Genomic DNA, 72,089 nt, shown 5'->3' on the forward strand with positions numbered 1-72,089 from the left:
TGACAAAATTTGTGCATGTTGAGCTATTTAGGGATGACCTAAGGCATTGTATGGAACACATCAAAGCCAGAAATCCAACATATTAAGGTTAACCTTTAGTAACGATTTTTGAGCCTATTGACACTTCTTAATGAACGTCAATACAAACCTCAAGCCTAAAAATGTTAATTTGTATTTTCCATTTTTCTTTTGTCTTGCACTGCATGATTATAAACGTATAATCATATGTATTGGGGGTTACGTAGATACATTATAGCAAAGTTTGTAAAAACAGAGTGAAATAGGAAGGATTAGTGTGAGGACTATAGGTTCGCCTGAAAAGTGCAAAAGAAAAGAAAAATGAAAAAAAAAAGAGAGCAAAAGTAACACGAGTAGAAAAAGTTCTCAAAAAAAATGAAAAGCATTCTTGAGTGAGATGAGCTGAAAAAGGAAGTGACAAAATCACATAATAAAGAGAAACTTATTCATTAGTGCACAGAAACTCGTAGGCTAGTTGTAGTTATTATGTCATACTATGATTTCCTATACATGGAGAGACAAGAAAGGTGAGAGAAGGAGAAATAAGGCAGTGAACAGGTAAGGGTCACTAACGGGGGAAGAATAGGGAATAATACGATGTGCCAAACTATTTTCGTGTTTGTAACCCTTTTGATGCTTATTATTTTTGAATTCCATACATGTCCTAAGCCTCGGAACTTTACAAGCCAAAAAGTCCTAAGTGACCTAAATAACCTTATAAATGAATGGACATCATACTAAACATACGCATAAACGACTATTTGTATTCTACTCGGATAATCAAAGTACTTGTACGATTTTTTGATGGACCATTATAAGTAAGACCCCTAATGCTTGTATATTTTGTAACATACTAAACTTGGATGTTTTTGATAAAAAGTGGTAAGTCAATTATTCATCATATTAAAGTTGTTAGTAAGCATAAAATACCTGAGTCATATGCTCCTAAGTCAATACATGTATCATATTTGCTCAAGGGTCGTCATTTTTGTTTATGTTGCTTAAGAACAAGTAATCACTTAAGTGTGAGGGAGTTCAATTTGGCATAATTTGGTGTAGCAGATTAAACTAGTTTTCACATTTAAGGAGCTTGAATACAAGCATTTTTGTGATGTTTTAGTTAAGTTTTTTTATATTCAATAAAATGTGCAAATTGAGTCTTTTATTGACCTCAGGGGTCGAATGAGGCCTAAGGGGAACTAACTCACTTCGTGAGTGTGCAGGAAACCATTAAAAGGTCTACTAAACATATACTGGTCACTATGTTACAACACGGATGACTCAATGTCACCATATAGGGAGCAAAATGGAGAAAGCTCAAGATCGCCTTCGATGTCATGACACAGACTGAGGGTGTCGTGTCATACCCCTGAGGATAACTTAAGAGGAGTATACTGATTGCTATGTAGCGACACCCTCAGTCAGTGTCGCAACATTGACTCTATAATGGAAATTAAACATGAAACAGGGGTGTTTTGGTCTGCACAATCAAACTTAAAGCTTAGGAACGTCAGCTAACCTAGGGTTAAGGACGACGGGCACCTAAAGGCTATATAGGCTCATTTGTCACTTGTTATGGACACGATTCGTTTAGCCTAGATTCTTTGTGTAAAATTTAGTTTAGTATTTTCTTTCATTCTTAGGTTTTAAATTTATTCCAATTGTTCTTGTTGATTTTAAGATATCTAAATTGTGGAAGCATTCAAACTTTGTGGATTAGCGATTAGTCTCAATACAATCAGGCTCTATCATTTACTCTATCTTGTCGATTTAATTAGCATTCTTTCTCTTTACATCGATTCTATACTGTCTATGAAAGCCTTGAGGAACTAGTCCCTCTGTGGGGGATAGTGAGTGGAGGTATGATCTATTAACTATTTTGTAGGATTACTTAACGGATCAGTTGTTAGGGAAAGGAAGAACATGAAACAAACCCTAGGCCTATCAAGCCCTGGAAGTCATCAAGGTGGGAATTAACCCAAAATTGGTATGGCCCAATCGTGAACACCTTCACCCCAAGCCAGTCAGGATTGAGAGGTCGGAATATAAGTAGTTCTTGCTGACTCATTATGTTAATGGAAAATTAGAAGATCCTGCTAGGGTAGCGACTCGTTGATTGATGAGGAACCCAAAATGATAGTTGATGAAGATTACTGAAGCGAGCTAATCACCCATAATCAGTATTTGATTTATTCTCCCTTTCTCTCTCTTGAAGCCTATTTCTTTTATGTTATTTTGTCTTTATTATTATAAAAACCCTAAAAATCCTTTATTTTATATTTTTTTTCTATAACTAATTTAAAAGTACAAATTAGATCTTTTAGTGTTTAGGTTAAAATTGATCTAGCACTTACCTCCCTTGGGTACGATCCTTCGAGTACTCTCCTACTTCGTTGGAAAAATATATTACAACTCGACCCATATAGTTGTGGAAATCGTCTTGTCTTTCTATATTTTATCGAAGTATTCACGTTTTGGACGTTAGTACATCTAGAGGAAGTTAAAGATGAAACCTACAGAACTGTTACTGAGACAAGAACAATAGGGAAGTTTAAAATCATAGGCAAAGTTTGGGTTTTGGAGACCCTGGGCTCCTAAGTAGTGTTTCATCTCAGTCTACATGTGTAGTAGAGTTTCTCGAGCAATGGTTCAGATAGCTTGGTCACGACCCCTCCCTCTGATAGAAATTCTTCTCATGTTGGGAGTAAAATTTAAAATGAAGAAAGAAGAAAAGAATTAAATTTGAGAAAAATAAAAAACTGAAGATGAAGGATGTAGACTGGTTTAGTAGAGGAAGATTAGGGTTTTGATCGATTTTGAAAAGGTAACCAATGAAGTAATTGGGTGCTTGTTTTACAAAAACAAACTTGCATAAGAAAGAGCAAACTTGCATAAGGTTCAAATTTTCGCTGAAGCTATTGAAATGTGAAAGCATTCAAATAATTGAATGTTAATATCTCTTATTCTCTATTTTTCTTAAGTTTTTAAATAAGTCATACACTCACTTATTTTTTTATTTATTTTGATTTTGATTAGCAACTGCTCCTCCATCGAACCAAAACTTCTGGTGAATCGTTAATCCCCTCAATCCAATCGATTTAGCGTAAGTAACGATTAGTAACTCTAATCTCAATCCCTTCTTTTCTTATGGGAGTCGAATATATGGTCTAATAATTGTGTAACACGTTCTTCAAGGATTTAATCTGGATCTGTAACACCTCAAATTCGTCCTAGACGCTATGGTTGAATTCGGAAAGGTACATTGGCCGCCGAAATGGCCGAGAAAATCTTTCATAGTTTTCAAACATACTTTTATAAACCATTTGCGTAAATCATTTCAAACTAGTGAAATCAAGAAATTTTAGAAATCGATGACTTTAGTATTTTATTTATAAAAGTCTAATTGTTGTTCAAAACTTTCGTAATCTCAATCATATTTCAAAATCATTTATTCAAAACTAAAGAACTTAACTATTCGTCACTATTTAAAAAACATATTAAATTCATAAAATTAAATGTCTTTAGAAATTTCATTTGTAAACATTATAAATTTTGAAATTAAGTCTAATTTTATTATGGACATATTTATCGAAAAATCGCAACGAACCATTTTGCTAAAACCATATTTTGCTAAAACTCAATATTTCATATTAATTCGATAAAACATCAATAGGCAATTTAAAACCTCAAAAAAACTAAGTCATATATTTGTCTAAAACTCGTTTTCATTGTCGTAGCGAAAAAGAATGATTTTGTGAAGTTTTAAGAAAAACCAAGTTTCATGCATAATATTAATCAAATACTAATTAATGCAGTTTTTTAAAACTTAATGTCATGCAAGCAATTCATGGAAATCAGAATGAAAAATCTCAAAGTCTCATGCCACAACCCATAATAAAACTTATTATAAACCCATAATATCAAAATATTAAAATAAAATTTAATTACTTTAATTTAAAAATAATTCTGAGAAACTCCTCCAAATTTTGTCATCGGATCCTAACCTCGGGGTTATTTGTAAAATAAAAAACAACTAAAGGGGGTGAACTATAAAGCTTAGTGTGAGTCTTATAACAAGTTAAAAAACAATAAGTTAAATAACAAGAAGCACATACATAACGTACAACATTGTTAGTATTATGCATACGATTATGGTAGTGCAATTTTTGGAAAACAATTATGCAAAATTTTATAAAACACCCTACCCATCACGGCTACACTCCAAAAAGAGTTCCCATAACTCATCCATCCGAACACTTCAATATGTGGATGAAGCCACCAATATTTGTAGACAAGTTCACAAAAATATTATTAATAACATTCAATATGTGAATGAAGCCACCAATTCTTCCTCCTTACAATATCCCACCCCATGCATGTGATATGGCCACAATGAGCATATATATATTTTTCATTTCAAAATATCATTTATCACTTTGGGCATGTTGAAACATGCAAATCGAATCATATAATATCATGTAAGGCATGTTTAACATGCATTTCACGTATTGTTTCAAGATATCGAGATATCACCATTTATTTTCATTTAAAATCAATTATGCCATAATATCACATAAGATGAGAATGAGAATAATATACTTTTCAAACAGTGAAAATCATAACCACACAACATACTTTTCATAAAATTAGTTGGTTCGAAATCACTTACTTGTATAATATTTTGTTTAGGTGCTATTAATGTTATATATATAACTTGTATTGGTTTAGACACACCTGAATTCGTATGACCATCAGAATAACAATTTCAATTCCCAACTCTAAGAGAGGAACTCAAGGGTTGAATCCCTAGTAAAACATTAATACCATGTCAGTATATTGATATTTTTAATAATATTTTTTAATAAATGATTAAGTTGAATCACTTACTTAATGGTCCAAATGAAAAATACATCTAAAGGATGGAGTATGGATCCGGGGTTTCAAATAAACACTTCTTGCACGAACAATAAATACCCTTGTTAGAATCTTTCATAAAAAAGAATAAAGAAAAAAATAATCTAATCGAAGGATTTACCAATACTTATGTAATCTCGAGGGTAAAGAGACTCAATGATCATTACAGTGATTCGATTAAAGAGGAGGATTCTCAACTAACAAATAAAAGAAAATAACAAAAATGATAGATTAGAAAAGATTAACAATAAAACCTTTCAATAAAATCGATATATGAAGTTGAATAATAAAAATGTTTATTATGAAAGATAGGAGGAGAAAAGAAGAAAACGGTAAAAAATGGTGGTGGTCGATGGCGGCAGCATGATAGCAGTGCGATGATGATGGTGACGGTAGAGGTTCGACGGTAAAGATGTGGTGGTAAGGTGCTATGGGATTGGTTAGGATTGGAGGAGATGTGGAAGAATTAAGGAAAAAAGCTTTATTGAGGAGGTGAAATGGAAGAAAAATGAAGAGGAAATAGAAGAGAAAGGAGGAGAAAAGAAGATAAATGAGGAGCAAAAGAATGGTGGAAAAAATAGAGAGGAAGGAAAAAAATTGAATATCAAAAGGTGTGATTCACCTTGTCTAGGTTCAATGTATGTCACACAAGGTAAGGATGAAGAAAATATGCATATTAAAGGGACAAAAGAGCAAAAAAGAGATCATGTGAGTAAAAAAAGGAGGTTTAAAAGGGACAGATGACTAGTGAAAAGAGGAAGGAATCTTCCTTTGCATGGTAACGAGGAGAGGACGGTTATGGAAGCTTTGTCCCATGCAAAAGTTGCCAAAAAAATTAAACAAAATATGGAAAGTGTGGAGACTTGAACCTAAGACCCTTAGGAAATTATTCAAGCTACTAACCACTGAGCCAAATTACTTCCTTGTTTATAAACTACAACATTTATTTTAAAAACATTGTGTAACATTTGCTAAGGTTTGAAGAAAAATTGCACCATATAGAAAACAATGTGAGGGAAATGATTCAAACATGGGTCTTTAGGGACAGCTCTACCACTACTCAATCATTATATTTGATACTTGTTTATTATCAAATGAGCAAAAGATCATCTAAAAAAATTTAGGCGTGACCACTTTCGGTTCATTAACCCAATTTCTACTAAATCGATTTTTGGGATGTGACGAGATCATTCGGATTTAGTCTTACATAAGAAAATGTTTGGATATCCTTTCAAAAAAGATATTGGGCTAAGTTTCTTATCTTACTTCATAATAGCCGTATATTTTGGTTTATAGCTGAAACTAACGAATGTCGTATTGGTATCATACCGTTATCATTTGATTAGATCAAGTGAGATCTATCTTGATTCGTGAACGTTGGAGTGTGGGGTGTATATAGTGACAAGGCTTATTTCCAGGTTTGGGTTTAATCAAATAAAAATATATATGATTAATTATTTAGCGTTATTTGATAATGATTAATAATTATTATCTGTTCTGAAACGTGGTTATTTGAATAAGTTAAATATTCATGGTGAATAATAAATCCTTCAATTGGACTATTTCTAAGTAAGTGACTCTTATATGTTAAATTTGTGATGCCATAAATATGTATGTGTGTTGTATTATGGTTTGGTGATATTCTTCTAATATGCGGTATTGCAGCATGTTGCAAATTTGTTATTAAGATTGATGTCATGATAAACCATGCACACTAAAACTAAAATTTGTCACATATTAAAAATGTGAATTCTAATACTAATAATTTTAAAAGTGTCATTAAATGCGCTTAATATATTGTTTTACTGATTGTATGGAATTTATGCCACTATTCTAAGTCTAATCGCATGTTTAAATCATGCCAACTGTTTCTGCCACTATTGCATGCTCTGATCATGCTTATTGTTTCTTCTCTGTTTTTAATTGTAACTTATCATTTTTCATGAGGTTGGGATGAATATGGAAGGAGGAAGAGCTAATAGTTTATCAGAAAATTTGGTGTTTTAACCACATAATTATGTCACTTTAACTGTAATTCTAATGGCATAACGACATTTCTAGTAACTTGACTACAAATCTAGCAGTTTATTTGCAATTTTGGTGGCTTGTCATGAAATTGGTGTGTTATTGATTGGATGAATTCTAGGGAACTCTTATATTGATGTATAGCGGAGTTGGGTAGGAATAATCTAAATATTATACAATGACGTGATCACGCATGGCATAAATTTTGAACTTTGCACTATTTATAGTACTCTGTATATTTTTCTAGCTTGACTTTTATATTTATGTTATTTCTGTATATTTTAAATAAGTCTCACACTGAGCATATTGCCCATTCCTTAGTTTCTAATATGATTTCAAATAATCCCCTAGGTTAGGACTTAGACGCGGCTGTCGGAGGAGTTTTCAGATGGTTTTTATTTTAAATACTTTAAACTTTATTATATGGTTATTTTGGGACTGTAATAATTTTCTTATGGATTGTAGCATGAGACTTTATATTTCAAGATTTTTATTTCATTATCATTTGATTTGAAGTTTTAAACTATCCACTAATGTTTTATCAAATATGCATGAAAAACTGATTTTCAACAAAATATGATTTTAATATAATTTTCCACTACAATACTTAACGTTTGTTTTTAACAAAATATAATATATTTTTTCCAAGATAATTAATCTTTACAAATGAAACTCTAAAGATGATGATTTTGAAATTAATATGGTCTTTTTTTGAAACAAAGCAAATAAATCGAGATCACTAGTCTTAAAACAACAGAAAAAAGCAAATAGTTTTAAATAGTAGGAAAGTTTTCCATTCCATTCCAATGGTCAATGTAATCTTTAGGATTTGGCCATAACGTCTAGGCTGAGTTTGAGATGTTACAAGTATAAATGTGACATTTCTCGCCATAAAGATAATACTGCTAGATTTTTAGACCAAACACAATAGTCGCCAACACAGGATCATGTGTTGGATAATTCTTCTTGTGTAGTTTAAACTGTTAGGAGTCATAGGCTATTACTTTACTTTACTGCATTAGGGCACAACTTAAACCACTGAGCGAAGCATCACTATACACAAGGAATTCCATTCTAGACTTTGGCTATGCCAACACAAGGGCTTCTATTAGAATCAATTTTAGTCAATCAAAACTCTATTGGCACTTTTTTGACCATTCGAAAGTAACACTTTTCTGACGATTCAAAAGGAAGGCTAAAACACCCTTAACCCAACCCAATTAACCGGTTCCAGATCTTGGGCATTACCTCACATATCACTTCAACTTTTTTTAAAATAGTTTACGAAATTCTATTTCTCTAATTATTTTATATAAAATTTCACTGAAAAATTTAACATATGAAAACAAAGGAGGTATTATACAATAACTTGTTACATTATATTTGATATAGATCTTTACAAGATAGAAGTTCATTTAAAATTAGACTTAAAAGGTGTATTCCTAAACTACGCTGCAGTTCCACTGTATGCATAATATCCCGCTTCACCGAAACTTGGGCGCACACCTAGCATCGTCCCTCTACCGTAAAATCTTCCCACATACCTGAGACACAACAACAAACCTTGTAAGCACAAGAGTACTAAGTGAGTTTTACTGCAAAAATACCTTGATGAAAACTTTGTGTTCTGGTATAAGACACTATACGTAACGATTCTTCTAAACCATTTATTACAGTGAATACCACTACAATTTTGTCCACACATGTACGCCAGATATCATACTCTTCAAAATACCAATTCTAACTTATCTAGCTACTGAAGATTCTTTAACACATTACTTGATTTTCCTTGTTCCTTAAGTACTACTCTATAGAATATACCTTCAAAATCCATTTCATATGTACTAGATTTTAATATTTACGCTCTACTACAATCAATTGTTCCTAGACATGGTTCACAAGCGATTACAACACATTCGCTATTACTCACCCCGAATTGATTACCACAAACTCTTATTCAAATCATTACGTAGTTCACTATCACACAAATCCATGCTGATGATATACTATATATATCAATCAAAAGTATTCTGCATCAATTTCATTCAAAACCACAGATATTAAGAATACTCGTATTCTAGCTTTCATAGGATTTCAGGAAAAGCCCTTCAATCCTAGACATAACCTCCTAGACATAACCTTGATATGATAGATCCTTAAATCTCGCATAGATACAATTATATATATACCCAACCTTTTCAGGTCATCATGGCAGATACCTTTATCATCATGCAAAAAAACAGTTCTTTTGAATAACTTATTCTATTAATTCACAGATCTTACTCAATATTTAACCTTGAGCATAACAGTACTTTATCTCAGTCTTACTTATTTCAAAACAAATAGATTTCTGCATAACTCACCATGAAAACAGAGAGACACATCTTGAAGACATAAGGAACAGACCATGCCATAAAGATGTCATACAAAGTCTCGTGTTTACTATTTCGGCGGACAGCATATATGGTGCCATGGTTTCTTCTTCATAGACTTATACAAAGGCTCATGTATCATGATTTTCCATTTTGATTTACATATTATCAAAGGCTACACCATGAACATACATATAGACATATTATATCATGCCATTGGTCTTAACCACATAGTCTTTTTCACGTTCACTTATCGTGTTCTACCTTTCTAGTCTCATCTTACTAAGCCTACACCATAAATGGTTTTAGATTATAATAAGCTACCACAGGTCTCTACCTAATGGTCTTACACTTGTTTTCGATTCGTGATATGCAAATATGGTTAGTATTGTAACTGCTCTACCAGAGGCTACAGAATGGGACATTTCTCATTATTTACTTACCCAGATATGATTGTATTCCTAACTGACATTTTAATCGTATCACAACTATACCTACATTCTTACCAATCAGTATTCTTCTCAACAGAACTTTTCACATATCATCATAACTCTCACTTTATCTTTACTATGATCATACATTTACTGACTATTATAGATATCATCATCCTTTATATATATACTTTTACCTGAAAATTTTACGCAAGAGAGTTAGAGTAGAGATTTACCTAAATTGTATTTTGAAACTCTATATTTGGACATCTAACACGATCCCACAACAAAAAATGCTTACAAAACATAGAAACACCATTAAAACTTATTTGTTTACTTTCTATCATCATGTCAAACTTTGACAACCCCCATGCAAAGCCTTTTTCTTACATCTTACTGTTTGTACACTCTCTATAGACTTGCACTTTCAAAACTTAACATGAAGAACTGTAATACTTACCCAGAGATGGAATAATCATTGATTAGATTTAGATCCTTAGTTTTCAGTTTTTAGAAGAAGAAATACCATTGAATCATAGTAGAAGAACTAGGGAATAACATAACTGAGGATATTAATAACAAATACCATCTCAATCAATCCTGTTGGTTCCTAACCAGATTTCCTAACGACTTAACTAGAATAGTACTTCAGAGTAACTGGGTGTAATATACCTTTGGCGATAGCTCATATCATAGATACTTTTAAATAAAATACTCCTCTTCATATAGCAAAAGTTTTGAAATAAAGTCCTTACAATCTTGACAATTACTATATGCCCATTCTACTTCCCAAAAGAGACATTTAGGCCGACAACACTTCGCCAATAGGTTACTTCATACCTACAAGCCAACATAGACTCACCAGGTCTAGATGTTACAACTTTCCTCCCCTTAATAAAATTTCGTCCTCGAAACTAGTTGTTCGTGCCAACAAAGTGTCAACAATTAGGCGAACTTTATTATTTACTCATCAAAATTTTTCCTTCCATTGACACACTTCTTTGAAAATCTTAATAAGATATTGCCATCGATTTGCTTATTTGGACAAAATCAGAATTTTGGCAGTTAATCACTTAAATTCGAATGTTACACTCTTACCTTTTTGACAACTGTCAAATATTTATTAGAGAACCTGAACAGTTTTCGCAGAATAAACTTCTTGCACACATTTGCTTCTATAAAATAGAGACTCAAACATTTCTTCAGCACTTTTGCTAAATCATTTGAAAACCCTAACCTCTTTTCTGCTCAATCCTTTTGCCTTTATCGTCTTCAATTGCATATTTCTTAAAGGTAATATTTTCTTGTATTCACTTATTTTCTTCTTCCCCATTTACATTAGTGATTTCTAAATCAAATACTCAAGGAAGAGGCCGAAGCCAAAGTAATCAAAAAATCACTCCTAGAGATCTCTTCTCTTTTGGTTTATAAGGTCTCGATGATAGTCCCCCATATGTATCAACTCCCTCATATGAATGTAGTACTACCCAATAAGAAACTCATAAGTATCTAAGGCCTCGAGGCATCAGACACCTAAAATTTGCTTATGATTTCAGACAACTACCAAGGTGTCGTCTGATTGATAATACCCAAGGTTTTTATCCTCCCACTATTTTTACTAAAGGCTGACTTCCACTTACCACTACACCCATTCTTTTGCTCAGTATTAATTGAGTATGGCATCACAACCGAACAACTATTAGCCTTGCAACAATCCGTTTTTAGAGAAATTAGAATAGTGGTTTTGGGACCACAAATCTGAAGTGAAAATATTTATTTTATTATTATTTTAATTTTTACGGTATGTTAGTAATGTCGTACAAAAATTTCATTAAGAAATTTTATCATTTGCATGCTTAATTTAGTGAAAAGGACTAAATCGTAAAAGGTGCAAAAGTAGAGTTCTAGTAGCTAAAGGTATCAAATAGCTATGAGACTTTACAGTTAAAAGACTTAAATAGTAATTATACCATTCATATAGTTAGCGGACATTCATGGATTGGTTTTATTGAAATTGTTAAAGTTTTTAAAAGTTATTTTGGTAATTAGGTAATTAAGGTTAAAATTAATAAAACAAAATCTATTTTGTTTCATTCATTTTCTTCCCTGCCGATTTTAAAGGCTAAGAACACCATTTTAGGGTTCAAAATATTCAGCCAACTCCTTAGCTTGCATACCAAGATAGACTTCGTACGAATTTAGATCGGGGTAAAGCTAAAGCTTCGAATTAGTTGACTCTATTTCTATGCCTTAACCATTGAGGTAAGTTTGTATGATTAAATACAGCTTTAATGTTATTATAAATTATATGTTAATATGTTAAATGCTATGTAAACTGAATGGTGAAAATCCAACGATGCCATGATGTCTTTCGAGCCTCATTTGAACCTTAGGAATTTGTAGGATACAAATGACATGTCATTAGGTTCCCATGTTTCGGGTGTTGGTCTTGAATGTCCTACCGATGGTTGAGGTCCTGCGTTTGTTGTGGATACTCCATAGCTTGTGTAGGCAACATAGTGTAGTTTACATTCTGACCCACAGCTTGTGTGAGTAGGCTCATTTCATAGCTTGTGTGAGTAAGGATGTAAAGGAAAGTAAAGGTTATGGTTATATGTTTAGCACAGTTCATGTGAGCTATCGCATGTATCCAATGATATTCTAAACGCTTCAACAGGCATGAAAAAGAAAGAAATGGTAAGTGTTCAAAATAAACCATGACATGTATGAAAAGTAAAGTAATGTTAAGTTTCATTGGAAGTATACTATTTTAATAAAATTGATGATTTCAAATGAATTATGTTCACGTATAAAGGCTTATCTATGTTAAGTTCATGTGATTCATGTTGAATATGCTAACATGTGTTGTTGTTGGTGCTTAGGCTGTGCCAAGCTTGTGGTTGGATTTTATAATGCTTATTCTTAATGTTTATTAATGAAATGTTAAGTTATGTTTTATGTTTTACGAACTTACTAAGCATTATGTGCTTACGTGGTTTTCTTTCCTATGATTTATAGATAATTGGAAGCTCGTTCGGTTGGGAAGCTTGTCGGAGACCTATCACACTATCCCACGATTATATAGGTAGATGTTTTGGTCTAGGTTATAATGGCATGTATAGGTGAACTTTTGTTTAATGTCTAGTTGATGTTGTGGCATGTAAATGTTGCTTTGAACTTGTGGTACTTATGGTACTTTAAAGCCTTGATGGTTGGTGTTGATGTGGCTAAGTTGATGTATGTTTTGAATAATCAATTTGGCATGTGATGATGAAGTTTGATGTGTGTAAATTGTGGTAGGTTTTGGTACGAAAATAGGTTAGTTATGAATGGTTAAGTATGAACATGTTTAGATATGTTTGATGTTTGATGATTGATGTTCCTTATTGGTATATTGGTTAGATGTATTTTTGATCTTTGAATGGGTCTTTTATGCAGGTTTCGAGAATGTTTAAAGCCTTGATCATGTGTGCAAAATGAGATGGGTGAATGAAATGGCTTGATTTTGGCCTATTTCTTGTCCACACGGCCTAAGACACGGGCGTGTGTCCCAGCTGTGTGTCCCCTATAGGTTTTTAGGGTTGCATTTTGAAAGTTACACGGCCTAACACACGACCTGGCATACAGGCGTATGAGGCAATTTCAAAGGTTACACGGCCTGGCACAGGGGCATGTGGCTTGGCTTTGTTATAACACCTCTAACCCATATCCGTCGCTAGAATAAGGTTACGAAGTATTATCGTAAAACTATAACATAAAAACATATCATGAATCATATCATATTCCATTCAAACACATGCATATTGTCCCTTATGCAAGCCCTCGAGGCCTTATAAAAATTTAGAAACAATTCGAGACTGAATCAAAAATACTTAAAACTTCAAGGAAAAAGATAGAAAAATTCACACTGTAAGGGCCACACGGCCGTGTGAATCACATGGTTGAAACACAAGCCTGTGTCTTAGGCTGTGTGGGTATTTGAAGTAGGGACACACGGTTGTGTCCCAGCCCGTGTCCATGTCCATGTAACTCTCCGACTTGGGTCACACGGTCAAGCCACACATCCGTGTGCCAGGCCGTGTAACTTTTGAAATGCAACCATTAAAACCTACAGGGGACACACGACCGTGTGTCACACACAGCTAAGACACACACCCGTGTCTTAGGCCGTGTGGACAAGAAATAGGCCAAATACAAGCCATTTCTTTTACCCAATTCAAGCATACCTATACAAGCCATTCACACATATGACAAAGGTATTAAACATGTTCAATCATTAAAACCTACAGGGGACACACGACCGTGTGTCACACACAGCTAAGACACACACCCGTGTCTTAGGCCGTGTGGACAAGAAATAGGCCAAATACAAGCCATTTCTTTTACCCAATTCAAGCATACCTATACAAGCCATTCACAGATATGACAAAGGTATTAAACATGTTCAATCATGCATAAAACAACCAATTTCAAATGACCAAATTCCATTCAACCAATATGCCATAAAGGCACTTCAAACACATACATTAAAATACCTAAACATACTATAATTAACACATACCTACCTTAACATATTAGATTCATGCGATAGCAAAATAACTTTACAATTTGAACAACTTCTCTCATGTATCAAAACCATATAAATGACACAAAACTAGCCATTACCAAATGGTTCCAACATCCAATATATATACATACCAAATTTAGATCCAAATTGTCATATTTCAACCAAACATACTTGATTAAAATTTCATATCAAAACATGCCCTAAATTGTCACTTTGCAAACATGCCAACACATACCACCTTGGCCATAAAACCATGCATTAATATCATTATCTAAACATTAGACATAGTCCACCTGTACATGCTATTATAACCACGATCAAAGCCTCAAAATATACCGATAAAATTGTTGGATAGTGTGATGGATCTTCGACTAGCTTCTAACCTGATCGAGCTTCCGATAATCTGTAAAGTAGAGGAAAATAACTACGTAAGCAATGTATGCTTAGTAAGTTCGTATAAACTTTAAGCATAATAGTCCATTTCAATCATAAACTTTATAGAATAAACATAAATCTATGTCAATGCCATAAGATTCATAAATCGATATGATCAACAACTCACAAATGAGTAAGTTCACTAATGTCGCATATATTTATCATTCATAACGTGATAGGATTTTATGGGACTTAATAGATAATCAACAACCTTTCTATAAGATTATACACTTTTCAAATTTAGCCTCTTTTCATTCTATTCCCAATGCTTATTATAAGCCTAAACCACATCAACAATTTCCGGCTTAGTGTATTTATCCATGATAAAGGTATATTTATCCATAGCATATGTAAATTTCTCACATATAACACATCATTCAACTCATTACTCCCTTTTCTTCAAATTTCATTTCAACTATGAATTTACCATTTCATTACCTTTCCTCAATCGTTTCATATGCATAACATTCAAGTTATAAGCATAACATCAACCATGACTACAAGTTAGTGCATTTAAACATAGCTCTTTTGGAATAAGCTACATAATCAACCATTGCATAAGAAATTACATACTTTGATTTATTCCACCTTTTTATGGACATAAGCACGTTAACAATTGAACACTTATCCTTTCAATGTATTTCATTAAGATTAAACATGATATAATTCAATCATAAACTTGGCACAAGCCTAAGCACCAACAACAACACATGTTAGCATAATTGAATATAATTCATGTGAACTTAACATAGATAACCATTATACTTGAGCATGATCCAATTGAATTTATCATCCTTCATAACATGTCATGTTTTCCATGTACCACCATTTCAATAAGTTTCATACACACATGTCTTGGTTCATATTGAACACTTACCATTTCATTTGTATAACACAAAAGACATGAACATAACATTTACCATAGCCACAAGCTAGTGATTAAACACATAACTTAGCAATATCATCACATGGTAAGATATGGTACGTAAACATAGCATTACTTAAATTATACCTTTCATCATCATGAATATTCATACTTTGATCATTGGTACATCATACCTTTCCATATTTGTCGTACTGAAGTCAATCGAAACCCTTATCGGAGATCATGCAAGTGTGCTAAATGATGGTCGAAACCATCCCTTTTCTTTAATTGATGGTCGAAACCATCTCTTTTCTTTAACCGATGGTCGAAATCATCCATTTTCATATTCGATGTTCAAAGCCATCCCTTTTCATATTCGATGGTCATCACCATCCCTTTTCATATTCGATGGTCGTCACCTTCCCTTTTCATAGTCGATAGTCGAAACCATCCCTTTTCATATTTGATGGTCAAAACAATCCCTTTTGTTTAATCGATGGGCATTGATACTTTGTTGGATTTTTTTTTCGAGACATGATATGATAATATAACATGATAGCATTTAAAACAACAATTTAAAATGCTATTTAACATACGAACTTACTGGCTAAATTGTAGAAATGACAAAGTACAGAGGCATTTTGGTAATTTTTCTTTCTCCTTGACTTTCCACTCGATCTTGATCTAAATTAATAACTCTATTCAATCTATTAATTTAGATAGTAAAACAATGTGTTTTATGCAATTTAGTCATTTTTGACATTTTTACAAAATTGCGCCTAAAATTTCCCTTTTATTGAATTTATTCCCTAAGCTTAAAGCATGTAAATTAACCATTTTTTTATTGAAATTTTACACTAGCCGAATATTCATAGCCTCCATTTCAGCCCATTTTTGCAACAATTTCAAATCAAATCCCTATACCTTTATTATCTTAGCAATGTAGTCCCTAATCGATAAATTCATAAACAAATAACTTAACAAAATACTTTTCAATAACAACTAATATTTCAAATTCATTATTTAACATTAAAAATTACTAGATTCATCAATGAAAACATTCAAAATCTTTAACAGTTTCAAAATCGAAGGTACGGACTGGTTGGACCTAGTTGCAACGATATCAAAAATATAAAAATTATTAGAAACAGGGCTAAAACAGACTTACATGCATCAAATGAAACATGGCCGAAGCATGAAGCTTCCATGGAGTTTTTCTTCTTTCTCATTTCGCTGAAGAAGACATGAAAATGATGATATTAACTTTTATTTTTTATTTAATTTAATTTAATTATAAAATTACTATTTTGTCCATTTAATAATTATCCAATTTTCATGCATTTAGTTGCCCAAAACCGTCCACTAAATTGTTAAATGGTCTAATTACCATTTAAGTCCCTTTTCCTTTATTCAATAAACCATTTAATCACTTAAATCAAATAATGATCAAATTTTACATATTTTACGATTTAGTCCTTAATTAATTAACTATCAAAACGTTTAAATATTTCAACGAAACTTTAATACCACCTTAGTGACACTCCATAAATATTTATAAAAATATTTACGACTCGGTTTATAGAAACGAGGTCCCGATCCTCATTTTCTAAAACCATTTGGCCTTAGGGTCCTATCACTTGAACTTAATAAATCGCTTAAATAACATAAATTATCAAATCAAAAACCTTTTTAAAATCACATTTGACTCGTAAATATTATATAATAATATTTACGAACTTACTCGTCAGATTTGGTGGCCCCGAAACCACTATTTTTGAGACTATTGAAAAACGGGTTGTTATACGTGTGACCCAAGTCAGTGAGTTACACGGGTTGGGACATGGCCATGTGCCCCTATTTCGATTGTTACACAGCCTGAGACATGGGTGTGTGTCTCAACCGTGTGACCCCTGTAGTATGAAATTTTCTATCTTTTTCCTTAATGTTTCAAATGTTTCCGTTTTAGTCCTGAATCGTTTCTAAAGTGTTTCTAAGCCCTCGATGGCTCAAATAAGGGAAAATATGCTTTTGTTTGAATGAATTGTGCTATGATTTATGAAATTTTTGGAAATGAATGTATTTAAGTTATGCTTTCATGATAATGCTCCGTAACCTTATTTCAGCGACAGATACGGGTTAGGGCTGTTACAAGCCTTGTCTTAGTGGTCTCTGGTAGCCTATTTTATTAATTGTTTCATGCGTAATGAACCATCACTCTTGGGAGTTTTTTAGAAATTTTATCAATTAAAAGTCATAAGACAAAGAGCTGGTGCTGGAAATAATCATTTCAGTGTATGCCAAGGTTGTGAACCAATTATTCAAAATAGTATCTCAAACCTGTACTCTAGGAAGGACAAGTTCATAAGATTATCTCCAAACTTGAAAGTTTTTTTGGTTTTCCCACACGTTGGTCTCTCCTTCGAGAATCCATTTGTGCCCACTATCAACCTATTGATGCTAAAGTTTCTAAGAAACAATTTTAATGTCTGGTGAGGGGGCATACCTTTGAATTAGTGGAGTTAGTTACAGTTAGGAATGTTTTCCCATACTATTTGTTAAATCAAAGCCGAAATAGTCGTTGAGACACTAAACCCATCAATTGGTTAGATAACTATAATATGCCTTCAACTTCAAAGTTTTGGCCATTTAATGGCACCAGTAATCTAGCACAAGTTTTGACCGGGAGTGCAGGTGAACCTCCTTTTTATTTCTATGAAGTCTGTGGGATTTGTTCTCACAATTGGATTATCACTCATGGTATTCCTCATTTTTCTTCTTCTTCATACGGGGCTAATACTTATATTGATAACCAAGCATCCAATATGGACATCAATACTCTTTTAAATGAAGCTCGCAAAAAAGAGAGAACCACCTCTGCCCCTTCGAAGAAACCAATAATAAAGAAATATCAGAAGAGACCTAGAGTGAGTGAGGGCACTTAAGAATTTGATGAGAGTGAACATCCACAAATCATGTTGCACAAACTTATAATGGGACTCCCAACTCCAAGAATTTCTTCTCCTACAATCCCAAAACTTCTTACAGTTCCCATGCAGTCCACCTAACACATAGACTCCCCAATTCAAAATGTTTATTGCAACAACTCATTTTCAAGTGTGTCGAAAATAGTGGTTTCAGATTCACAATTTCGATGTGTCAGTCGATAAATATTAATTATTTAATATTTAAGAAGTCATTAGTGTCATATTAAATTTTGGTAAAATTTTTTAATATTTAGGTAGTTAATTAATTAAAAAGGACTAAATTGTGAAAGTTGAAAAAGTTAGTTCTACTAGATAATTATGTTAAATAGTTATTGAAATGTGAGTGGACGGACTTGTTTGGTAAATAAACCATATAAGATATTATGGACAAATATGGACTAAATTCGGTTAGTTGTTAAGTTAATATTGAAAGGGTAAATTAGTAAATTAAAAACTAAAATAACATAAACTAAAAAAAAACAAAAATCTATCATCATCTTCAAGTTTTCACCGAAATTAAAGAAAGAAAACACCATTTTTTTAAGAAAAATTTTCGGCCAGGCTAAGTGTTATGCATATCAAGAACAAGTAGATAACGGAGGAAAATGGAAAGTTGCTAAGTAGTCCCTAAACTTTCACTGTCTCTGCAGTTTACCTCTGGTAAGTTTGTATGGTTTAGTTTCGTATTAAATTAAATGTTATAGTAACTATGAATTGAGTTGTTGAATATTTTGACATAATTGAATTGAAATAAGTTTATGTGAGTCGAGAAAATAATTAACTTGAACACTTTTATTCGATATCATTTTGAGTTGATGAACATAGGATAGGATACAATTGGAATGCCAATAAGGTTTTAATGTGCGCGATACGGGTTTGATTTTGCTGAGATAATTATTATTGATTTGTTACTATTCACTGAATATATCGAAGTCTAACATTTGTTGTAGACTATCGAGTTTTATTTATAGTGATTCTGGTGTGTTACTAGGGGCAGATGTAAAGTCTTCGGGCATGACACTTGATGCCCAGGTGTGTTTTTGAGGGATGTTAGCCTACGGGCTAGGCACCTGGTGCCGAGGTGTGTTCTCGATCGGTTAAACTCACTCGAGCGTTCTGGTGTGTTCTGGATGGTTAACCACGTATCCGAATCCGTTATATCATTCATCGGGCAAATTTTAAATGGTTATATGATTTCCTGATAAATTAACTGGACTTGACATTAAAAGATCTAGTATTATTAAATAGATTACTCATTAAGTTTATTGATATAAGGCTCACATGTTGAATGGTTGTGATTGACATTATCATAGTTTATAAAGTGTTAATGTGTGAATTATATATATTTCTATGATAAGTTTATCGTTTTAACCGTTGAACTTACGAAGCTCTAGTAAAGCTTACTTGTGTTATTTCTTCTGTTTCTTTGTAGATTATGTGTTATGGAAATCGGGCGATCGGATCAACTCGAAGAATCACACTATCCAGATATCTTTTAGTACTTTCTAGATGTTTACTTTTAAGTTATATGGTATGTAATAGGTTTTTTTGTATAAGTTTTGATACTTACTTCATATGCTATATTTTAGCTTAGTGTAAAGTTGTTTTAGTTTGCTTGTATATGTGCTTGTGTCTTTGGTATAAATAGTTACTTGTGAACTTGATTTTGGCTATTTGGCAGAAGTCTCAAGGAAGTATTTGAAATATGGAATATTGGTTGTGAATGGTTTGAATGGTAATGGTAGATTAGGCATGAGATATTATAAGTATTTGGAAACTTGAAAGTAAACTAGTTAGGTATGAAATGTGATTTTGTTTTGGCAATTGAATTGTGGTGTCAAGGAGGGCACATTGGTTAGGCATTTAGGTTGAGTTATTTGGTATATTTTAAGTTGGTTTGAGTTTGTTTTAAAGGTTGGTAATTAGGTGAATTTGGCATGAAATGAACTCTTAAACATGAAATTTTACCGTTTTGAACATAGGTGTCGATATTTTGACATTTGGTATTGATACTTGACCATATGAATAGTTTTAAAACAAAAACAATGCCAAAATAGTATCGATTTTTATTTGAGTATCAATACTTTTTCATAAAATATTAATACTATAAAATAATTATCGATACCCTTATTTTGCAAAGAAAACAAAATTGAATTTTGGTATTAATTTTGAGAAAGGTATCGATTAGTATCAATACCAACTATGAATTTTCATTATTAACTTTAAAACTTTAAAATTTTGTAAATCTATCCTATTATATGCCTAGATTTTACAATTAGGTACTTAGAGAGATTAAATGTTTAATATGTTTGATTATATAGGATCTAAGTTATAAATAATTGAGTTTTCCTTTAGTAAAGTAGTTATCGATTGTTGAATTTTTTTCGTAGCATATTTTTACTCAGGTCTGGCGACTGGGCCGGGTAAGGGGTGTTACACTGATCCTCCATAGGCTAAGGTCCCAATAGAAACATTACCATTAGATCAGTCTGTGCTTCCCACAAGCTCTCAACCACAATAAACCCCTTCTGCAAAATGAATGAATTCTTTCCATGGCATGACTTATATACATCAGGGCTATCCTCTATTTCTTTGAGTTCAATTTTCCAAAGTCAGTACGGTATGATACCTCCTCAATTAGAAAAGTCCCTCCAATCTTACCTTTTATCTAATTCGAACTCGTTTCATCTATCATTGATGGCCAAGTCTGGACAAGCTCTATCTGTAGAGTACAGTCTATGGAGTGGAATCCTCTAAAAAATCAATAATTACCATAAAACCAAGGTTACAAACTTAGAGGAGACAATTAAAACTAAAATTCAAATGATAGATGAGCTACGCTACAATGACCAGGTTCATAGGAGCAATCTTGATCAACTCGATTCTTGCATTATGGCCTGGAAAGTTAAATGTTAAGACACAGAGACCCAGTGCATTCAATTAGAAAGAAAGGTTGAATCACTAGAGGAGAGCGGATCCTCTCTAAAAGAGCAACTCAAATCTCAAGAGCTACATCATAAGGCTGAATTGGATAATCTTTCGTCAATCTAGTAAGGAAGCCTTTAGGAAATAACAAGAAGATGATATCTAATATGGTTCTCCATATTAGGTAGTTGCAGGCCCGAAGAATCTAAATCGAGTAGACTTTAATTTTATTAAGTACATCTCTATTGATTCCTTAAGCTTCAATGTTTACAATCCCGAAGGAAAGGATTCGGAGGAATTTCAAACAAAATGGAAGCTAACTGTTGGTTTTGTTGCCCCCAATACGCCTAAAGGAGGTGAGGAAAAAGACTTATTTGATTTAGAGAAGGTTCCCAAGAACTTAGAACAAACAAAGGAGGCTCCTACTAAACCCATTGATCATAAGGCTGAGGAAGGGAATTAAAAATTTTACTTTTATTATGTCTTTTACTATCTTTTGTTTTCACAATGTACTTCTTTCCAATTTCCATTAATGAATCAATCTTTTGTTTCCTCTACTATCTTTCTTATTAACATTTACTCATTAACATAAAAAACATTTTCCGCATAAAAAAGAGATTCACATACCTGAGAAACTTTGCCAGATTTTGTTTATTATGCATGCATGACTTCTTTGCACAACAACTATCCGAGAACCAACTAAATCGGGCTCTGATTTGAACTTGTAACGCCCTTAACCTGGCCTGATTAGTCGAGTCTCGGGTGTTACCTCACATATCACTTGACCTTTTTTTAAATAGTTTACAAAATTATATTTCTCTAATTATTTTATATAAAAATTTCACAGAAAATTTTAACATATGAAAACAAAGAAAGTATTATACAGTAACTTGTTACATTAAATTTGATATAGATCTTTACAAGATAAAAGTTTGTTTAAAATCAAACTCGAAAGGCGCATTCCTAGACTACGCCATAATTCCACTGTATGCATAATAGTCCACTTTGCTGAAACTTAGGTACACTCTTGGCAACGTCCCTTTGGTGTACACTCTTCCCAAATACCTGAGACACAACAACAAACTTTGTAAGGACCAGAGTACTAAGTGGGCTTTACTACAAAAATACCTCTATGAATACTTTGCATTCTTGTATGAGCTATTACCCCCAACCATTCTCCCAAACCATTTACTATGGCAGATACCACTATAGTTTTGTCCACACATGTACTCCAGATATCATACTCTTCAAAATACCAATTCTAACTTATTTGGCTACTGAAGATTCTTTAACACATTACTTGATTTTCCTTGTTGCTTAAGTTCTAATCTAAACAATATACCTTTAAAATTTGTTCCATCTATACTAGATTTTAATATTTACGCTATACTCTAATCAGTTGTTCCTAAACATACTTCATAGGCAATTATAGCACATTTGACGATTACTCACCCAAAACTGACTACCACAAACTCTTATCCAAATCATTCCTTAGTTCACTATTACACAAATCCACGCTTATGATATACTACAAATATCAATCGAAAGAATTCCACATCAATTTCATTCAAAATCGTAGATATTCATAATACCCATATTCTAGCTTTCATAGGATTTCAAGAAAAGTCCTTAAATCTAGACAAAACCTCGATATGGCAGATTCCAAGAACTTTGATTCAATCATTTCTTAACCCAAATGAACTCATAAAGACAAATCCTTAAATCTCGCATAGATACAACTACATATATACCCAACCTTTTTAGATCATCACGGTATATACCTTTATCATCATGTAAAAACACAGTTCTTTTTAATAACTTATTCCATTAATTCACAGATCTTACTCAACCTTTAACCGTGAGCATAACAGTACTTTATCTCAATCATACTCACCATAGAAACAGAGAGACACATCTTGTTGATATACATAACAGATCATGCCACAAGGGCCAAATAGAACACACCATAAAGGCATCACGTGGATTACGCCATAGAGTCATCATAGAAAGTCTCGTTTTTACTATTTCGACGAACTTCACATATGGTGCCATGGTTTATTCTTCATGGACTTATACAGAGGTTCATGAATCATGATCTGCCATTTCGACTTGCATATTATTCGATGCTACACCATGAACAAACATACAAACATATTATATTTTGCAATAGGTCTTAACCAAATGGCCTTTCTCACATTCATGTATCGTGTTCTCCTTTTCTAGTCTCATCTTACTAGAGGCTACACCATAAATGGTTCTAGATTATACTAAACTGCCACGGGTCTCTACCTCATGGTGTTACACTCGTTCTTAATTTGTGATATGTCAATCTGGTTAGCATTGTAACTGCCTTACTAGAGGCTACACAATGAGACATTTCTCATTATTTACTTACCCAAATGTGATCGTATTCCTAACTGACATTCATCTAGCATCACAACTATACCTGAATTCTTACCAATTAGTATTCTTCTTAACAAAGCTTTTCACATATCATCATAACTCTCACTTCATCTTTACTATGGTCATACATTTACCAACTATTATAGATATCATCATCCTTTATTCATATACTTCTACCTGAAAAGTTTACACAAGAGAGTCAGAGTAGAGACTCACCTAAACTGTATTTCGAGGATCCATACTTGGACATCTAACATGATCCCACAGCAACAATTACTTACAGAACATAGAAACACCATTAAAACTTATTCGTATGCTTTCTACCATCATCTCAAACACTGACAACCCCCATACAAATCCTTTTCCTTACATCTTACTATTCATACACTCTTTACAAACTTACTCTTTCCGAACTTAACATGCAGAATCATAATACTTACCTAGAGATGGAATAATCACTGATTAGATTCATATCTTTAGTTTTAATTTTTTAGAGGAAGAAATACTATTGAATCACAATAGAGGAACTAGTAAATAACATAATCAGGAAAAAGAACCTCCCTCTGAAACTCTTATTCTTACATATATATATACAACTTTAACTCACTTACAGAGATTTAACAAGTGTCATTTGAATTCAGAGTTTTTCCTTCTTAATGATCTACAATTTCTGAAGAGAACATAAATGAAGGTCTTAATAATAAATATCATATTAATCTATCTTGGTGGTTCCTAACCAGGTTTCATTATGAATTAACTAGTAGAGTACTTCAGACTAACTAGGCGTACTATACCTTTGGCGATAGCTCATATTATAGATACTCTGAAATAAAATCCTCCTCTTCAGATAGCCAAATTTCTAAAATAGGCTCCTTACCTAGAATCTTGATGATTATTATACGCCCATTCTATTCGCCAAAAGAGACATTTCGGCAGACAACATTTCGCCAATAGGTTACTTCATACCTACACACTAACTTAGACCCTCTAGATCTAGATATTACAATGGTAAACAAGTAATAAAGTAGTAAGAGTATCATCTTGACAGGGAATATATATATATGAAAATATTGTGAAATTATAAACTAAAAAGATGGTGATAAGAAAATAAATAAGTGTGAAGTGGGAATTAACTAATTAACTAAAAACAAATGCAAATGTAAAATGGAGCTACAGTTCAAAAGGTTTAATAACGATGACATGAATGAGCTATAATAATTACACTCCTCAACTTAATTAATTCACAACAATGTTTAATAAATGTCCTGGGAAAATCCATGGCAACTCAATTGTTTATTAACTTTGAATCTTTAGTCATAAGCTTCTGTCGAAGTCCTATGTTTATCTATTAGTCAACATGCATATGTTTAAGTCATATTTAACTAAAGATTATATTATAAAGTACCATTCCTTATAAATTATGTGAAGTAATAGTGATATGTCTATACTGAAACACTTAAATCACATTAACTCTAAAGTTATGCAATGTAATAAATACCTTTTGATATTATTACTAATTTGACCTAATTCATCATTAAAAGATCAAACATACACCATTCAAATACCGTGTCCAATAATTACCATCTGGTTCTGATTAAATAACTAGTTCAGATGTAGTCAAACATTTCCTATGCATGAGCAACATGTTAATGATTTTATTTGGATGAATAATCAATTGAGGCACAGAACATTAAACACATGTTATGAACATAAATCAAGATGCAATCATTCTAGCATAAACAAAGCTAAGTCATCATTATTAAATAAAAATCAATAGAATAAATTGCAATCATGTTTTTCAACTTAAAATAAAAATAAATATTAAAGGAAAGAAAAAACTCAAGTAGAATCATTTATTTTGATGCAAATTTATTCCTCAAGTGGACGGCCTTGATAGCTTTAACACTCTAGAATTGCTCACTCAACTTTCTCTTAGATGTAGTGAAATGTGAAAATGAGAAAATGAGAGAATTGAGATGCTTCGATGAATGTTAGTTGATCGAGTGATGCCCCAATGATTATGAAAGGCTCCCTATTGTGCCTTTTTAGGTTCATAAGTAACTCTACTTCCTGGATTTCAATTAAAACTTGAAACATTAACTTCTCTGGTTCAAATCGGGGCTTTGGAATGAATTCCTTCTTATTAGTTTCCAACAAAGTCAAATTTGTATCCTCATCATTGTTACTTGACGAGTCAGATGCTAAGATACGCTTCAATGGATCGTCTGCTAATGTAAGACCCTAATTTGTAGGGATAAGCGACTCAATCTCAGATGTTAAAGAATGTTCCTCACCTACATTAGGATACTTCATAGATTGAATACATTAAAGGTTACCTGATCGTCTTATACTCGTATAGTAAGTTCCCCTTTCTGGACATCTATCAATGTTCTACCATTTGCCGAAAATGGCCTTCCCAGAATGGTAGGGACATTTTTGTCTTCTTCAAAATCCAAAATAAGAAAGCCAGTGAAAAAAATAAATTTTTCAACACGTACCAAAACATCTTCAATCTTTCCCTCCATATGTGCTATCGATCGGTCTACCAGTTGAAGTGTAACAGTTGTTAGTCTAACCTTTCCAATACCCAATTACTTAAATATAGACATGGGCATCAAGTTTATACTTGCTCCCAGATCGCATAAAGCCAATCCTCAATATGAGTTTCCAATGTAACAAGGTATGGTAAAACTCCCCCGAGTCCTTTATTTTAAGTGGTAAATTGTCTTGTTAAAATATGTTGCATTCTTTTGTCAAGGCAACTGTTTCAAATTCCCCCAACCTCATTTTCTTAGAGAGGATATCTTTTATGAATTTGGCATAGTTCGATATTTTCTCCAGAACTTCCACAAGATGGAGGTTGATATGTAATTATTTGAGCACATCTAAGAATTTCTTAAATTGTGCCTCTTGTTGTTTCTTCTGGAATGTCTATGGATAAGGAGGTGGTGGAGTTTTAACCTTAACAGGATAATATTTTTGTGGTATAGATGTATCTATTTTGTTGTGGGCATTGAACTTTCAGGACTATTCTGTTGTGCTTATGCTTCGGTAAAGGTCACATGAGCAGGCTTCTGCATTGTGGGAATTTCAACATCTGGTTGACTTTCCTCCCAATTTTTCATTACAACAGGCTCATCTTCAACTTCAACAACCCTGGGTTCCAACACCTTTCCACTCCTTAATGTGATAACTTTACACGGTTCTTTGCCTATATTCCTCGAATTTACAGTGTCGCTTCACAAAGCACATTGGGTTCTACTTTTGAGCTCGTTGCTTAGCTATCCCATGTGGTTCTCCAAATTCTTTAGTGTCATTGCTTGGATTTGAATTAGGGCATCACTCTTTTCCATATATTCCTTCAACAAATTTTCAAGGCTATTTGAAGGTTCAGTAGGTGGAGGGTTCTAAACTTGCTGAGGAAACCCTTGTGGCTGGTTTGGTCAAGATTGCTTATAGGAGTTTCTAAGACCGACCTCTTGACTGCTCCATAAGAAATTTGGATGACTTCGCCATGAAGGATTGTATTAATTTGATTTCTTTCCTGACCCACCTCTATTCTAATTTTGGTTACCTATGTAGTAAATGGATTTTGGGTTTGATGGGCAATTTTCAAACATGTGACCATCTCCACAATAAACACAGGAAATATGTTCAAACTAGCTTAGCTACTGACCTGACATGTTAGCATTAAAACCATTAGCAGTAAAGTTCTTAAGCATTGAAGTCATAGACGATACCTAGGCTGCTAAATATGTAAGTGCATCAACTTCATGAACTTCGATTACTCTTCTTCCTATGGCTACTTGACTAGTCATCCACTGATAATTGTTGATAGAAATTATTTAAAGGATCTCATAAGCTTCGTTGTATGATTTCGAAAGAATAACTCCATTGGCTGAAGCATCTACCACCAGTCTTGTATGTGCATTGAGACCATTGTGAAAAGCCTCCAACTGAATATAGTGAGGAATGTCATGATGAAGACATTTTTGGAACAACTTCTTGAATTGCCCCCATGCATCATAGAGAGATTCTTTCTTGAGTTGCTGAAACGTTACGATTTCATTTTTGAGCTTGACATTTTTACTCGGTGAAAAATACTTTATCAAGAATCAATCATCCAATTGTTGCCATGTTGATACTGAATAAGGTGGTAAGAATTCAACCATGCTCACCCTTTATCTCTCAATGAGTATGGGAATAATTTCAATCTCAAAGCGTCTTCAATCACTCCTGCTAACTTGAATAACTCGCTTACTTCTATGAATAAGTGGAGGTCCAAATGTGGATCTTTAGTAGGCATTCCACTACATTGGCCCATCGTTTGCTAATTTTAGAACATAACCAACTTTAATTCAAATTGAGAAGCCTTAATTTTGGGCGTTACAATCTCGAATTGAGTTCATTGAATAAAGGCACAACATATTATCGGATGGGACAATCTCTGTCATCAGTAATAAAGACCAGATTATGAGTGTTGTAAAAACCTCATTGGTTTTGATTTTGTCATAGAGGATCCATTATCACCTGAAAATAGTAAAAATTACTAAAAATAAAAATGAAATAAATTTAAAGAAAATTGAAAATTTTCAATTTCACAAATAATTACTAAAACATAGTCCCTAGCAACGACGCCAAAAACTTGTCGCGAAATTATTCGAATGATGTGCAAGTGTACACAATCGCCAATAAGTAATAAACTAATGAGTAAGAGTATCGTCTCACAGGGACTATATATGAAAATATTTTTAAATTCTAAACAAACAAGATGGTGATGAGAAAATAAATAAGTGTAAAGTGGGAATTAACTAATTAAGTAAAAAGATGCAAATGTAAAATGAAGCAGCAATTCACAAGGTTTAATAACGATGAAATTAATAAGCTAGAATAATTACACTCCTCAACTTAATTAATTCACAATAATGTTTAATAAATGTCCGGAAAATCCATGGCAACTCAATTGTTTATTAACTTAGTATCTTTAGTCATAAGTTTCGTTGAAGTCCTATGTTTATCCATTAGTCAACATGCATATGTTTAAGTCATATTTAACTAAAGATTATATTATAAAATACCATTCATTATAAATTATGTGAAGTAACAAGTGATATGTCTATACTGAAACACTTTAATCACATTAACTCTAAAGTTATACAAGGTAATAAATACATTTCGATATTAATACTAATTTGACCTAATTCATCATTAAAAGATCAAACACACACCATTCAAATACGTGTCCAAGAATTACCATTTGATTCGATTAAATAACTAGTTCGGATGTACTCAAACATTTACTATGCATGAGCAACATGTTAATGATTTTATTTGGATAATAATCAATTGAGGCACAAAACATTAAAAACATGTTATGAACAAAATAAATCAAGAATGTGCAATCATTCTAGCATAATCAAAGCTAAGTCATCATTATTATATCAAAAGCAATAGAATAAATTGCAATCATGTTTTTCAACTTAGAACAAAAATAAATACTAAAGGAAAAAAACTCCAAGTAGAATCTGGTGGACGGCGTTGATAGTTTTAACACTATAGAATTGCTTATTCAACTTTCTCTCAAATGTAGAGAGAATACAAAAATGAAAAATGAGAGAAGTGGGATGCTTCAATAATGCTGGATGATCAATGATGCCCTAGTGATGATGAAAGCCTACCTATTTATTCTAGAGAGGATCCAATGTTCCTAGCTACCTTTATCCTAAAATCCCTTGATTTTTTCTCTAAAGGTGGCTGGCCCTGAATTAAGGAAGGTGGGTGGACGATCACGCTATTTTTGGAAGGATGTTGCTTGATTTTGTCCTTGGTAGTAACCGAATCAATAGATTTAATATGGAAATGAATGATGATATAAATGAATAGTATGATTTGAAATGGAAGTATATGCATGATTAATGTTTGAATGTTAACATGATAAGTTATTTAGATTGGTGATTGTGACATTATATGGATTGACACATATAAAATTAATTAGTTCATATGATATTTTCAATAAATTTGAAATGGTTAAAACTTAGCATGCACTGATTGTATATATATTGTGCTTCATTTCGTTTATATAACTTGAATCGTGAAAATGCCACTGAGCTTTATCATTCGATGTATGGTTGTTATTTCCATGCGCAAGTTCTAGTAGATCCCGAAGTCTCGAGACGTGATTCAGCATCCAATCAACAGTCTTCGACTCACCAATGTTTGTATAGTCCCTTTTCATTTGATATATGGCATGTACCTAGGTTTTGAGTCGGTTTTGTATAATATGTGATCATGTTGATATTTCAGTTAGTAATGGTTGATTAGATGTGGCTAAATGGCATTGTATGTGTTGTAATTTGAGACTGTTGAAATTGCAATGAACTTGATAAGCAAATGTGATATTAGGTTGGATGTAATGAATTGGTACTAAATGGTTAATGCAGAAACAAGTTTAATGCCGCAACTTGAATCTACAAAGAGCAACATCGCAACCTCAAACTTCCAAAGTCACAACGACACTCATATTTTGATAAGATCACAACGTGATATCCATGGTGTCGCGATGTCAGCCCGATAGTTTGAAAATTTTACAATCTGGTCCTTTTTCGACCTCGAGTTACCTAAAGAGCTTTCAGAAGCTCGTATAAGGCTTGTAAATGACTGCATAACATGTATTAATGATGTTTTGAACTTAGTAATATGTATTAATTGTTATACTAAATTGTAATTCAATCGTAATTGCTCCAGCATCAAATGTGACATCCCATAGCTCGAACTCAACGATCAGGTCAGGTATAGGGTGTTACAAGCCTTGTTTTCCAATAAGAATAATTACCATTTTCTAGCATAAAGGGATGAGTAGTCGAAGATCCTTCCATTACTAGCAACCAACAACTCCAAGAATCACCACTAATTATTTTATGTTCGTAACTTTGATACTAATTGTTGGAACCTACAGTTGTTAATTTCTTAGAAACAATCATTTGAATGGATATGTCTAATTGTAGTGGCCACTTGAATTGCCACTATGATGAATAAGTAAACAAAGAACACAAAGGTTTGTTTACCCAGTTCGATTTCTCTACATCTACAGAGCCTAGCCTAATGAGTAATTCCACTATCTTTAGTCCACAATAAAACAAGTGAATCATGCCCTATCACTCTCCAAGTATAGGGACCTTACTTTTGTACCTAAAAACTTGAACACTTACTTCTAAATTCTCTCTTGAGAATTTAGGTTGTAAACTCAATCTGCTTACACTTCAAATGCACTCACAAAAGAATATCCTCGATGAATAATAAAATGTTCTCTATGCTCTCATACAAAAACCTATACAAGTCTTTTAATATATAGAAGGTTTCGAGACTTACTAGCATACTAAAGATCAATTACAATCCAACCCATTAATAATAACAACTACAAAATAACCAAAAGCAATATATTAATAAATTCCAATATAAAGCAAACATATAGAGATTCATTCTTCAAAGAAGTCTTCAATGCAATCTTGATTGATTCTCCACAATCCAATGGGTGTAATTGATTGATCCAGTTTAATTCAATCTTCAATGATAGTTATTCCAAATATATTGGTTTTCAAATTTCGGATTCCATACATCAAGAATATCTGCACAATTCAAAACCCAAAGTTTTTATTTTAATAAATTGCCAACTCCAACTATTGCAAGTTGTTACACTATCATAAGGTTGATGGAAGCAACCACTTCCAAGTGGCACTTAGCAGGCCGCTTCAAAAACTTTCCTCAACATCTTCACCTCCAAAATTCAACATTTTTCTAGGCTATCCGAACCTACCATTAAGTCATTACTTTTATAAATAACTAGTTTTTGATATCACGTGCGTTGCACATGATTTTACACTTTTATTTTTTAACTCATTAGATAATATATATTTTTTCAATTTCAAAAAATATATTTATACTAATTAAATGCTAATTAATTTAATTTATAAAGTCTAATTAATTTTTAAAAATAATTGATAGAATAGAATAGTATTTTAAAATTAACAAAAATAAAAAAATAAGAATGTTAGTGAAATATTAAGTGATTAGCTAAAATAAATAAAACATAAAATTAATTTGTAAAATCAAGATAGATAAAAAATTTAAATAAAATAATTAATTGCCTATCATTTTATTTAAAAAATTTTAAAAAGTTGATATGGTATTCCAACCACACCAATCTAAGAAAAGCACAAAAAAAAAACTAACTAACTAATGTATTCTCTAATACATGTAATTATTAGTTGATAGGTATAATATTTCAAAACACAAAACACTGTGGTAAAAAAAACATTAACAACCCTACGAGTATAATAAAATTAAATAATAGTAAAATTATCATTATCACATAAAAATAACTAAATATCTTGGTGATGGAAACAAAATCTCTAAAATAAGAGGTTTTTTTATTTACAATTTTTAGATGTTACTGAAAATGTTTAGTTAATACATTTATTTATAGTGTTAGATCTTAATTTTAATTAATATATACTTGTAAAACTAATTAAGAGAGATATGTGTGACTTAATATGAATTTAAACTCTAACTAAGTGATAATAATTTTAAAAATAAATATAATAATTTTATATCTTATATCTTATATCTTATACTAATATTTTATTATCAATAAGAAACATAAAATCCATGGATTAGTTTTATATTCAAGATTGACAATAGAAGTATTATTAATTAAATCATAATAGATAATTTTATTTTATATTTTATTTATTGGTTTTATAGATTTAGAAAAAACATAAAAACATATCTAACACAAAATATTAATTTTTAATGAAGCAATTTTTTTAATTTTAATTTTTAAATTAAATTGAATCAAGTGATTTGTCGAGGCAAAGTTTTTATTGAATTAAATGGAATAGATAGTATCTATCAATAAAAATTTAATTTAATTATAAAATTAAATATAATATATATTTATTTTTCTTTTAGGTTTTGACATATAAACTAACAAAGCAACAAATAAATTCATACAATATATATACTATCAAAATATAAAAATATTAATGTTTCATATGTTTTTTAACATTGGCAAAAAAGAAAATTTTATAAATTTTACAATGTTAATCTAAGCATTATCACATTTAAAATAAAATAAAATTTTAGATAAAATTATATTTATTAATATATTATCACATTAATTAATTGTTAATTAATATTACTTTTGTTATTATCATATAATAATTATTAATATACTAATAAATTATTTTTAGTATCAATTTAGTAATATAATGAAAAATTAATATTATTCTTATTTAGTTCAAAATTTCACCAAACTCAATCATTTATATATAATAATAACAATAAAACTTCAAACCATAATTTAAATAGCAGTAGCAAAAAGACTTTTAATATATTTGTGTGACTTAAAATCCTAAATGCACTGCCAACAATTGTTAGGTGTGGGAAATTGCATTGCACTTCGAAGGAGAGAACCTAAGTAAAAGTTTAGATATGATATTGTTGACAGGGACAACCTAATCCTGGATATAGATTATAAAACAAATATGGAGGATACAAAAAATCCATAACACACCAAATTTTGTGAAAAAGTTTTTTGCAAGAATTTCTCCCCATATTAAAAAATTTTGAGCTGACAAACTAAAGAAACAAGTGTTATAGCTCTACGTTGATAGTTCAAAATCTAGTATTTGAGTCCTAGTGTTAACATCTCTGTCTCTAAATTGTAATGTATGCTTTGATTGTACCAAAAAAAATCGAGAGTTCAAATTTTTAACTTCCATTTTATAGGTACCAAACAATTCATGTATTCAAGAAGTTTTTAAAAACATGAAATTTTCTCCGATCAATACTCAACACATAGCTGCTACATCATTAACATATCGTTTCACTTTCTAATATATTAAAGACACAAGAATCCCTACTTATAACTAAAAGCTATGTGATACTGAAAATGACATGGCAAGTACAATGTACTCATTTTGCATGCGCTTCCCTCATCCTCCTCAACTACTACATGTAATGTACTCAAGAAAGGTCACTTTATAATTTTTTCTTCAATTGGAAGGCAATTGTCAAGTCTTCAACCTACCCAAATGATCTCATTTAGTCAACTTTTTTGACCAAAAAGCTTGACTCCACATCAAACGGAGATCTCGCCACGTCAATTACTTTGACCATATAAGTTTGCCTACTTGGAACACCTCTCCTGAAGACTACACCTCGCCTTGCATGGACATTGACATCTATCTCAGGTATGTTTAGCGCATGTACTTTACCTGATCAAATCAAAGCCTACTTAGCAAACTTACACTTAGTGGGACAATTGATCTCAAAGGACTCACTTTGTATACCCATACCCGATCTTGTCGTCGAACCCGAGCTATGGAATGTCACATTACCCACCTAAATGGCTCTTCATTAACTCCCAACCTAGCCTCCAACACACTAGCAGTTTATAACATAAAATGTGCTTAAGTTATTATTGTGCAGCAAAATGTGTCTGAGTACTTACAACAAAACTCTATTAAACCAGCTCGCACACAAATAAGGGTTCGCATACTTAATAAGTTAAGGGTTCACACACATATATATATGCAAGTAAAATATGCACTGATTTAAGACAACCCAAACTCACAAACTCACTTCGCAGGCTTTAGGGTATGCAGCGGCAAAAACGTGCGAACCTACTTTACTATAATTAACTTAACAACTGTTTCCTGGAGGCATATAGGTATATAGAGAAAGGAACTAATAGCATGTGAACTTTAAGTTTTTGCAACACAATGCACTTCGCGAGCACAACATTTTATCTATCTAACATAGGGGTTTGTACCCCTGCATAGTTCGCACATTCAAAGTCTTCTAAGGGATAAGTTATTTTATCAGGGTAGGTCTCGCGAGCTACCTCTATGAACTAAGGTTATGCGAACTTGGTTCGCAATGTTTCTGTAACTCAAAAATATTATGGATTCGCAGATAGCATTTTGCCAATCGCTGGGGTTTGCACTTTAGCAAAGTTCAACCCCTGTCACTTCAAAGCAACCCTGGCAAACTCTATAAGTTTGTCAGTTTTAAATCATTCGCACTATTGCCTTTGGCATACTCAAGGTTTAGAAATAATTTCATAGTTGTGAACTTATCAATTAAGAAAACATCAAACAAACTTGGATCAAAATCTTATACTTTAAATACAGAGGTGTTTATAAATTAATATTGGTTCGCAAATAAAAAAAAAAGACAGCCATTAGGAAACATGAAGAAAATAACTAAGTCCTAAAACAAGCAGCGAAGTCATTAGAAAGATATCTCTAAGCCCAAACAGAAACCCACATTGCATTTAATCCAAGGTATGCTTGTTCTACCTTTCCAGAGTTTTTGCTTCTTGGATCACTTGCCTTGCCGCGGCTCACCTTGCAATCTAGCTATTTGAAATGTTTAGGAGGGAGTGTGTGAGTTCTTGCAAACTTATTGAATATACATGAAAGAATAACCAAAAAGCACATGTAAAACATACGTTAAATAGGAACTTTGGCAAATCACTGAGTTGCGAAATGGGTCCACCATACTTACGAACCTAGTTCGCCAAAACTTACTGTCAGATAGCATCAAATTGTAAAACATTTTATTTCAGAAAACATAATTTCATACATATGATCTTTACTTTTGGATAAGTGGATCTCTTTATAATGCCTCAAAATGACTCACAGAGTCTTAACATATCCTATAAGTGCAGCATAAAGCTCGACACTCTCCAACGCACCAATATTTCTCATTAAATAAAGCTAAGCTCAACATTCCCTTATCTCTCTAACCTGTCTCAGGTCCTCAATGCCCAAAACATAAAACATATGAGTGAGTACTCATAATCCTATGGCATACCATTAAATCCAACAATTACAGAAAAGTATAGTGTCAAAACACATACTTAAAAATATAGAGCTCGTAATTCATGGGGAGCTCACAAAGCTTATAGCGCTCGCCATATAGAGCTCGAGTATCACTATTCATGAAAACACACAGTTAAAACACAATCATAAAAATAGAGTTTTTAAAGAAACATTACTCTCAGAACTTAGGTTAAGACCCTAAGCTCTTGTTTAACATTGTGGTTTGCACATACAAGTGGCAATCCCTAAACACTCACCAATTTGCTGAAAACTTAGGCAAGCTTCGCTTTTTCCTTGTCTTTGCTTGTCAACGGTTCTTGATTTCTAAGAGCTAATTCTTGGTTTCTTAGAACTCGATAACAAAATAATCGATGATGAATTTGAGAGAATTTAGAATATGAACTTTCCAATGGAAAGGGGCTTAATTTATAGGCACTTAGTGTTTTAGTGTTCCTAAGATACTCTAGTTGTAGTAGAAGTAGGAAATAGTTACGTGCATGAATGATGTGGTAGCATATGTTGACTTCCTAACTCAGGTATAACTACTCTTTTCACACGTGGCCAAAATTGGCGACTCCAGATCACCAACCTACTAGCGAACTCCTGTTTGCCAACCTATTGGTGGACTCCCATTCGCCAAACCTACTGGCAAACCCCAGTTCGTCAATCACACTAGCGATCTCAGCTTGCTAGGCCTAAACCAATATGTTCGATTCACCAGGCCCACTGGCTACCATTGCTCGCCAAATCTTCTGGCTGATACATGTTCGCCAATTCCTTTGGCGAACCCCTCTTCGCCAGACCTACTGATGAATACCTGCTCAACTGACTCTTTGGCGAACTCCTACTCGCCAGACTCCAAACTCCTAAGCCCTATCTTAAGATGTTACACACTTGAAGTACCTATATACATACACCTTCGATCAACGTAAAGAGGTATTTAAACACACTCTACCTATTGCCACTCTTCTAAAAGATTTTCTTTGCCTTTTTTTTTCCTTTAATAGATATGCCTCTCAATATACTCAAATTCTCACTAACCACCCAAACCACCTTCGTGCATCAATATATGTAATAATTTTACTGACAAATTTTATTGATCTCCATTTATCTCTTCAAAAATTTTAATGGATGGATATTTGATATTGTTTGATCTAAATCCTTTCTTCACCCTATTTTTACTTTCATTCCATAAAAAATGAATCACTACTCTAAGGCCAAGGTTCCCTTTGATTAAAAGACTGTTGGTGTTAAGCTTCATCAATATCGTAATATCCGGTTTAACACGAATGCAAAATTAGTTACAATAAGTATTTTTAACCGAGCAACGATTTAGGAAAGAAATAAAGAGGGATCCACATACAATTTAAGGAAAGCCACCTTCCTTGTAATCACCCCCCACCCTAAACAATAGTCAACTGTTCCTTAATCTAAAAAATTAAGCATTTTTCTAAGCTACCAAAACGTACCATCAACTCTTCCCTTTAACAATCCATTGATAGATATTAATAATGAAAAAACATGTTAAGGTTAAAACCTTTTATAATAGTTGATGTCAACTTTCACCGTGATCGAAATGTGAATGGTTCGAGAGTTTATAACAATTAGCTCGCAATCACAAGTCACTTGTATATAAATTTAATTTGCAACATGAGAATTAGAGCTTTCTTATATATGAAATTCGTTGACTCAAAACTGTTTAAGAAATATCATTTAATTATAATTATCCGAAGATTGAAAATAAAAAAAAAATTATGCACTGTAATAAACTAGAATAACATCTATTACATTGCAAACACATTAAAATAAACCATAATCTTAGATTTAAAATCCTACAGAATTCAAACTAAATTATGGCTTGAATCGTGAGATCAATCAGTGGATTTTATGAATTAATGTTTGTATAATGTTGTATTTCATTATTAACTTGAAATAATGAACTTGACTGAAAGTCTTTTTGTAAGATTACCTTTTACAATTTCAGATTACTTTTATTACAACAAAGGGTATTTCTGAAAACCAAAACCTTCTTTTAAACGAAGTTTCCAACTAATGCTACAATCTGTAAAGCATTGAAACTAGAGATTAAAAATAGCAAGCCTAAAACATATAATATAAAATAATTCGCAACTAGCTAGAAAGACCATTTAATCAAACCCTTTGCAAAACTACGTAAACTTGATGAATTAGATGAACTATTACTATTGCAAGAAGTGTTGGACACCAGTGACGATGATGATGAGCACGACCTGGAGTGATCAGACGAGGATGTCGAATAGGCATTAACATCCGAAAGCTCAACACTCTCTGGGGTATGATTGGCCTTACCATCGGCCTCGGCTACATTATTACCACTATGAAATCGTCCTCGACGGCTTTTGGCGTTACCCTTACCCATCTTCTTGCCCTGACGATGGTTCTTCCGAGGTTTATTCCAAAAGCATGAGGTCATTGTCGTATGGGTGAAAGCAAAGCTTGGGATCATCAAGTTTTGGCTCTCCACCGCCGGGGATGGCTTGATCAACGGTACAACATTATCAGTTTGAGGATGTTTAGGAGTTCCAGGCTTCATTTCCCAATCAAAAGGAACCGACACAACGTTTTCATTGTCCAACATTCCCGTGGATTGCCCCTTCAATGGCTTCCTTGAAAGAAGTTTTTTCCAGAACGTTTCGTCAACCGGAAACAATGGATTTGGTTTTTCTTCAACTATGCTATTTTCACGCTCCATTATTTCCTGCTTTTGCTTTTTCCCTAACGTGTGAAAGGATCCAGTTAACAATTTATAGGGATTAAATGATATAATTGGAAAGTCGTCAATTAAGTCATAACATTTGATTTTGGTGATGAGAAATTGAGAATTTCATTCCCGAAAAATCTTTTCAAATCTGTGATTGACCTAAAGATAATCTCTGACTGATAATTAATTTCCTAATATAGAAATAAAAGTTAATTTTTGTTTTTTTCCCCTCAAAACCATTTAGAAGTAATGTGGGTTTGTTGTTCATTAAAATACAATAATAGTTTGATAATATAAGATAAATAGGTATAAATGAAGAATTTAGTCCTTAAAGTTTACATTTTTATTAATTTGATTTTTTAGTTAAAATTGACTCTCAACCTTTTAAAAGAGTCAAATTTGTATAAATCTTTCAAAAGAGTCGAAATATTGTTTTGGTAACAAAATTCTAACCAAAACGTTAATTCTTCAACGTAGCAACCCTCATGGCAATCCACATGTATTTTGTGCTAATTTTTTTATTTATATATATTGAATTTTGAGTTTTGAATATTTTTATAACTTTTAAATTATTTTTGACGTAAAATATAAGACAAATAGTGTTATGTCAAGATAAAGTATAAGTGGACTGCCAGACAAGTTTTCATGCCAATATTGTTTAAAATTTATGTTTTAGTCAACATCTCCATTAAAAATTATTTGACTTTTTTGAAAAGTTAATGGTCAAATTTAACTTAAAAATAATAATGGCCAAATTGAAAATGACGTAAACATTGATTGCTAAATTTATCATTATCCCTAATAAATACTAGTTTTAAACTTGTGCAAGGCATGAGAACAAGTTATATATATAAAGATGTTTTAAATTAATATAAGTATTAAACTTTATATAAACATTTATATAATACAAATACAAATTGAAATTTTTTTACAAATGAACACTTTAATGTAATTATATTTTATTTTCTTAATATATTACTTACCTAAAATACAAAATTCATAGAAACTTTTGCTTTTAAGCAAAATTTTCAAAATATTTTATAACTTTTAGTGTAAAATGAATAATAAATGATGGAATGAATATAGTGTTTTAAATAACTTTTAAAACTATAATATAAAGCATAATACAAAAAGTTTATGTGTGGAATGATGCATGGAATAAAATACCAATATTATAAATATTTTGGAATGAAAGTTTTGGCATTTTACATTTTAAGTACAAATGCAATAAAATTAAATAGATATTTTATATTAATTTCTAAAAATTTCATATTTAAAATATATTTTATATAAATACAATTAACTATGTTATTCCAATTCATTTATTTTAGTGTGTAAACTTTTCTCTCCCATTGTTTACCTTTAAAACTAATATAATTATTTAGTTTTACCAAAAAAACCTAAATAATTAGGACATAAGTTTGTATATAATTATTGGTAAATTCTATAGGTTATTAGAAATTTCGTTAATATATGGAAAAGGAGTATGGGAAACAGAGACGCCACATCATCTTGTATTTCTTACTAATTATTTAATGTCATTTCAGGATTTTTTTTATGTCATTAACACATTATTTTGATGATATTCTTTAACCTTAACTCTAGACCTTGTACCCTTGACCTAGTACCCTAAACCCCAGACTTTGGATCTTGAACCTGAACCATGATTTAGGGTTCAAGGCTCATGGTCTAGGGTGTAAGGTCCAGGGTCTAGAGTTTAGGGTTAGGGATCCAAGGTTCAAGGTTCAAGGTTCATAGTAGAAGGTCAAGAGTTCAAGGACTAGTGTTTAGGGTTCAAGGTCTAAGGTTGAAGGTTTAGGGTTTAGAGTTTAGGGTCCAGGGTCTAAAGTCGAAGGTCTAAGATTCAGGTTAAAAAAAATTATCAACATTATGTATCAATGACATGAAAAACATGATGAGATGACATTAAATAATTGATAAGGGATACAGGATGATGTGGCGTCTCTGTTTCATACAATCATTTCCCATATATATATTATATTAAAATGTCTTAGAGTCCAACTGACATGGCGGCTTAATTTTTTAACATGTGGCATTCTTATCTTATAGACACATGACAATATAGTCTATCTATATATCCATTTTTTGAATTAATGGAAAATAATATTTTTAAATTTTTAAAATTCAAATTCAAATATGTGTAATAAATAATTAGAAATACAATCCAAGTGAATAAATTAATCCAAGTGATAGAAATACAAAAAATAATTAAATAGATAGTCCAAATATATATAATAATTTAACTCATAACAAATTTATATAAACGTAGTTAATACACGTAACATGTGTATATATAATAAATGTATATTAAATTAATTAACATATATGGGTATATGGTTATTATATAAATTAGTATAATAATATTAAAATATAAATTTAAATATTATATAATTATATAATATTAATATTCATAAATTATACAAAACTTATCATTTAATTAAGTATATACTAAAATAAACATTAATATATTAGTATTAATAATTGATAATGATAGATATATTAATAATAATGTGAACAAAAATCTATTGACTATATATATATATATATATTAAAGGGGCGTTTGGTTGGGGGGAATAGGCATGCATTCCCCCAATTTTGCGGGCCCACCACCAAACGGGCGTTTGGTTGCCCGTGTTGCTATTACGGCTCGGTTCGGTTACGGGGCTATTACCTCCATTGGCTGTAATAGCCATTCCGCTTGTGATTCGACGATTAGGGATTCCGCCATTGTTTCCTATTTTCTATTCAAATTGTTGCCCTCATCAAGCTTCCGTTCCATCGATTCTCCCACGTTTCCCTTCCAGAGGTAATTTCCCTTTCCCTTCCATTGATTTCTGCTTCTTCTTTTTATCTGTGATTCATTTATTCTCGTTCGTTTGTTAAAATCGATTTTTGTTCGCTTCTTCTTCTTCTCGTTCGTTTTCTTTTTCTCAAATCTGCGATATTGATTCTTTTCTTATGATTTCCATTCGGCTTTGATTTTACCGTTTGAATTGCATGTTTGATTTTCTTGTTTGATTTCCTTGTTAACCCCTTGGCTGATAAAAAAAGATCAGATTTCTTTGTAAAATGGGCCATGCGTATCATTTCAATTCTCTTCATTTTCCAGGTACACTTCTACTACCGATGGCAGTCGTATTGGTTTATATGCAACCTACGCTACAAGTTTTCACTTCTTTATGCAAAACTTCCTTGAAAGATGTTGTTGGTTTTTGAAATGACCATGGGAGGTCTGCTATTAACTATGTTCTATACAGTAGGTTTTTGTTTAAATACTTGGAAATTGCTTTGACTCTCGTTTTTCTTGAAATATCTGTTTCTGACACATTCACATATGGGTATAAGGATTTGACTCTTCAAGGATCCTTCCTATATATGGAAAAACTTGAAAACAAAATTGAATATACATGTGTTGGAAAAACTTGAAAATAAAATTGAATATACATGTGTTGGACAAAACCATATCCAACTCTGACACTTGAGACAGAGCAACATGGTAGGCTCCCTTTTATCATATTGGCCCAGCTATTTTTGCCTGCTTGATATTTAAGTAAAATGCACTTGCATACCATATGTTGGTTTAGCAATGTCTCTTATATAGAGATAAATTAGTTTCTTTGAGATTAAAGTGTTATGGACGTTTATACTGTATTAATATCCTATGTTTCATTTTCCCTGTGTTTCCTCCTACTCTCTCCAGAGCACTGTTGATACTCGGTTGGCAATTATGGCGTTGGCATCTTGCTCAACTATCTGTTCTATTATCACATCAAAGACAAGGAAAGGTTATATGTAAGTTAAACATGACTCCCTTCAAATTTTCATGTTTATGATCTATATATCTGCTGGAAGAAAATGATTCTATTTTCTGTGTTGTTAATGCCTTTTGCTATGTGAAATCATGTTAAAAGTTTGGTTCATTTCAATGAAATTGTAACAAATATACTAAGACTGTTGAGTTTTTATTGATAGCATTGATTTATTTGAACCATGATTTTTGTTTATGCAGGCAACCACTGTATTCTGGGGACCAAAGTCCTTGGCTGCACCAGTCGAGGCAAAGAACACTGATGCCAGGCTGTGCTGAATTCGTAAGTCAGTCACCAAGAGTGGATTCTAAAGAGAAGATGTGGAATAGTCCGGAGACTGCCCCAGCATGGACTAACTCTCTTGTGAAAGGTTATTATGCTAAGCTTGGTGAAGGTGCTATAGATCATCAAGATTACTATTCAACCTTTCACAAGACAAACCTCCAGAAGAAATTCACGGAGCAAGAATGGGAAGATTTCAGTCAGGAATCTACCCGGAAAGCGATGGTGGAACTGGCAGCTTCTTCGGAATTCACAGATTGGATGATTGAGCATGCTGACAGGATAAAACTCCTTCCACGTGATGATATTTCAGATGAATCAGTGGGAAGTAAATCAAGTTCAGACGATGAAGATGAAGAAAGCCACAGCTGGTTCAAATTATTTTAACTTATAGGAACTGGGTAGAAAATCAGAATTGTTCATGAAGTATGCGTGTTTGACGTAGGGACGGATGCATGATCTGCGAAAATTTAGAAAAATTGAACATAGTCATGCCAGTAATATATTATCTGATACTTCCATACCTTGCTTGCCGGATAACATAGGTATTTGACCTCTTTCATGTATCTTAGGAAATTTAGTCTCTAATTTAGGATTGCTTTACTATTGACATTTTCTTTTTGACTAGTAAATAGCTTGCCTCATGTTAATTTTCTGAAATGAAATTCTATCCATTTGATGTCGGTGAAAAAAACTTGCGTGAGTCAAAAATAATTCTGCAGATGATGCTGTAAGAAATAAGGGTATTTGTTTCATTTTATTAACTAGCTTTAACCTGTAGAAGGGACTTCTTAAGTATATTTTCATAACTTCAAATTAGAAAACTCATTATAATTATAAAAATTAACTGAGTTAATTTTGTATCAATTTATTTACGGATTTGGCAATAAAAACTGGAAAAGTTGCCGTAAAAAATTATGTTGGTCCTTTTGTTAGTTTTAAATTATTTACACATTGTGTAAATTTAATTTTAATATTAAAAATTAATTCTTTATATTTATAATTGTTTCAATTTAATTTTAATTCTGAAATCTTTATTTTAAACTTAAACAATATAAATTTAATAAACTTAATAAATAAAAGTTTATTGGCTAAACTTGTTGAATTATAATTTAATTTCTTTTCATTCATCATGTGTTATAATTTTATACAGTGTTGAGCTTTTGATTCATGATATTGAAATTAATTCTAATTTTATAAAGTGTTCACCTTTTGATTCATGATATTAAATTATACTTAATAATAATTATTTTAAATTATATTTTATAGTATTATATATTATGATTTTAGTAAATTCATATAAGAATATTTAATATTAAGAATTTTATTAAATTATATATTTTATTAAATTATATTTAATAATAATTATGTTAAAATATGATTAAATTATTTATTATTTATATTAATAATCTTATTAAAATTTAATCTAAATTAACAATAATCATCTACCTAAAAAATTTTGCTAAGGGTATTCAAGTCATTTTAGTTTTTTTCCTTATGCTATTACAACATCATTCTATTCAACCAAACACAAGAATACTATTACAGTTCTATTCTATTCCATTCAACCAAACAATTGAATTAGTATTACGCATTTATTCCATTACAGCTCTAGTCCATTATAGCGAACCAAACGTGCTCTAAGTTGTGAGAAATTATTCAATAGATCCTTCCCACCACCTCATATATGGTCCTATTCAATTATTTTATGCTACATTAACAATTTTTTCAACTGAAATTGGTTTTAGTGATTTTCCTAATTTTTTTTTCTTTCTTCATCGTCTCTTCAATGTTAGAATAAAAGGACTTAGGGTTTTGGGCAACTCAATATCAACAATGGAAGGATTTCGAGCTGAGCAATGAAATGGAGGGATTACAAAATCTACTTCGTTCCTATTTTTAGTGATTAAAACTAATGGTTTTTAATCTGTTCATTCAACTATGAAATAATTATTGAATTTAGTTCATAACAATTTTTTTATTGGTAGATATTTGTCGATTAATTTAAAACATATGTTCCTATTGATTTTCTAAATTTTATATTTTATAATTGTTCTTTTGTTAATTATCACTAAAGCTAAAGAGAAATCTAACTTTCATGTTTTTAGCAGTAAAAAGAAAAAATCTATCACTTTTTACATTTTAAATGTAGTTAAAAGTCAAAATTCCATTTTTTAATTGTTGAAAGAAAATGGGGAAATGCTACTAGTAACTTTACTAGTGATATTTTATCACTCAATTCCATATTTTTTCATAACTTTCTCTAGATTTTTTAGTACAAAACAATAAAGAAATACCCAGAAAGCCTACATAGCCAGATGGTCAGTTAACATCTTGTTTGTTTTGTTTTTAAGTTTTGGTTTATACCCAAATCGGTATAGGTTTAAATTTTCTTTTATCTTTTACTTGGAATTCATTTTATTTAAGATTTGAGTGTTTGGATCATGTGATCTAAACTTTAGTTTCTATTTGGTTGATTAGAAAGTAGAAGAACAATAAGAAAATGTAAGGTCTTTTTTAGTTTGAGGTGAATGAGAAACTTTTAATAATTTTGAAAAATATACGTCTTTGAATAGTTTGATTGAGATTTTCATTTTCTGATGAGTCTTATGTAATTGTATTGGCTCTGTTTGAGATTAATGATGTGTGTTTTGATTTAGATGTCTTACAATTAAGCTATTCTGATTATCTGTTAATCTAATGTTGCACTTGAGAATTTGGTGAAATCTTACTCTATATGATGATTTTGATAATTGAATATTAGTTTCTTTAACCTTCCTTATGTATATTACAAATGTATTAGTATGGAAGTGAACTTAAATTGTAGATCTTTCGTTTCAATTTCCATTGCTAACAAATATGTGTTATGTTTGTAGATATGTACAAGAACCAACTGCAAGAGTTGGCTCAAAAAGTTGCTTTAATTTGTCGTCTTATTCATGCAACCGAGAAGGATCGAATCATGCTCCTCAGTTTAAAGCTACTATCAATTTTAATGGAGAGACTTTCAAAATCCCTACTTTTTGCTCTACTTTGAGACAAACCGAACATGTTGTAGCTGAAGTAGCTCTAAATACGATTGTTAACAAAGGCCCTTCCAAAGCATTGGCTACTAGAATTTTGGTAAGCATTCAACTTAAATTTTATCTACTTTTGAGCTAGACTTATGTAGATGCCATTTTCCTATTCAAATTTGCATTAGGCAACCAATTGTTTTCCATAAGTCTTTGAGCTGGAACTTGCAACTATTGATTATTCATTTTGGGGAAGAAATAAAGCTACACTCTTTTGAGTTTATCTCTGTAACACTCCTTACCCGTATTCGACGCCGGAATAGGGCATGAGGCATTACTAGAACACATACACTTGAAAACGTATTTAACCGAGTTATAAAATTTCATCTAAATTAAAACTTTAAAATTTTTTTAACATGCTTTTATAATTCTTCACAATATATCATTAAAATATTATATTCATAATAAATAGGGCCTACGAGACCCGATACATACCCATGCAATTAAATGCTTCATTTCTATTTCATTCAGTTCACAATTTCTCATGCTCACAATTCAAATCATATCACTAGCAATTTCCACTTAATTACCATGTATTTCAATTAAAACACAATAATTAATAATAATTATATTTGAATTACAGTAATACAAACTTAGTAGGCTAAATTGCAGAAATACCATGATACAGGAGCATTTTGGAAATTTTCCATTTCCCTCGACTTTCCACGTGATCTTGATCTAAATTAATAATTTTATTCAATTTATTAATTTTGACAATAAAACTATTCAATTCTTGAAATTTCGTCATTTTTTCCATTTTTACAAAATTACCCTAAAAATTTTACTTTTATTCAATTTAGTCCTTGAACCTAAAACATGTAAATTAGCTATTTTAAAATAAACTCATATTATCAGAATATTCACATATATTTTCCTCCTCCTCCACCCCATTCCACATCCTTAATGTACTTAACATCGTTAGAAATAACATTTTCTAAAGTTTCATTATTCACCCTTAATTATATTCAAAGCTATCTATCCGAGTCAGTATCACTAAATTATTTTTATCTGGATCTACAGAACTCCAAATTATGTACTGTTAATTTTCCTGAAACTAGACTCATATATATTTTTACCATAAAATTTTCAGAATTTTAGTATATCCAATTGGTACATTTTATTCTTTAAAGATTCCCTGTTTCACCGCTTTCCTGCTTTCTAATTCTCTTTTCACTAAAAATAAAATATCTCTTAGTAAAAATTCTGATGGTAATGTCATTTATTTATCTTGAAACTAGACTAATTAAGGAATTTAATAATATAAATTAAAAAATAAAATTATTTTTTACAATTTATAATGATTTATTAAATTTAGAACAGGGATTCCAAAATCAATCCAACCCTGCCTCACTAAAATGCAAATATCTAAAAATATATAACTCTTTTACTTGTTCTGTTTATTTTATGTAAAATAGACTCATTAAAATTTAATTTCATATTTTATTCACTCTCTAATTCAATTTCCACAATTTATGGTCTAATTCAATTTAACCTATTGCAGCTGTCCAAAACTGCTTTAGTGCAAGATGTTGATAATCAAATTTATAACACCCTCCTTTCCATTCTCTACAATATTTTCTATCAATTCCTCTTGTTTCTCTTCACTAACATATCAAGAACTTAGAACCTTATATAATAAATCCCTACATTAACATCAATTCCCTACTTTTTCAATAATATCAAACTCAAAAATATATTGAAATCTTAATGTTCTTGCCTTGCTCTATTGATTTCAATCTTTAACTTGATTTTCTCTCTCCTCCAGCCTTTATTTCTTTAATCTAACTTGATATTCTAGCTCCCAATAGTCTCCTTATCAATTTTCTCTCTTGGTGGCTATGGAAATTCTTTTGATTTCTAGATGAAAATGGTGAATTTTTGGTGGGAGGACCAAATTGTAAAAAAAGCAAAACTTTCTTTCTTTCTCTCATGTTGGTGCATGGAAAAATGGTGGGTTGCTTGCTTCTTCATCTTCCTTTCCTTATATATATATACTAAATAAAATAATAATAAAATAATAAAATATCATTTAAAAATCAAATTAAAATACTAATAAACTAATATTTATTTATTTAATTAATATAAAATATCTTCAACATCATTATTATCTTCTAGATTTCTCTCTCTTCTAATTGACCATTTTGCCCTTTATGATCTTTTAAAATTTCATCCTTGAGTCATCACTTAATTTGGTAAAATTACGATTTAGTCCCTCAAAATTCTTCACCTTTTTCAATTTGGTCCTAATCCATCCATTTTCCTTAGTTTCTAGATCATTCTACCCTTAAAATATTTACACCACTGGTCCTTCAACTTTTTCATATTTACACTTTAACCCCTCAATTTTTTAGTATTTACTATTGGGCAACAAAACTTTTCTCACTTTTGCGATTTAATCCTTTCTTGAACTAATATGTCATAATATACTTCCCAATGTTGACATAGCTCCAAAATTTCCCCTTTTTGTCGCTTTATTTCCTTATTTTATTATATCAAAGATAATATTTTACTGTAATTTTTTTTGGGTATTACAATCTCTACTGCACAGGATGAAGCTAATGTATATAAGAATTTGCATCAAGAGACTACTCGTAGAACTGGTTTAAACCTTCCGATGTACACAACTATTTGATCTGGACCAGGCCATGTTCCTACCATTTCATGCATGGTTGAGCCCTATTTCTTCCACGAGACAAAACACTCAAAGGTCGACATCAACTCAAGTTCCTGTCCCACCAAGAATTAGAACATGAGCTCCATCATTTTCCACCAGACCCAAATTTGAAAGAACAAACCTTGGTTGTATGTGTCCCACTTCCATGCTACCACTAATTAGAATAAGATTAGTTGTGCCATTGGACTAGTCATTTTTTAGAAGTGATGACATTGTTCAACAATGCTTAACCATTTTGTTTTCAACTAGTCTTGCTTTGATTGGCTAAAGAAAGTGTATGAATTTGACGAGTTTATATATTTAATATGTTCTCTAATTTATTTATTTTAATATTTTTTGTATGTCTTTTGGAGCTGATATTGTTCCAAAATTGTTACCTATTAATTTGAAGGTGTAGTAACTTCATTAATGAAATTATTCATTTTACCTTCTAGAAAAGGAAAATAGCTCTTTGCAAAAGATCTTGATAATATCCAAACATGGGGCTATATTAACATCAAAATATAAAATAAGAAATTAACATTAGAATATAAAACAAATCACTAGCTTATTGCAAAAGGTCATGTATAAATGTCCTAGTTAATCTTGTCAAATCTTGAAACGAATAGTTAATTCGTGTGTAAATGTCATTTTTTACGGTTATTGCCCATTTCTTGTTAGTTTTTATTCTTGACCATATATATTTTATTGTGACTTTTATCCAATGTTGCTGAAAATAAAAAGAAAAGAAATGGAAGGAATGAGGTTCGAACTTAGGACTTTTAGGACTAGCTTATTGCAAAAGGTCATGTATAAATGTCCTAGTTAATCTTGTCAAATCTTGAAACGAATAGTTAATTCGTGTGTAAATGTCATTTTTTACGGTTATTGCCCATTTCTTGTTAGTTTTTATTCTTGACCATATATATTTTATTGTGACTTTTATCCAATGTTGCTGAATATAAAAAGAAAAGAAATGGAAGGAATGAGGTTCGAACTTAGGACTTTTAGGAGAACTAACACCTTAACCATTAAGTCAATTACTTAATCCTTGTTTATTTTTTACGATCAATCATATATATATGTTTTGGGGAATTTTTGGTGAAATTATGAAATAAAAAGGGAATGAAGGGGCTAGAACTTGGGTTTGGAGGGGCTTTAGAATTTTAACGCTTGAGCCTACAACTCATTTCTTGCTTAATTTAGACACTTAATAGTACATATTGCTTTCTTTCTGGAGACTTGCCGAATTTTCCAAAATAAAAGGAAAAGGAAGGGTCCAAACCTAGGATCACAAAGGAAGGAAGTTAACTCTTAACCATTAGGCCTGAAGCCTATTTCTTGTTTAATCTTATTTTTTAACCATATATATTTATTTCGGGCTCAACTTACATATTCTTTATTAGCTTACACATTTACCCAATTTTTTATTAACTTATTTAACTTATAGTTCTTAGCACATTCCACTTTAGTTTATATATAACAATTAATACTCGTAGTCAAGTCTCATTATTAATATTTTAATTCATTTCACCCTTAGTAAACTCTAATAAAATAACTTAGATACACATAAACTAACAAGCCTAATATTCATTTCTTATTTAACATACATCATAAGTAACATTCAGTAGTTCAACAATTAAATCATATGTACAATATAAAACAATTTAATAAAGGAAATAATTGAAAGAAAATACTACAACTAATAAGTAAAACTCAATTAATTTTAAAGCAAAGTTTAAGGACTAAATCATAATTTTAGTAAAATATTTTAATAAATTTTTTGTAAAACCAAGAGTAAAATTATGGAATTATCCAAATATTACTTAATCATGCAAATTTTCAATTCATTTCATAGCATTTAGGGACTCCAATTGCATAATATAAAAATCAAGACCGAATTGCAAAGATAATAAAACATGCCCAACCTACATATAACACATTGACACCTATACATACTATCTCGTGTTTTCATGCCAATTTTCCTATTCTAACATATCATATATCATACATAGATCATATAAATCATACTTAGTTATACTAAAACATACATTAACACACATTAACACTCTAATCGGTTAACTATACTAGCATGTAAACCTAAAGTCACAATTTCATATTACTCAACATGTCAAATTTGCATCATATACATTTCTAAGTGGATTATAGGTTCATACTTTACTTACTTGGTCATTTTAAGTTTGTCAAAATGTTCAGCAAGTCATTCAGTATTCAGCAAGTCATTCAAGCATCTATAACAATAATTCACTAAACACATGCATATCATCCATAATGCAACCAAAACTTTAACAACCATGTATATTTAAGCTTAAATCCTATCAATCAGTCAACCATAAACCCAATTCTTCTATTCCCATTTTTGGGATGTGATGATCTTGATCAGTCATTACAGTCTTTAGTGATTGACCACCCATTGATTACAAGAAAAACTTGAACAACCATGCAAAGGAAGCAACAATCTCATTTAACAAAAATGCACACCCAAACATTATTGTTTGTCGATGATGATTAATACCCACAAAGGGAGAACATATTAGGTTATATCTATTGGTATGATAAGTTGTATCAAAAACCACAACATCTCCAAAGCAATCATAATCAATTCTTGATCTACCATCTAGCCCAAAAAAGTTTGTCATTTGATTTTCTTGATACACTTGAACTATGTAAAAAAAACATTGGATCTTCACTTGCTTTAACCTTGAAATGGTTAAACTTAACCATTTTTGGCTTCAATCATCATCATCTGTTTGTTAATGTAATTACAACAATCTCTTTTTGTAAACCTAACATGTTTAGTTCCACCAACTTCATTTGACATGTAAGAGTAAACATCTGTAGGACGTATACCAGCACTAACCATTGAATTAATGACCTTAGCTTTAGCTACCGGAACTAATCGAGCTGACCTAAGTAGATGTCTTTTTGAAAGAGTTGCTAACTTGTGATTATGATCAGAAATAAAATGAGTGACTATCCATTGGGCATCTTGTACAGTAAAAGCAAATCATTTTCGGACATCCAGTTCTTGTTTCCAATTTGTTATGTTTGTTTGTATCCAAAACATCTTCAAATTCTTTGAAACATTGTTTGGAACAATAAAGTCTGCAAATAATCTTTATGTCAAAAAGATATCTATTTTTTTTCCTTTTCAAACACTAAAACTAATACGGTGGCCATAATATGTATACAAATTATAAGCTTCATCTTCACTATTCACCACAAGTCCCTTCAAATTAGCATTATCAATTTTTGGCCTTTCTATATAAGTAAAACTTTGAGAATTTTTCACATTTATTTCATGGAACATATTTGCATGAAATTAATCATATAATTATAAGAACAATTACATAATCTAAAAAAATTCAAATTACTAAAATCAATAGCTGATAACTCTTGAAAAGAGTTATATTTCAGGCATTTAAATTTAATTAATTATCTGTAACTAAGTAAATATGTTTGCATTTTTAGGATATTTTTAGGACATCGCATAATAAAGCTTGGATTGTTCTATAAATGTCATTATTTGTTACTAGGGAAGAAAGGTGTTGGTTATTGTTGGCAGTAGGTGCAGGATGAAGACAAGAGAGAAATGAGAAATAAAATTAAGGAAGTGAAATATTGCCATGACAAAATGTTGGTTAAATTGCCAACAAGAATGCCATGGCAATTCTAAGAAGATGACGCAACGCTTAGTCCACGTCACTCTCAACTAGCTGCACTTGTACCAGATAAACCACCCTAAAAAAGAGAAAGCAAGAGGTGTGTGCTGAGAGGAAGGGACCTACCCTATAAAGGAGGAAAGAGAAAAGAAAAGAGGATTTTTGGAGAGAGAGCAATTGGAGAGCAATTTTTCTCTGCATCAAAATCTCGTGGAAAATTCTAGAGAAAAGAGAGGAGAGGGTATCAGCTTCCAGAGTAAAAAAATCACAGACACAAGGAAGGGGAAGAGAAATTTGCCCTAAGTTTTGCATCAAATCTCAGTATTAAAGTGAAAGTTGGAGTAGCGAGAACTTCCTGCAATTCTGCCTTTATTTTCTGATTTGAACTTTGTGATTCGTAAACTAAATGATGATGTTGAATGGTTTTGTTTTGGATTTGAATGTCCAATCCATGAGTTAAATCCCATTGGGTTGGAATTATTTGGGTGAATTTTTACTAACCTTAATGCCCATGGTCTGATTTTGAGTAGATTACCGTTTCATTCGATTTGTGATTGTTTTAAATGCATGCATGCAAGCTCTAGACATAGATGATTGTATGGTATGTTGTTAGATCTGATTTAATTTTGAAAAGGTTAAATAGATTGGATTATTATCGGTTGATATAGGCGAGTGTTCAAAAGAATATTCGTAGCACTCTAGACGTAGAAGTTGTGATTTGTATAGGGGAATGAGGAACAGTCTGGATATCATTCTTAAGTTCTATAGACATACAAAAACTCAAAATGATGGCTTAAAGTCTGGCTCTCGAAAGAAGTAGACTGTAGTAGTGAATCCCTGAACAGTAGAATAGTCAAGATTTTTTTATGGCATTATTATGATATAAAAATAAAACATGAGTAATTCCGACCTTTATCATTCAACAGTACAAATCCTCCCCAGTTATTCTTTGAGAGTTGCCACAACATTTCAATTGCCCTAGCATTTTTCGTTCATAACTGATTTTATTAATCCATTCATTAAATTTTTTTCATCAATTTGTCATCTGTTTCTTTTGCAATATTTAATTAGTCAATATCATAGTAATAGCATAACCCTTTTTTAATCAATTCTGATCCCCGTGGAGATGATACTCACTCATTACTTTATTACTTGATTCGATGTGTATAATTGCACATTTGCATTACACATTCACACGCGACAAGTTTTTGGCACTGTTGTCGGGATCAGTAATATTGGTGAAATTTTGGTGTGTTATTCCCTCTTAAATTTTGTTAGTTTCACTTATTTAGTTGTTTTGATTTTTTTTTCTTTTCAGGATTTTTGTTAGTGTATGAGTAGAGATGTTTTTGCACTTGAAGAGTATTATTTTGATCTAGAAATTGAGATAACCTTGAGAAGAAGGAGAAAAGAATTGTGAGAAATGGAAAGAATTAGAAATGATCATGTTAGAGAAGAGCCATTACATCAGAATGGAAGGGGTGCTGATATTCCTCGAAAAATAGATGACAGAGACAGACCCATCAGAGAACATGTAGTGACGATCTTGGATTATCTGAATCCAGGAATTGTCAGGTTGTATATTCAAGCTCAACATTTCGAGTTAAAGCCGGTGATGTTACAAACTATAGGGCAGTTTAGTGGATTGCATACTGAAGATCCACGGTTGCACTTATGACTCTTTTTGGAAGTTTGCGATTCATTCAGGTAGCAGGGTGTTCCTAAAGAAGCCTTAAGACTGAAGTTATTCCCTTATTCACTACAAGATCGTGCCACAACATGGTTAAATGCATTGCCGTCAAGTACGGTGGCATCTTGGAATGAACTTTGTTAGAAGTTTCTACTAAGACATAATCCTCCAAACATGAATGCCAAATTGAAGAATGATATTACGTCTTTTCGACAATTTGAGGATGAAACATTATATAAAGCATGGGAGCGATTCAATGAGTTAATTAGAAAATGGCCAATACATGGTTTCCAACATTGGACGCAAATGGAAATGTTTTACAATGGATTGAATGTGCAAACAAGGAAGCTGGTTGACACATCTGCCAAGGGGACTTTACTTGATAAATCATATAATGAGACATATCAAATTCTGGTGAAGATAGTAAACAACGATTATCAATACCCCACTACAAGAGTAGGGACTGGCAGGAGAGTTGCTGGAGTAATGGAACTTGATATGATTACTTCCATAACATCTCAAGTATCATCTTTAACGAATATGATTAAAACACTAAAAATACCAACTATAGTGCAAGAAATGAAAGCATCGGAGTTAGTATGTGTTTATTACGGAGAAGATCATGTTTTTTGATGAATGTCCATCGAACCCAACCTCAGTTTATTATATGGGAAATTTTAATCTCTACAACAACAACTCATATTCCAACACATATAATTCGAGGTGGAAGCAACATCCTAGTTCAATTGCAGTAATTGGAAACACGAAAATTTGTGTTTTTACATGCCCTTTTTAACTTAAAATCATGCTATTTCAGTTAAATTCTTGTCGAAAAATAATTAAATATTATAAAATAATTAAATTAGGTTAAAAATATGAACATGATGAATTTTAATTAATTTTATAGTTAATTTTGACTATTTTCGACAGATTTGCACAAAGGCCGAAAATTGGCTCGACAAATAATGCTCAAAGAATAAAACCGAGAAGTAATTTAAAGTATCGAGAAAAATTTATTTCCAGCCTAAGATGGTCCAAAAATGTGTGTTAATTCATAATATAATTAATTTTAATTTATTTCCAATTTAATTTGGGCTAAATAAATTATTACTAATTAAAAAAAGGGTCCAGTTGAACCGCATTGGTTGAACTGAATCTAGTGAACCGAACCAACCACCAATTGGGTTGCCCAGAACCGTCCATATACTGACCCAAATCAGCATTTTAGCTGACTAAATAAGCTTGCAAAGAAACCCTTGAAGAACTTTCAACCTTGCATTCAAACCCCTCCAAAAAATGTGGCTTTATGGATTTGCCCTAGGCTATATTTAGCAAAGTTGAATCTCTCAACTTTGCCATGTGTGTGGCCAGCCAAGGGGCGTCTCTTTGGCTGATGTAATTTGCTATTTTTAGCAGCCACAATCAGCTATAAAAGCCACCCCTTGTATATCATTCAACTCATCCCTCACACTCTCATTCTCTCTTCTCTTTTCTCACTTTCTCTCAACTTGTCCTTCCCATTTTCCATTTTGTTCAAGTGTTGATTTCTTCTCTTGGGAAAGATGTCCTCATCATCCATTTTTAAGAAGAAATTAAAGTGTTCATAAGCCACCTTGATAGCCGAGGACAACAGACAATGAAGAACGGAGAAATCCGTCAAGCCACGGAGAAGCACCGTATTTGCTTCTTGTTCCCTATCTCTTTAAGTTTCGTTGTTGTTTTGACAAACATGTTTATGAATATATATGCTATTGAAATGGTTATTTTAATCAATCTAGCTTGAATTTAATCTGTGTTGGGTTGATTATATTTTGCCTGCTTGAATTATTAAAATTGTGTTTGTGCTGTTATAGGCCTCGGTAAGAAGCTTGATTAAGTAAAATCATGCCTAAGTTATTCTTGCAATGTTAATTGTTAGATAAATAATGAATTAATTATTAAAATTTATTGAAATTGTAATTAATTGACACAATACTTAATCAGTACATGTTTATTCTTCTAAGGTAGCTGAAGTTAATTTAACATTGTATTTGGCGATACATATGCCTTGCATAACTTGCAAGATTATTGTGATTAAACTGTTTCAAGGTAGAAATACCTGTTACCTGACTTGATCTTTTATATGCTTGTGAATATTGATTAATCGCTTGGATTGACATTGAAAAATGTTCAAGAGATTGATTAATTCAATAAGTATGTATGAGCAGTAGTTAGCAAATTACCAAGTTGCCGTGAATTTGTTTGTAGCAGTATAAACATAAGTTTAATAATTCTAAGTTAAAGGAATGTAATTAATCCAACACAATTATATCATCTTGATTAAACCTTATTTGAAATCGTGCATTAGAACCTTTTTATTTTTAATTTTTTTACTTAGTTTTTAACCCTTAGTTTTTAATCATCTTTAAACCAAAATATTTTCCATCACCAAAGTGCTTTAACATTAATTTCATAAATATTCTTTTTACAGTCCTTGTAGGTACGATAACTCAACATTACTTGTCACTTTATTATTTGTTGCGATTGTGTACACTTGTACATCTTCGTCGTTCCAAGTTTTTGGCATCGTTGCCGGGGACTGTTTTAAAAAAAAAACCATTATTTGTGAATCTGTTTTTACATTTTGGTTTATTTATTTTCCTGTTTAAATCTTTACTTACTTAATCTTTCTGTGATTATTTCAGGTGTTTATGAGTATTGACAAGATTATCGACTTACTCCTTGTGGACCCTAAAATAGAACGAACCTTTCGACAGCGAAGAAGACAAGCAAACCAGAGAAGGACCTAAGAGATAAACTTTGAGAATATGAATCAAGGAAATGGAGCAAACCTTCCTCAGAATCCTATCCTTATTGCTGATGATAGGGATAGAGCTTTACGACAATATGTCGTGCCAGTGTTTAACGATCTTAATTCGGGTGTTAGGAGACCCAAAATCGAGACACAACAATTCGAGTTGAAGCCAGTCATGTTCCAGATGCTTCAGACTATGGGCCAATTCAGTAGAATGCCTACTGAAGATCCTCATCTTCACTTAAGACTATTTATGCAAGTGAGTGATTCTTTCAAGTTAGCCGGAGTACTCAAAGATGCATTACGACTAAAGTTGTTCCCATATTCGCTAAGGGACAGAGCTTGTGCCTGGTTGAACTCATTGGCACCGAACTCCATTTCAACATGGCAAGAGTTCACCTAGAGATTCCTTATGAAGTATTTCTCACCGAGCAAGAATGCCAAGTTGAGGAATGAGATCACTGCCTTCCAACAAATGGATGATGAGTTCCTGTATAAGGCATGGGAAAGGTACAAAGAGTTATTACGAAAGTGCCCTCATCATGGAAGCCCACACTGCATTCAACTTGAGACATTCTATAATGGTCTCAACACTCACACGATGATGGTAGTGGACACCTCTGCTAATGGTGCTATCATTTCTAAGTCTTATAATGAGGCTTATGAAATTATTGAGAAGATTGCCAGCAACAATTATCAATGGCCAACCAATCGAGAAGCGTCAAGAAGACGAGTAGCTGGAATACATAAAGTGGAAGCTCTCACTTCACTCGCATCTCAGGTATCTTTAATATCCTCAATGCTTAAGAATCTTACCACTAATGGGTCTAACAGTTTTGTAGCCTGACCGCCTAACCAATTTGAGAATATAGCCTGTGTGCATTATGGGGAAGGACATTTGTTTGAAAAATGTCCATTGAACCCCGAATCCGTATAATACATGGGTAACCCAAACCAAAACCAAGGGAGGCAAGGACTACAACCCAACTTTTATAACTCATCGTGGCGAAATCACCCGAATTTTTTCTGGAGTAACCAAGAGGCTAGAACCAGTAACACTTACGCCCAGCCTAGACCAACTCAGCCGCCTAGTTTCCCCCAACAAGTTTAGAAACCAACCCAAGTGGAAACATCTAATAGATTAGAGAATCTATTGAAGGTATACATGGCGAAAAATGACTCCATTCTAAGGAATTTGGAGAATCAAGTGGGCCAGCTAGGAACCAACCACAAGGTGCTCTACCTAGTGACACAGAGAATCCGAGAAATCTAGGGAAGGAACATTGTAAAGCGTTGACATTGAGGAGTGGCAAGATAGTAGAGCCCAACACTTTCGAAGTTGAAAAGGAGCCAGCTGACGCTCAAGATTCAAAAGAAGTTCAACCAAGTGTTGAAATTCCAGTTTCATTAGAACCAGAATCTGCAAAACCCGACAAAGTAACCTCAGGATCAGCTAATTCTGATCAAGTAACAATGTCATTAGATGCAGAATTGCCGCTAAAGACAAATCAACCAGAATCAGTCCCAGTAATGAAACCACCACCACCCTACCCTCAAAGACTTCAGAAATAGAAGTAGGAGATTCAATTCAAGAAGTTCCTTGACATACTCAAGCAACTTCACATTAACATCTCGTTGGTTAAAGCACTTGAGCAAATGTCGAACTACGTCAAGTTCATGAAAGATATCTTGTCTAAGAAACAAAGACTTGGAGAATTTGATATGGTAGCTCTGACGAAGGAATGCAGTACATATCTTCAAGACAAACTACCCTCAAAATTGAAGGATCCTGGATGTTTTACCATACCATGAAACATTGGAGCAACATATTGTGGTAAGGCATTACGTGACTTAGGTGCAAGTATCAACTTGATGCATAAGTCAATATTTAGGAAGTTGGGGACAGTTACGTTTCAACTAGAAGATCGATCCTTAGCACATCCAGAAGGAAAAATCGAAGACGTATTGGTACGTATAGATAAGTTTATCTTTCCTGCTGACTTTGTAATTCTAGATTTTGAAGCAAACAAAGAAGTACCAATCATCCTAAGAAGGTCGTTCCTAGCAACTGGAAGGACCCTTATTGATGTGTAGAAGGTCGAGCTCACTATGCGTGTTCAGGATGATCAGGTAACATTTAACGTCTTTAAGTCTATGCGATTTCCTGACACAATGGATGATTTCTCTGCAGTGTCCGATTTAGAGGATTTAATAGTGAAGGAACTCAACTGTGTTGAGGACCCACTGGAAAGAATTTTGACATTAGATCCTTCAAATGATGAAGAGGAGGATGAATACTTAGCTTTACTAGAAGCTAATCAAAGGGAATTTAATCAGCAATCCCGCTTTGAATCTTTGGAATTAGAAAACAGGGACTATTCCCAACCAAAAGCATAAATCAAGGAGCCACCTAAATTAGAACTCAAGGTATTATCTTCTCATTTAAAATACGTTTATTTAGGTAATGTTCTACTTTGCCTGTGATTGTTTCAGCAGAATTGACCACTAAGCAAGAAGATAAACTTATCTTAGTTCTAAAACAATTCAAGAAGGCCATCGGATGGACCATAGCCAATATTCCCGGTATTAGTCAATCTGTATGCATGCACAAGATTATCCTGGAAGATGCAAAAAAGGGATGATCGATGGACAACGAAGACTGAACCCCATCATGAAGGACGTAGTAAAAAAAGAGATCATCAAGTGGTTAGATGCGGGTATCATCTATCCCATCTCAGACAGTTCATGGGTAAGCCCGGCCCAGTGTGTGCCAAAAAAAGGAGGTATCACGGTCGTAGAGAACGAGAAAAACAAGTTGATACTGACTAAAACAGTTACGGGATAGAGAATCTGCATCGATTATCAGAAGCTAAACAAGGCGACCAGGAAAGATTACTTTCCTTTGTCTTTCTTGGACCAGATGCTGGATAGACTCGCAGGACGAGATTACTACTTTTTTCTCAATGGATACTCAGGGTATAATCAAATTACAATAGCACCGGAAGATCAACACAAAACGACATTCACCTGCCCATACGGTACGTTGGCATTTAGACGCATGCCATTTGCTTTATGGAATGCACCTGCTACATTTCAAAGATGTATGATGTCTATTTTTACTGACAAGGTTGAGAAATATTTGGAAGTTTTTATGGATGATTTTTTAGTATTCAGAGATACTTACGATGATTGCTTAGCCAATATAACTAAGGTACTAAGGCGATGCGAAAAAATGAATCTCGTACTCAACTGGGAAAAGTGTCATTTTATGATACGAGAAGGAGTTATTCTAGGGCATCAGATAACGAGACATGGGTTTAAGGTAGACAAAACAAAGGTAGAAGTTATTGAGAGACTCCTACCTCTAACATCTGTAAAAGGTGTTAGGAGCTTTTTGGGCCACACCAGTTTTTATCAAAGATTTATCAAGGACTTTTCCAAAGTTGCTAAACCCTTATGCAAATTATTGGAGAAGGACTCTATATTCAAGTTTGATGAGGAATGCTTAAAAGCCTTCAACAGTTTGAAGATTCGGTTAGTCACAACACCCATAATCATCACACCAAACTGGGATTTGCCATTCGAATTGATGTGTGATGCAAGTGACTTTGCAATTGGAGCTATCTAGGACTAGTGAAGGAACAAAGTTTTTCATCCCATCTACTACGCAATTCGAACCCTAACATGAGCTCAACTGAATTACACGGTAACAGAAAATGAGTTACTTGCTATTGTGTTTGCTTTCGACAAGTTTCGATCTTATCTGGTAGGTACCAAAGTGACTGTCTATGCGAAGAAAGACTCTAAGTCGAGGCTGATCCGATGGGTACTTTTACTTCAAGAGTTCGATCTAGAAATTTAAGATCGACAGGGAGTCGAAAATCAAGTAGCAGATCACTTGTCCAGATTGAAGCCATAAGAAAGGAATTCTCCTCTTATACCAATTCAGGAGACGTTTCAAGACGAACATATCTTGAAGGTAAATCATGTCCATAATACCCCTTGGTTCTCTGATATGCTAACTATTTAGCTTGTGGTTTGATGCCAATTGATAAGACGTATCAACAAAGGAAAAAGTTTCTTCACGATGAGAAGTGCTATTTCTGGGAAGAGTCATATGTGTTTAAAAAGTGTACAGATCAGATGATTAGGAGATGCGTGGCAGAAGATGAAATACTGAAGATTTTATACCACTGTCACTCAGCTCCAAGTGGTGGACACTTCGGAGGTAAACGTACAGCAGCTAAAGTATTGCAAGCTAGATTCTTTTAGCCAACACTATTCAAGGATGCATATGCTTACATAAAGAGCTGTGATCGATGTCAAAGGGTTGGAAATGTCACCAACAAAAATGAGATGCCTCGAACAAATATCATTGAGGTAGAGTTGCTCGATGTATGGGGTATTGAATTTCTTGGTCCTTTTGCTCCGTCTTGCGGTCACAAGTACATACTAGTAGCAGTAGACTATGTGTCTAAGTGGGTCGAGGCTGAGGCATATCCGACAAACGATGCTAAGGTTGTGATGAAGTTTTTGCAGAAGCATGTGTTCACAAGGTTTGGAACCCCAAGAGCTATCATCAGTGATGAAGGATCCCACTTTGTGAACAAGTGGTTAAATGGTTATTAGACAACCACGGAGTGAAATACAAGGTTGCAACAGCTTACCATCGGCAGACAAATGGGTAAGCTAAACTGGCAAATAAGGATATCAAAGGCATACTTGAGAAGGTAGTCTGCCTGAACCGACGAGATTGGTCCACAAGATTAGATGATGCTTTATGGGCTTCGTGAACAGCATACAAAACATCGTTAGGGATGTCACCCTATAGGTTGGTATTTGGGAAAGCCTGTCATCTACCATTGGAGTTAGAGCACAAAGCTTACTGGGCTCTTCAACAGCTTAATTAGGATCCTAAGCTCGCGAAAGAGAAATGGATGTTCCAACTCAATGAGTTAGAAGAGTTCCGAATGTTCTCATATGAAAATGCCAAATTACTTAAAGAAAGACTCAAGAAATGGCATGACAACCACATTCAAGTTCGAGAATTTGAAGCAGGTCAGCAAGTCTTGTTGTTCAATTCCAGATTGAAGTTCTTTCTAGGTAAGCTAAAATCACATTGGTCCAGTCCATTTACGATTCACCAAGTCTATCCATACGGATTTGTTGAATTCCAAGGTAAGGGAGTAATTTTCGAGTTAATGCTCAGCGCCTGAAACATTATTGGGGAGATAAAATTGAACGGGATAAAACCTCGTTCATTTTATCGGATACTTAATTTTTCATTTTTCTTTTTGAATAAATGATTTAGGGTATGTTTTCGGGTAAAGTATGTTTAAATAAATTCTGTCTAGGAGATTGGAACTTATGCGGGACCGTTTGTGACCCCTCCAATCTTTCCTGGGAATTTATTTTGATATAATTTTCCAAGAAATTATCCCCTAAATGGAAAAATAAATTTTTAGTTTCAAATAAAATGGTCAATTTTGATCCAATTTTTAATTTGCAACTCAATTTTCAATTTTCATTAAGTCTATGGTCTTAATTGAATTATTTTTAAAATTTAGTCGCTCTTTTCGTAAATAATAAAAAAACTATGTGCCTTTCTTTGTGAATATTTTCAAAAAGCATCTAGAATAAATATCTTTAATATTATTAATAATTTGATAAACTTTAATATATAATTATATTATTTATAATTTATATATTAATTTTTATCAACTTAGCTTAGAATTAGGATTAATTAGGAATTTGTTATTTCTGCACAATAAAATAAGAGATGGGAATCAAAAGTAAATATGGACAAGTAGTAAAGTCTAAAGTGTGACAATAGGTATATACATGTCTAGGATTGGATTTAGGAAGAGCTTGGTACTTAAGCAGTCAAATTGACTCACCTCCTCTTTTCTGGAATCCTACCTGGTGTATAGTATCTATTCACTTTAAACAATGAGGATATTGTTCATTTTAAGTTGGGGTGACCGAAAATTGAAATTATTTCCACTCAGAATAAAATTTTTCTTTTAATTATGAATATGATATATTTTTGTTCAATAAATTTGAATTTTGTTAAGTATGCTTAATTTAAGTATGAATAAAGTTTGATTATTTCAATAAATTGTTATGTTAGCTTAATAATGACATGAAATGTATTTCTAATAAAGCATGCAAATCATACCATAAAATTTTAGTTCTTTAGGAAAGTTAGGCATGCATGAAAGTTTAAGTCTTTATAATTGACTTAGTAGTTTCTTGAAGCGAAATCCTAAGAAGCATGGAACGTTCAAAGTGATTTAGGCAACTGCTGTTTGGACCATTTGAGCCTTTCAAGCCAACCATGATGAAATTTTTATCCTTTGAAACCCAACTTTGAGACTTTATGGCCTAATTTTATTTGAACCCTTACAAAGTTAGCCATCACTTTTCTTAATTATGTTAAAAATGTCCCAAACACTAGACTCAGTACTATTCAGAGTATTCTTTGAAAATAAGCTTGGGGGAGTTGCAAAGAAGTATGAAATACTCTAAAAATTGTAGTGCATGCAGTAAAATACTCGAAAAAAAAAGCATATGCACTTGAAGTAAATTGCACTAAAGAGCATATGAAAAGGAAAAAAAAGTTGATGTATTGAAGGTTATTATTTCGAAAGGTCTGATACAAGCTGAGTCTAGGGCTTTTTTGAAACCTAAAATTTTCTATCTTTTACCTACCCCAAAGCCTAGCCACGTTACAACCTTGGTAAAGACCTATTGATTCAAAGTTCCAATGTTACCTACATTAGTGGAGAGAAATTGCTCTGTTCAACATATGAAGACATCAGTTAAGCTTAATGATCGCAGTTTAATTTTGAATAAGGGACTAAAATCAAATTGGTAGGGATTAACATGTCTTTATTAAGAAACATTTAGTTTAATTTTGCTATTTTAGTAATTTTTGAGATTAATTTGAACGATATATATACTTGAGTAGCATAATTATCAAATTTCTTATTTTTGAGCATAAATATATTGATTTCATGATTTTGGGAAGAATGTTGTTCTGAAGGAGATTTTCAAAAAAGTGTTTCCGAGAAAATTCTTTTCAAATTTGTGCATTACTCGGGACGAGCAATGAATTAAGTTTGGGGGTGTAGAAACATGAAAATTTGTGTTTTTACATGCCCTTTTTAACTTAAAATCATGCTATTTCGGTTGAATTCTTGTCGAAAAATAATTAAATATTATAAAATAATTAAATTATGTTAAAAATATGAACATGATGAATTTTAATTAATTTTATAGTTAATTTTGATTAATTTTGACTATTTTCGACAGATTCACACAAAGGGCAAAATTTGGCTCGGTAGACAATGCTCGAAGAATAAAACTGAGAAGCAATTTGAAGCATCGAGACAAATTTATTTCCAACCTAAGATGGTCCAAAAATGTGTGTTAATTCATAATATAATTAATTTTAATTTATTCCCAATTTAATTTGGGCTAAATAAATTATTATTAATTAAAAAAAGGGGTCCAGTTGAACCGCATTGGTTGAACCGAATCTAGTGAACCGAACCAGACACCAATTGGGATGCCCAGAACCATCCATATTCTGACCCAAATCAGCATTTTAGCTTACTAAATAAGCTTGCGAAGTATCCCTTGAAGAAATTTCAACCTTGCATTCAAACCCCTCCAAAAAATGTGGCTTTATGGATTTTCCCCAGGCTATTTTTAGCAAAGTTGAATCTCTCAACTTTGCCATGTGTGTGGCCAGCCAAGGGGGGTCTCTTTGGCTGATTGAATTTTCTATTTTTAGCAGCCAAAATCAGCTATAAAAGCCACCCCTTGTTGATCATTCAACTCATCCCTTACACTCTCATTCTCTCTTTTCCTCTCTCACTTTCTCTCAACTTTTCCTTCCCATTTTCCCTTTTGTTCAAGTGCTGATTTCTCCTCTTGGGAAAGAGGTCCTCATCAGCCATTTTTAAGCAGCAATTAAAGTGTTCATAAGCCACCTTGATAGCCGAGGACAACGGAGAATGAAGAACGGAGAAATTAGTCAAGCTACGGAGAAACACCGGATTCGCTTCTTGTACCCTATCTCTTTAAATTTCGTTGTTGTTTTGACAAATATGTTTATGAATATTTATGATATTGAAATGGTTATTTTAATCAATCGAGCTTGAATTTAATCTGTGTTGGTTTATTATATTTTGTCTGCTTGAATTATTAAAATTGTGTTTGTGTTGTTATAGGCCTTGGTAAGATGCTTGGTTAAGTAAAATCATGCCTAAGTTATTCTTGCAATATTAATTGTTAGATAACTAATGAATTAATTATTAAAACGTATTGAAATTGTAATTAATCGATACAATACTTAATCAGTGCATGTTTATTCTTCTAAGGTAGCTGAAGTTAATTTAGCATTGTATTTGGCGATATATATGCCTTTCATAACTTGCAAGATTATTGTGATTAAACTGTTTCAAGGTAGAAATACTCTGTTACCTCACTTAATCTTTTATATGCTTGTGAAGACTGATTAATCGCTTGGATTGACATTGAAAAATGTTCAAGATATTGATTAATTTACTAAGTATGTATGAGCAGTAGTTAACAAATTACTAATTTAATAAGTATGTATGAGCAGTAGTTAGCAAAGTACCGAGTTGCCGTGAATTTGTTCATAGCAGTATAAACATAAGTTTAATAATTCTAAGTTAAAGGAATGTAATTAATCCAACACAATTATATCATCTTGATTAAACCTTATTTGAAATCGTGCATTAGAACCTTTTTATTTTTAATTTTTTTACTTAGTTTTTAACCATTAGTTTTTAATCATCTTTAAACCAAAATATTTTCCATCACCAAAGTGTTTTAACATTAATTTCATAAATATTCTTTTTTACTATCCCTATGGGTACGATAACTTGACATTTACTTGTCACTTTATTATTTGTTGCGATTGTGTACACTTGCACATCTTTACCGTTCCAGTAATCAAGGGGTGGGAAATTCCAGCAATGCTATTCGACAAAATGTTGCGAGTGCACCACCAGGATACAATCAGCCCATGCCACAGCAAAATGCTCAGCAAAATTTAGCGTCGTGTTCTTCATCTTTGGAAGATCTATTGAAGGAATACATGGCCAAGAATGATGTTATCATTCAAAGTCAAGTTGTATCTTTACGAGCTTTCGAAAATCAAGTGGGGAAAATTGCAAAAGCATTAAGCTCAAGACTGCAAGGAGCACTGCCTAGTGATACCAAAAATTCACGATTTCAAGGGAAGGAACAATGCAAAGCCATTACACTCAGAAGTTGGACATAGCTACTAAGAGTTGTTAATGACACCACTAGTTAAGAAGGTAGTTCAAATTTCACAAATAAAAAGAATTCAGAATGAGTAGTGGAGTAGACTATAAAAGAAAAGAGCAACCAGAAAAATGTTGAAGTAGATTCATCTTGTATTGCAAATAAAAATTCCACGGCAAAACAACCTCAACAAATGGAAGGAAGGCCACCGCCACCTTTTTCTTAGTGTTTTCAAAAATCTAAGCAAGATTTTTAATTCAAGAAATTTATTGGATGTCCTGAAGCAATAACATATCAATATACCATTGGTGGAAGCATTGGAACAAATGCCCAACTATGTGAAATTCATGATAGATATCTTATCAAATAAGAGAAGGTCAAGGGAGTTCGAAACTATTACTTTCACTAAAGGGTGCACAACAATGCTGAGAAACAAATTGCCACCAAAACTAAAGGATCCAGGGAGTTTTACTGTACCTTGCTCTATTGGAAATCATTATGTAAGAAAAAAATTATGCGACTTAGGTGCAAGTATAAATCTAATGCCTATGTCTGTTTTCAGAAAGTTGGGAATAGGGAGGCGAGACCTTCACCTGTCACATTACAATTAGCTGATTGTTTATATGCACTTCCAAAAGGTAGAATCGAAGATGTATTAGTAAGAGTTGATGTAACACCCCTACCCGTATCCATCTCCGGATTAGGGTCATGAAGCATTATCGATCTAAACACAGTTCAGTACAGTCATTTAATACAAAACAATCTCAAAGTTATAATAACTTCTTTTAATAGTTTTCAAACTCGAAAATCAACCTTCTACTCAATTATAAAAGTCAAATTCACATATATTAAACACTTAATCAAATAAATTCTATCATGCTTTATTGTTTATAATACATAAACAATCCATGCTTCAAAATTCAAACATGTCAATATTATTTATTTAATCAAAGTGTCGAATCAACTATCATGCGTCAAGGTCATACTACATATGCTTTATAAAGCATAATTCAAACCTTATAACCATCAAATTTCATGACATTCGAATATCTAACTTAAAATCAAGCATGATTGATTTCATATACTAAGCACACATTTCACAACATTCATTTGTATATGTATATATTCCATTAGGTAATTACCAAACATGCCATTTTTAACAACACATTTCGATAATATTTATCTCATTCAAATAAGCAGCTAAAACAAATCCAAACTATGCCTAATTCAGACCATAATAATGCAACCATTTCAAAATGCATTTTGCCTGAACCAAATATACCAAAATCGAACAACATATACATACAAGACATTATCTAACACATAAATTCCAATAAAAACATACCAATTCATGCGCATTTCATACTTAAAAAAAATCACCCAATATTATACCAATTTCCATCATCATGTAATCAATCACCTAGCCAACAAGACAACCATATTAATTTGGTCAAATACATACGGCGTGACAAAACATATATAAATTCTATCTGTCATTAGACAAATGTAAATACACATTTTATACCATATTTTATCTCACAAATGACCAAAGCAATTTCATTATTAACAATTTACCGAATACATAATCAACCAATTACCAAAATTATTCATTCAAACATTTCCAAATCATTAAAACATTATAACCACATCTTAAACCATGTAATATATTCCCCAAAATGAGTTAAGTAACAAGGCCGAATACACATCAACCTAAACACCATTTTTAAGCCAACTCACAAGGCAAATTATACATCAACACATAGGTCATTAATAAATCATACCAAATAGCCAAATTCAAAGGCATAGCATAGTCATTCCATGGAAATTATAAACACATATCATAAGTTGAAGATGCATCCATCATTTACCTCATTACTTAAGTTGAATTATAAGACCATCCATCACACAAGATATACCTTAAAACATACTTTCAAAATAAGCTAAATACATGGCCGATTCACATCATAATTAACATCATCATCAAGCCCTTTCTGCATGGCTACTTATACACAATTCAAAATGAATCATGTCGAAACTAGCTTATACATGCCATATGTCAAAAGTACAAACTTTTAAAGTACCGAAATAGCGATCGATAGTGTAACGATGTTCCTTGACGATCCCCGAGCTCACACTAACTTTCAATATCTATAAAACAACAAATAAACACACAAAGTAAGCTTGGAAAGCTTAGTAAGTCATAAGCAAATAAATTATTTCAATAACATACATAATTCAATTTAACAAGGCCAATCAAGCAAATATTTACCACATATACATTTATCATGCTTGCAAATTCATATAATCATGTAAGTACTTTACTTACCTTTACTTTCATGAACATTTAAACCTTATAAGTACCTAAGCCATTTAACTCAAATTCACATTCGTCTCATCTTGACATTGCCCGTTGAACCATTCAGAATCAATAAGAATACTCGGATAGCTCATAAAGCTCGTACAATGCCAACGTCCCAGACGTGGTCTTACATGTAATCAAATATTGATGTCACTATCCTAGACAGGGTCTTACACAAAAGTCTCAAATCGATGCCAATGTCCCAGATGTGGTCTTATACGAAATCTCATATCGGAATCCTATGTCATGACATATGTATCCTAACTATTCCTATGGTTCGTACGGGGCTTTCGGACGTCGTAATTCGATCGATTCGAGCTCGAAACAAGTCACACCATGCTTATAACAATTCGACAATATGTCAAATATATATACATACCAATTCGACATATTTAAAACATATACATTCAAAATTTACAACATTTATTTACTTATGAACTTACCTCGTATGAAAATGAGTGGACTAGAACCACTATTCGACAACTTTCGACTTCCCCCGATCCAAATCTGATTTCTTTCTCTCTTAATCTAAATTAATTAAAATTTGACTTTTTTTTAATAACATATTCACTCAAATTCATTCAAAAATACATAATTTTGGCATTTTGCATTTTAGCCCCTAACATTTCATATTTTCTGAATTTAGTCCCTATTTCAAAATAACACAAAATACACAAAATTTCACTAAACCCAAATATAGCCAAATTTTACTAAGGTTCATAGTAGCCCATTTATTTCATTTATTTCACATTTCAACCCCTAAATTTACAAATTTCACAAATAAATCCCTAATTTGGATTTTTATAAAAAATTACTTAACAAAATTTAATAATCTATCAAGAAATATTTATTTTTCATCATCAAACAACAAAAACATCAAGCTATCATCAATGGCAACTCACAAATTCATCAACCAATTCAAAAATTAGGACACGGGCTAGCTAGAATACAAAGCAACGATCTCAAAAACGTAAAAATCCTCAAAAATCGAGCTCAAAACATACCTTAATTGAGTTATGAGTGTGCCAAAACCTAAAATGCTTTAATGGTTATTTATTTCTTCAATATTTTGTGGTGGAATGCATGAGAAATATGAACATTTTGTCTTATTTTAACTTTATTAACAATAATTCATGTTTTACCATTATGCCCTTAATGCATTATCATTAAAATTCACCTAACCTTGTTCAATATTGCCCACCACTATTATTAATGGCATAATTGACATACATGTGCTCCACATTTCCATTTTATATCAATTTGATGCCTTTAACAAATAGACCTCAAATTTTTCACTTACGCGATTAAGTCTTTTTATCAAATTAGACAACCAATCAATAAAATTAATTCACGAAATTTTCACATATATTAATTCACATGTTATAAACACACAAAATAATATAAAAATAATTTTTGACTCAGATTTGTGGTCCCAAAACCACTGTTCGACTAGGGTCTAAACCAGGCTGTTATAGTTGACAAATTTATTTTTCCAGCAGAATTTATTATTCTTGAATGTGAGGCTAATAAAGAGGTACCAATCATACTTGGCAGACCTTTTCTAGCAATTGGTAGAACATTAATTGATGTGAAAAAAGGTGAATCAACAATGATAGTTTATGACCAGTAGATGACCTTTAATGTTTACGATGCTATGAAGTGTGCAGATAGAGATGAAAAATGTCACGCTGTTGAGATTGTTGACATAATAGTTCAGGAAGAATTTGCATAATTTTATCACAGTCATTCTAATGATGATTCAGACTCATTTGAGTTAATCGAAGCAGAAATGATTGAAGAGCTTGGTGAACTGATGGAAGCTAGGCAAATTGAGAATGGATCAAGGAGAAGGTTCAAATCATTAAATTTATCGGATTGTTCTTTTAAACCTCTTCGACCATCCATAGAAGATCTTCCTACATTGAAATTGAAGCCTTTTCCAGTACATCTGAAGTATGCTTACTTAGGAGATAACAACACATTGACAGTAGTTATCTCTGCGGCATTGACATTAGATCAAGAGGCTCAATTGTTGAAAGTTTTAAAGAAATCTAAGAAGGTATTAGGGTGGACGATTGCGGATATCAAAGGAATCAGACCGGCAATCTGCATGCACAAGGTATTATTAGAGGGTTGCCATGGCAAATCTATTAAGTAGTAGAGAAGACTGAATCCCATTATGAAGGAATTTGTCAAAAAGGAGATTATCAAATGGCTGGATGTTGGAATTATATACCCAATTTCTGATAGTTCTTGGGTGAGCCCTATTTAATGTGTACCTAAAAGAGGGGGTGTCACCGTGGTAAGTAATGATAACAATAAACTCATTCCTACTCGTACTGTCACAGGATGGAGGGTTTCTATGGACTATCAAACTTAAAAAAACAACAAAGAATGGTCATTTTCCTCTGCCATTTATCGATCAAATGTTAGATAGATTAGCGGGGAAGCCTTCTATTTTTTTCTGGATGGTTATTCGGGGTACAACCAAATTGCCATAGCTCTTACTGATTAAGAGAAGACCACATTCACATGTCCTTATGAAACTTTTGCGTTTTGACGAATGCCATTTGGATTATGCAATGCCCCTGCAACATTTCAACATTGCATGATGGCAATATTTTCAGACATGGTGGAGAAACTTTTAGAGGTTTTTATGGATGATTTCTCACTGTTTGGCGATACTTTTGAAGATTGTTTAAAAATCTGGAGTTAGTTATTTGTCAGTGTGAAGAAATCAACCTTGTTTTCAGTTGGGAGAAATGTCACTTCATGGTCTGTGAAGGCATTATTCTGAGACATAAAATTTCGCAGCAAGGCATTGTCGCCAACAAAACGAAAATTGAAGTTATTGAGAAATTGCCACCACCCTCAACAGTTAAAGATATTTTCAGTTTTCTTTGTCATTTAGGATTTTATCGATGGTTTATCAAAGATTTTTCGAAAATATCCAAACCCCTATGTACATTGTTAGAACATAACAGATCTTTCAATTTTGATGAGCCGTGCTTACAATCATTTGAGGAATTTAAAAAGTGACTAGTCACAACACCAATAGTCATAGCACCATATTGGACTTTACCTTTCGAACTTATGTGCGATGCTAGTTATTTTGCTATATGGGTAGTACTTGGGAAAAAAAAGGACAATGTATTTCAAGTTATCTACTACGCAAGTCGTACATTAATAGATTCATAGCTCAATTAAACCACCACTGATAAGGATTTGTTAGTTGTGGTATTTGCCTTCGAAAAATTTAGAGCTTATTTAATGGGCAACAAAGTTACGATTTATACAGACTACTCTGCTATTAAGTACTTGGTGACCAAGAAAGATACCAAGCCTAGATTAATTCGATGGATACTACTTCTGTAGGAATTTGATCTGGAAATTAGAGATAGGAAAGGCACAAAAAATCAAGTGGCTAATCACTTGTCTCGAATTGAAGCAAGAAATGAATGCGGTAATATTCAGCGCATTCAGGATGATTTCCCAGATAAGCAAATGTTAGTTGCCATGGCATTACTATGGTATGCCGATATCGTAAATTTTTTGGTTAGTAGATTGCTGCCACCTGAGCTCACAAATCAAAGATGAAGGAAATTTGTCCATGATGCCAAGCAATATTATTGGGATGAGTCATTTTACTCAAACAGTATGCAAACCAGATAATTTAGAGGTGTGTTTCGGATGATGAGATTCAAAGTATTTTATATCATTGTCATTCAGCACTGTATGTAGGACACTTTAGAGGAATGAGAACTACTACAAAATTTATCCAATCTAGTTTTTATTGGCCAAACATGTTTAAAGATGCTCATAAATTTTTTCAAGCTTACGATCGCTATCAAAGAACTGGA

General features: G+C 32.3%; 1 protein-coding gene and 3 non-coding genes across 7 annotated transcripts; 2 read left to right on the forward strand and 2 right to left on the reverse strand.

Moving 5' to 3' along the window:
- Nucleotides 1-27,911: 27,911 nt before the first annotated feature.
- On the forward strand, nucleotides 27,912-28,018 carry LOC128032098 (small nucleolar RNA R71). Its single transcript, XR_008188228.1, has one exon. It is a non-coding gene; the product is annotated as a small nucleolar RNA R71 (small nucleolar RNA).
- Nucleotides 28,019-41,160: 13,142 nt separating this feature from the next.
- On the forward strand, nucleotides 41,161-43,199 carry LOC105790940 (uncharacterized). 4 transcript variants are annotated; one of them, XM_012618748.2, is made up of 4 exons: nucleotides 41,161-41,391; nucleotides 41,695-41,841; nucleotides 42,286-42,377; nucleotides 42,595-43,199. In XM_012618748.2, the coding sequence occupies exons 2-4, from the start codon at nucleotides 41,785-41,787 to the stop codon at nucleotides 43,061-43,063; spliced, it is 618 nt and encodes a 205-aa protein (XP_012474202.1). In that variant the 5' UTR covers nucleotides 41,161-41,391; nucleotides 41,695-41,784; the 3' UTR covers nucleotides 43,064-43,199. The 4 variants fall into 4 exon arrangements, with proteins under 4 accessions (XP_012474202.1, XP_012474205.1, XP_012474206.1 ...); XM_012618751.2 differs by having other exon boundaries at nucleotides 41,695-41,815; XM_012618752.2 differs by lacking the exon at nucleotides 41,695-41,841.
- A 10,760-nt stretch (nucleotides 43,200-53,959) lies between these two features.
- LOC128032120 (small nucleolar RNA R71) lies at nucleotides 53,960-54,066 on the reverse strand. The gene has a single exon (XR_008188250.1). It is a non-coding gene; the product is annotated as a small nucleolar RNA R71 (small nucleolar RNA).
- Nucleotides 54,067-57,012: 2,946 nt separating this feature from the next.
- LOC128032183 (small nucleolar RNA R71) lies at nucleotides 57,013-57,119 on the reverse strand. Its single transcript, XR_008188312.1, has one exon. It is a non-coding gene; the product is annotated as a small nucleolar RNA R71 (small nucleolar RNA).
- Between the last annotated feature and the right edge of the window lie 14,970 nt (nucleotides 57,120-72,089).

The sequence above is a fragment of the Gossypium raimondii genome, chromosome 8 (assembly GCF_025698545.1).
Source record: "Gossypium raimondii isolate GPD5lz chromosome 8, ASM2569854v1, whole genome shotgun sequence".
Taxonomy (NCBI): domain Eukaryota; kingdom Viridiplantae; phylum Streptophyta; class Magnoliopsida; order Malvales; family Malvaceae; genus Gossypium; species Gossypium raimondii.

Bases quoted from the DNA above. Each gene is read 5' to 3' on its own strand.
- LOC105790940 (XM_012618748.2), top strand. From the start codon at position 41,785: ATGTTGTTGGTTTTTGAAATGACCATGGGAGGTCTGCTATTAACTATG. The intron at 41,842-42,285 runs GTAGGTTTTTGT...TACTCTCTCCAG, and splicing joins TATTAACTATGTTCTATACA to AGCACTGTTGATACTCGGTT. The intron at 42,378-42,594 runs GTAAGTTAAACA...TTGTTTATGCAG, and splicing joins AAGACAAGGAAAGGTTATAT to GCAACCACTGTATTCTGGGG.